Source organism: Sus scrofa, chromosome 18, assembly GCF_054392235.1.
Source record: "Sus scrofa isolate SSC_HxYL_T2T_F1_AM1 chromosome 18, Sscrofa_HxYL_maternal_Yorkshire_Landrace_v2.0, whole genome shotgun sequence".
In the NCBI taxonomy this organism is placed as follows: Eukaryota; Metazoa; Chordata; class Mammalia; order Artiodactyla; family Suidae; genus Sus; species Sus scrofa.
The window spans coordinates 1,294,307-1,366,395 of NC_139400.1; positions in this window are offsets into that span (position 1 = coordinate 1,294,307).

Here is a 72,089-nt window from a genome sequence, read left to right on the forward strand (position 1 = left end):
ACAAAAGAGAATAGAATATAAGAGAAAAAAATAGAACAGAACAGAATAGAATAGAATAGAACAGAACAGAATAGAACAGAAGAACAGAATCGAAGAATATAATAGAATAGAACAGAACAGAATAGAACTAAACAATAGAGAATAGAATAGAACAGGACAAAATAGAACAGAACCGAATAGAATAGAATAGTATAGAACAGAACAGAGCAGAACCGTGTAGAATAGAATAGAACAGAACAGAACAGAATAGAATATAATAGAACAGAACAGAATAGAACAGAACAGAACAGAACAGAACAGAACAGAACAGAATAGAATAGAATAGAACAGAACAGAACAGAACAGAACAGAACAGAATAGAATAGAATAGAACAGAATAGAATAGAACAGAACAGAATAGAACAGAATACAAGAGAACAGAATAGAATACAATAGAATAGAATAGAATAGAATAGAATACAATAGAATAGAACAGAATAGAATAGAATACAATAAAATAGAACAGAATAGTATAGAATAGAACAGAATTGAATAGAATAGAATAGAGCACAACAGAATAGAATATAATAGAACAGAACAGAATAGAACTGAATAGAATAGTATAGAATAGAACAGAATAGAATAGAACAGAACAGAATAGAATAGAATAGAATAGAACAGAATAGAGTAGAACAGAATAGAATAGAACAGAACAGAACAGAATAGAATACAATAGAGCAGAACAGAATGGAACAGAACAGAAGAGAATAGAACAGAATAGAATAGAATAGAACAGAACAGAATAGAATAGAATAGAATAGAGCAGAACCGAACAGAACAGAATAGAATAGAATAAAACAGAACAGAACACAACAGAATAGAACAGAACAGAATAAATCAGAATAGAAGAGAATAGAATAGAAGAGAAGAGAACAGAATAGAATAGAATACAATATAATAGAACAGAACAGAATAGAATACAATCGAATAGAACAGAATAGAATCGATTAGAACAGAACAGAACAGAACAGAATAGAATAGAATAGAGTAGAATTGAAGAATAGAATAGAATACAATAGAACAGAACAACAGAATCGAAGAATAGAATAGAATAGAACAGAACAGTATAGAACTGAACAAAAGAGAATAGAATATAAGAGAAAAAAATAGAACAGAACAGAATAGAATAGAATAGAACAGAACAGAATAGAAAAGAAGAACAGAATCGAAGAATATAATAGAATAGAACAGAACAGAATAGAACTAAACAATAGAGAATAGAATAGAACAGAACAAAATAGAACAGAACCGAATAGAATAGAATAGTATAGAACAAAACAGAGCAGAACCGTGTAGATTAGAATAGAACAGAACAGAACAGAATAGAATATAATAGAACAGAACAGAATAGAACAGAACAGAACAGAACAGAACAGAACAGAATAGAACAGAATAGAATAGAATAGAACAGAATAGAATAGCACAGAACAAAACATAATAGAATAGAAGAGAATAGAATAGAATAGAACAGAAAAGAACATAACAGAACAGCATAGAATAGAATAGAACAGAACAGAACAGAATAGAATAGAACAGAACGGAATAGAATAGAACAGAACCGAACAGAACAGAATAGAATAGAATAGAATAGAATAGAACAGAACAGAATAGAATAGAATAGAACAGAACAGAATAGAATAGAATAGAACAGAACAGAATAGAATAGAATAGAACACAACAGAACATAATAGAATAGAACATAATAGAATAGAACAGAACAGAATAGAATAGAAATGAATAGAAAAAATCAGATAAGAATAGAGTAGAACAGAAGAGAATAGAAGAGAACAGAAAAGAATACAATAGAATAGAACAGAATAGAATAGAACAGAACAGAATAGAATAGAATAGAACAGAACAGAGTAGAACAGAACAGAATAGAATAGAATAGAACAGAATACTATAGAATGGAATATAACAGAACAGAATGGAGCAAAACAGAACATAATAGAACAGAATAGAACAGTATAGAATAGAATTGAACAGAATAGAATAGAATAGAATAGAGTAGAATTGAAGAATAGAATAGAATACAATAGAACAGAACAACAGAATCGAAGAATAGAATAGAATAGAACAGAACAGTATAGAACTGACCAAAAGAGAATAGAATATGAGAAAAAAATAGAACAGAACAGAATAGAATAGAATAGAACAGAACAGAATAGAACAGAAGAACAGAATCGAAGAATATAATAGAATAGAACAGAACAGAATAGAACTAAACAATAGAGAATAGAATAGAACAGAACAAAATAGAACAGAACCGAATAGAATAGAATAGTATAGAACAGAACAGAGCAGAACCGTGTAGAATAGAAGAGAACAGAACAGAACAGAATAGAATATAATAGAACAGAACAGAATAGAACAGAACAGAACAGAACAGAACAGAACAGAATAGAATAGAATAGAATAGAATAGAATAGAATAGAATAGAACAGAATAGATTAGAATAGAATAGAACAGAATAGAATAGAATAGAATACAATAGAATAGAACAGAACAGAATAGAACAGAATAGAATAGAATAGAACAGAACAGAACAGAAGAGAATAGAATAGAATAGAGCAGAATAGAACAGAATAGAACAGAATAGAATAGAACAGAACAAAACATAATAGAATAGAAGAGAATAGAATAGAACAGAACAGAAAAGAACATAACAGAACAGCATAGAATAGAATAGAACAGAACAGAACAGAATAGATAGAACAGAACGGAATAGAATAGAACAGAACCGAACAGAATAGAACAGAACAGAATAGAATAGAATAGAACAGAACAGAATAGAATAGAATAGAACAGAACAGAATAGAATAGAATAGAACAGAACAGAATAGAATAGAATAGAACACAACAGAACATAATAGAATAGAACAGAATAGAATAGAACAGAACAGAATAGAACAGAATATAATAGAATAGAGCAGAATAGAACAGAATAGAACAGAATAGAATAGAACAGAACAAAACATAATAGAATAGAAGAGAATAGAATAGAACAGAACAGAAAAGAACATAAGAGAACAGCATAGAATAGAATAGAACAGAACAGAACAGAATAGAATAGAACAGAACGGAATAGAATAGAACAGAACCGAACAGAACAGAATAGAATAGAATAGAATAGAATAGAACAGAACAGAATAGAATAGAATAGAACAGAACAGAATAGAATAGAATAGAACAGAACAGAATAGAATAGAATAGAACACAACAGAACATAATAGAATAGAACATAATAGAATAGAACAGAACAGAATAGAATAGAAATGAATAGAAAAAATCAGATAAGAATAGAGTAGAACAGAAGAGAATAGAAGAGAACAGAAAAGAATACAATAGAATAGAACAGAATAGAATAGAACAGAACAGAATAGAATAGAATAGAACAGAACAGAGTAGAACAGAACAGAATAGAATAGAATAGAACAGAATACTATAGAATGGAATATAACAGAACAGAATGGAGCAAAACAGAACATAATAGAACAGAATAGAACAGTATAGAATAGAATTGAACAGAATAGAATAGAATAGAATAGAGTAGAATTGAAGAATAGAATAGAATACAATAGAACAGAACAACAGAATCGAAGAATAGAATAGAATAGAACAGAACAGTATAGAACTGACCAAAAGAGAATAGAATATGAGAAAAAAATAGAACAGAACAGAATAGAATAGAATAGAACAGAACAGAATAGAACAGAAGAACAGAATCGAAGAATATAATAGAATAGAACAGAACAGAATAGAACTAAACAATAGAGAATAGAATAGAACAGAACAAAATAGAACAGAACCGAATAGAATAGAATAGTATAGAACAGAACAGAGCAGAACCGTGTAGAATAGAATAGAACAGAACAGAACAGAATAGAATATAATAGAACAGAACAGAATAGAACAGAACAGAACAGAACAGAACAGAATAGAATAGAATAGAATAGAATAGAATAGAATAGAATAGAACAGAATAGATTAGAATAGAATAGAACAGAATAGAATAGAATAGAATACAATAGAATAGAACAGAACAGAATAGAACAGAATAGAATAGAATAGAACAGAACAGAACAGAAGAGAATAGAATAGAATAGAGCAGAATAGAACAGAATAGAATAGAACAGAACAAAACATAATAGAGTAGAAGAGAATAGAATAGAACAGAACAGAAAAGAACATAACAGAACAGCATAGAATAGAATAGAACAGAACAGAACAGAATAGAATAGAACAGAACGGAATAGAATAGAACAGAACCGAACAGAATAGAACAGAACAGAATAGAATGGAATAGAACAGAACAGAATAGAATAGAATAGAACAGAACAGAATAGAATAGAATAGAACAGAACAGAATAGAATAGAATAGAACACAACAGAACATAATAGAATAGAACAGAATAGAATAGAACAGAACAGAATAGAACAGAATATAATAGAATAGAACAGAATAGAATAGAACAGAAGAGAATATAACAGAATAGAATAGAACAGAACAGAATAGAACAGAATACAATAGAACAGGATAGAATAGAATAGAATAGAATGGAATACAATAGAATAGATGAGAACAGAATAGAATACAATAGAACAGAATAGAATAGAATAGAATAGAATAGAATAGAATAGAAGAGAATAGAAGAGAATAGAACAGAATAGAATAGAATAGAACACAACAGAATAGAATAGAATAGAACAGAACAGAATAGAACAGAACAGAACAGAATAGAATAGAACAGAGTAGAATAGAAGAGAACAGAAGAGAATAGAATAGAATAGAACAATATAGAGAAGAAAAGAATAGAATATAACAGAACAGAACAAAATAGAAAAGAATGGAATAGAACAGAATAGAATATAATGGAATAGAATAGAATAGAATAGAACAGAACAGAACAGAATATTATAGAATAGATTAGAATAGAATAGAACAGAATAGAATAGAACAGAATAGAAAAGAATAGAACAGAACAGAGCAGAATAGAACAGAAAAATAGAATGGAATAGAAAAGAATAGAATAGAATAGAATAGAATAGAAAGATCAGAACAGAATAGAACAGAATAGAATAAAAGAGAACAGAACAGAATACAATAGAATAGAATAGAACAGAATAGAATAGAATAGAATATAACAGAATAGAAGAGAATAGAAGAGAATAGAAGAGAACAGAATAGAATAGAATACAATATAATAGAACAGAACAGAATAGAATACAATCGAATAGAACAGAATAGAATAGATTAGAACAGAACAGAACAGAATAGAATAGAATAGAGCAGAAGAGAACAGAACAGAACAGAATAGAACAGAAGAGAACAGAATAGAATTGAATAGAATAGAACAGAACAGAATAGAATAGAATAGAACCGAACAGAACAGAATAGAATAGAATACAATATAATAGAACAGAACAGAATAGAATACAATCGAATAGAACAGAATAGAATAGATTAGAACAGAACAGAACAGAATAGAATAAAATAGAACAGAATAGAAGAGAACAGAACAGAATAGAACGGAAGAGAACATAAAAAAATAGAATAGAACAGAATAGAACAGAACAGAAAAGAACAGAACAGAACAGAATAGAATAGAACAGAACAGAATACAATAGAATACAATAGAACAGAACAGAATGGAACAGAACAGAACTGAATAGAACAGAATACAATGGAATGGAACAGAATAGAATAGAATAGAATAGAGCAGAACCGAACAGAACAGAATAGAATAGAATAAAACAGAACAGCACAGAACCGAGTAGAACAGAATAGAACAGAATAGAATATAACAGAATAGAATAGAACAGAACAGAATAGAACAGAATACAATAGAACAGGATAGAATAGAATAGAATAGAATGGAATACAATAGAATAGAAGAGAACAGAATAGAATACAATAGAACAGAATAGAATAGAATAGAACAGAATAGAATAGAATAGAACACAACAGAATAGAATAGAATAGAACAGAACAGAATAGATTAGAATAGAATAGAACAGAATAGAATAGAATAGAATACAATAGAATAGAACAGAACAGAATAGAACAGAATAGAATAGAATAGAACAGAACAGAACAGAAGAGAATAGAATAGAATAGAGCAGAATAGAACAGAATAGAATAGAACAGAACAAAACATAATAGAATAGAAGAGAATAGAATACAACAGAACAGAAAGAACATAACAGAACAGCATAGAATAGAATAGAACAGAACAGAACAGAATAGAATAGAACAGAACGGAATAGAATAGAACAGAACCGAACAGAACAGAATAGAATAGAATAGAATAGAATAGAACAGAACAGAATAGAATAGAATAGAACAGAACAGAATAGAATAGAATAGAACAGAACAGAATAGAATAGAATAGAACACAACAGAACATAATAGAATAGAACAGAATAGAATAGAACAGAACAGAATAGAACAGAATATAAGAGAACAGAACAGAATAGAATAGAACAGAAGAGAATATAACAGAATAGAATAGAACAGAACAGAATAGAACAGAATACAATAGAACAGGATAGAATAGAATAGAATAGAATAGAATGGAATACAATAGAATAGAAGAGAACAGAATAGAATACAATACAACAGAATAGAATAGAATAGAATAGAATAGAATAGAACAGAATAGAATAGAATAGAACACAACAGAATAGAATAGAATAGAACAGAACAGAATAGAACAGAACAGAATAGAATAGAATAGAACAGAGTAGAATAGAAGAGAACAGAATAGAATAGAATAGAATAGAACAATATAGAGAAGAACAGAATAGAATATAACAGAACAGAACAAAATAGAAAAGAATGGAATAGAACCGAATAGAATATAATGGAATAGAATAGAATAGAATAGAACAGAACAGAACAGAATACTATAGAATAGATTAGAATAGAATAGAACAGAATAGAATAGAACAGAATAGAAAAGAATAGAACAAAACAGAGCAGAATAGAACAGAAAAATAGAATGGAATAGAAAAGAATAGAATAGAATATAACAGAATAGAAAGATCTGAACAGAATAGAACAGAATAGAATAAAACAGAACAGAACAGAATAGAATAGAATAGAATAGAACAGAATAGAATAGAATAGAATAGAATAGAATAGAACAGAATGCAACAGAACAGAATAGATTAGAACAGAACAGAATAGACCAGAACAGAACAGAATACAATAGAATAGAACAGAACAGAATAGAATAGAACAGAAGAATAAAACAGAACGGAATAGAATAAAACAGAACAGAACAGAATAGAATAGAATAGAATAGAACAGAACAGAATAGAATAGAATAGAATAGAATAGAATAGAATAGAATAGAATAGAACAGAACCGAACAGACCCGAACAGAATAGAAGAGAACAGAACAGAATAGAATAGAACAGAATAGAATAGAACAAAACAGAATAGAACAGAATAGAATAGAATAGAACAGAATAGAATAGAACAGAACAGAAGAGAATAGAATAGAATAGAACAGAACAGAATAGAATAGAAATGATAGACTAGAACAGAATAGAATAGAATAGAATAGAATACAATAGAATAGATCAGAGCAGAATAGAATACAATAGAATACAACAGAATAGAATAGAATAGAACAGATTATAATATAATAGAGAAGAACAGATCAGAATAGAACAGAAGAGAACATAATAGAATAGAATAGAACAGAATAGAACAGAACAGAATAGAAGGGAATAGAACACAACAAAAAAGAACAGAACAGAGCAGAATAGTATAGGACAGAACAGAATACTATAGAATAGAATAAAACAGAACAGAATGGAACAGAACAGAACAGAATAGAACAGAATAGAATAGAAGAGAACAGAATAGAATAGAATAGAATAGAGCATAACCGAACAGAACAGAATAGAATAGAATAAAACAGAACAGAACAGAACAGAACAGAATAGAACAGAATAGAACAGAACAGAATAGAACAGAATAGAATAGAATAGAATAGAACAAAACAGAATAGAATTGAATAGAACAGAACAGAATAGAACAGAACTGAATAGAATAGAATAGAATAGAACAGAATAGAATAGAACAGAACAGAATAGAATAGAACAGAACAGAACAGAATAGAACAGAATGGAATAGAACAGAATAGAATAGATTGGAATAGAATAGAATAGAAGAGAACAGAACAGAATAAAATAGAATAGAATAGAATAGAACAGAACAGAACAGAATAGAACAGAAAAATAGAATAGAATAGAAAAGAATAGAATGGAATAGAACAGAATAGAAAGAACAGAACAGAATAGAACAGAATAGAATAAAACAGAACAGAACAGAATAGAATAGGATGTAATAGAAGAGAATAGAATAGAATAGAATAGATTAGAACAGAACAGAACATAATAGAATAGAATAGAATAGAATAGAATAGAATAGAATAGAATAGAATAGAATAGAATAGAACAGAATAAAATAGAATAGAATAGAATAGAATAGAATAGAACAGAATAGAACAGAACAGAATAGAATAGAACAGAACAGAAGAGAACAGAACAGAACAGAATACAATAGAATAGAACAGAAGAGAGTAGAATAGAACAGAAGAATAGAACAGAACGGAATAGAATCAAACAGAAAAGAACAGAATAGAATAGAATAGAATAGAATAGAATAGAATAGAATAGAATAGAATAGAATAGAACAGAATAGAATAGAATAGAACAGAACCGAACAGAACAGAACAGAATATAACAGAATAGAACAGAACAGAACAGAATAGAATAGAACAGAATAGAATAGAACAAAACAGAATAGAATAGAATAGAATAGAATAGATCAGAATAGAATAGAACAGAACAGAAGAGAATAGAATAGAATAGAGCAGAACAGAATAGAATAGAAAAGATAGACTAGAACAGAATAGAATAGAATAGAATAGAATACAATAGAATAGATCAGAGCAGAATAGAATACAATAGAATACAACAGAATAGAATAGAATAGAATACAACAGAATATAATATAATAGAGCAGAACAGAACAGAATAGAACAGAAGAGAAAATAATAGAATAGAATAGAACAGAATAGAACAGAAGAGAATAGAAGAGAATAGAGCAGAACAGAAAAGAACAGAACAGAAGAGAATAGAATAGAACAGAACAGAATACAATAGAATAGAATAGAACAGAACAGAATGGAACAGAACAGAACAGAATAGAACAGAATAGAACAGAACAGAAGAGAACAGAATAGAAAAGAATAGAATAGAAGAGAACAGAACAGAATAGAATAGAATACAATATAATAGAACAGAACAGAATAGAATACAATAGAATAGAACAGAATAGAATAGAATAGAACAGAATAGAATAGAATAGAACAGAACAGAACAGAATAGTATAGAATAGAGCAGAATAGAACAGAACAGAACAGAATAGAACAGAATAGAACAGAATAGAATAGAATAGAATAGAACAGAACAGAGTAGAAAAGAACAGAACAGAATATTATATAATAGAATATAACAGAACAGAATGGAACTAAACAGAACATAATAGAACAGAATAGTACGAATAGAATAGAATAGAACAGAATAGAATAGAATAGAATAGAGTAGAATCGAATAGAACAGAATAGAATAGAATACAATATAATAGAACAGAACAGAATAGAATATAATAGAATAGAACAGAATACAACAGAACAGAACAGAATACAACAGAACAGAACAGAATAGAATAGAATAGAACATAATAGAATAGAACAGAACAGAATAGAATAGAAATGAATAGAAAAAATCAGATAAGAATAGAATAGAACAGAACAGAATAGAAGAGAACAGAAAAGAATACAATAGAATAGAACAGAATAGAATAGAACAGAACAGAATAGAATAGAATAGAACAGAACAGAATAGAACAGAACAAAAGAGAATGGAATAGAACAGAACAAAATAGAACAGAAAAGAATAGAATAGAAAAGATAGACTAGAACAGAATAGAATAGAATAGAATAGAATACAATAAAATAGATCAGAGCAGAATTGAATAAAATAGAATACAACAGAATAGAATAGAATAGAACAGAATATAATATAATAGAGCAGAAGAGGAACAGAATAGAACAGAAGAGAACATAATAGAATAGAATAGAACAGAATAGTACAGAACAGAATAGAATAGAATAGAAGAGAATAGAAAAGAACAGAACAGAACAGAATAGAATAGAACAGAATAGAATACAATAGAATAGAATAGAACAGAACAGAATGGAACAGAACAGAACAGAATAGAACAGAATAGAACAGAACAGAAGAGAACAGAATAGAATAGAATAGAATAGAAGAGAACAGAATAGAATAGAATAGAATACAATATAATAGAACAGAACAGAATAAAATACAATAGAATAGAACAGAATAGAATAGAAGAGAACATAATAGAATAGAATATAACAGAATAGAACAGAACAGAATAGAAGAGAATAGAAGAGAATAGAAAAGAACAGAACAGAATAGAATAGAATAGAACAGAATAGAATAGAATAGAACAGAACAGAACAGAATAGTATAGAATAGAGCAGAATAGAACAGAACAGAACAGAATAGAACAGAATAGAACAGAATAGAATAGAATAGAATAGAACAGAACAGAGTAGAAAAGAACAGAACAGAATATTATGTAATAGAATATAACAGAACAATGGAACAAAACAGAACATAATAGAACAGAATAGAATAGAATAGAACAGAATAGAATAGAATAGAAGAGAGTAGAATCGAATAGAACAGAATAGAAAAAATACAATATAATAGAACAGAACAGAATAGAATACAACAGAACAGAACAGAATAGAATAGGACAGAACAGAATAGAACAGAAATGAATAGAAAAAATCAGATAAGAATAGAATAGAACAGAACAGAATAGAAGAGAACAGAAAAGAATAGAACAAAATAGAACAGAATAGAATAGAACAGAACAGAATAGAATAGAATAGAACCGAACAGAATAGAACAGAACAAAAAAGAATGGAATAGAACAGAACAAAATAGAACAGAACAGAATAGAATAGAATAGAACAGAACAGAATAGAACAGAAGAGAATAGATAGAATTGAACAGAAAAAATAGAACAGAACAGAATAGAAAAGAATAGAATAGAATAGAACAGAATAGAGTAGAATAGAACAGAATAGAATAGAACAGAACGGAATAGAATAGAACAGAACCGAACAGAACAGAATAGAATAGAATAGAATAGATTAGAATAGAACAGAACAGAATAGAATAGAATAGGACAGAACAGAATAGAATAGAATAGAATAGAACAGAACAGAAGAGAACAGAACAGAACAGAATAAAATAGAATAGAACAGAACAGAATAGAATAGAACAGAACGGAATAGAATAAAACAGAACAGAAGAGAATAGAATAGAATAGAATAGAACAGAACAGAACAGAACAGAACAGAACAGAACAGAACAGAATAGAATAGAATAGAAACGAATAGAATAGAATAGAATAGAACAGAACCGAACAGAACAGAACAGAATAGAACAGAATAGAACAGAACAGAACAGAATAGAATATAACAGAATAGAATAGAACAAAACAGAATAGAACAGAATAGAATAGAATAGAACTGAATAGAATAGAACAGAACAGAAGAGAATAGAATAGAATAGAACAGAAGAGAATAGAACAGAACAGAATAGAGTAGAACAGAACAGAACAGAATAGAACTGAATGGAATAGAACAGAATAGAATAGATTGGAATAGAATAGAATAGAAGAGAACAGAACAGAATAAAATAGAATAGAATAGAATAGAACAGAACAGAACAGAATAGAACAGAAAAATAGAATAGAATAAAAAAGAATAGAATGGAATAGAACAGAATAGAAAGAACAGAACAGAATAGAACAGAATAGAATAAAACAGAACAGAACAGAATAGAATAGGATGTAATAGAAGAGAATAGAATAGAATAGAATAGATTAGAACAGAACAGAACATAACAGAATAGAATAGAATAGAATAGAATAGAATAGAATAGAATAGAATAGAATAGAACAGAATAAAATAGAATAGAATAGAATAGAACAGAATAGAACAGAACAGAATAGAATAGAACAGAACAGAAGAGAACAGAACAGAACAGAATACATTAGAATAGAACAGAAGAGAGTAGAATCGAACAGAAGAATAGAACAGAACGGAATAGAATAAAACAGAAAAGAACAGAATAGAATAGAATAGAATAGAATAGAATAGAACAGAATAGAATAGAATAGAACAGAACCGAACAGAACAGAACAGAATATAACAGAATAGAACAGAACAGAACAGAATAGAATAGAACAGAATAGAATAGAACAAAACAGAATAGAACAGAATAGAATACAATAGAATACATCAGAGCAGAATAGAATACAATAGAATACAACAGAATAGAATAGAATAGAATACAACAGAATACAATATAATAGAGCAGAACAGAACAGAATAGAACAGAAGAGAACATAATAGAATAGAATAGAACAGAATAGAACAGAAGAGAATAGAGCAGAACAGAAAAGAACAGAACAGAAGAGAATAGAATAGAACAGAACAGAATACAATCGAATAGAATAGAACAGAACAGAATGGAACAGAACAGAACAGAATAGAACAGAATAGAACAGAACAGAAAAGAACAGAATAGAATAGAATAGAATAGAAGAGAACAGAACAGAATAGAATAGAATACAATATAATAGAACAGAACCGAATAGAATACAATATAATAGAACAGAATATAATAGAGTAGAACAGAACAGAACAGAATAGTATAGAATAGAGCAGAATAGAACAGAACAGAACAGAATAGAACAGAATAGAATAGAATAGAATAGAACAGAACAGAGTAGAAAAGAACAGAACAGAATACTATAGAATAGAATAAAAAGAACAGAATGGAACAGAACAGAACAGAATACAACAGAATAGAATAGAAGAGAACAGAATAGAATAGAATAGAATAGAGCATAACCGAACAGAACAGAATAGAATAGAATAAAACAGAACAGAACAGAACAGAATAGAACAGAATAGAACAGAACAGAATAGAACAGAATAGAATAGAATAGAATAGAACAAAACAGAATAGAATATAATAGAACAGAACAGAATAGAACAGAACTGAATAGAATAGAATAGAATAGAACAGAATAGAATAGAACAGAACAGAATAGAATAGAACAGAACAGAACAGAATAGAACAGAATGGAATAGAACAGAATAGAATAGATTGGAATAGAATAGAATAGAAGAGAACAGAACAGAATAAAATAGAATAGAATAGAATAGAACAGAACAGAACAGAATAGAACAGAAAAATAGAATAAAATAGAAAAGGATAGAATGGAATAGAACAGAATAGAAACAACAGAACAGAATAGAACAGAATAGAATAAAACAGAACAGAACAGAATAGAATAGGATGTAATAGAAGAGAATAGAATAGAATAGAATAGATTAGAACAGAACAGAACATAACAGAATAGAATAGAATAGAATAGAATAGAATAGAATAGAACAGAATAAAATAGAATAGAATAGAATAGAACAGAATAGAACAGAACAGAATAGAATAGAACAGAACAGAAGAGAACAGAACAGAACAGAATACAATAGAATAGAACAGAAGAGAGTAGAATAGAACAGAAGAATAGAACAGAACGGAATAGAATCAAACAGAAAAGAATAGAATAGAATAGAATAGAATAGAATAGAATAGAATAGAATAGAACAGAATAGAATAGAATAGAACAGAACCGAACAGAACAGAACAGAATATAACAGAATAGAACAGAACAGCACAGAATAGAATAGAACAGAATAGAATAGAACAAAACAGAATAGAACAGAATAGAATAGAATAGATCAGAATAGAATAGAACAGAACAGAAGAGAATAGAATAGAATAGAGCAGAACAGAATAGAATAGAAAAGATAGACTAGAACAGAATAGAATAGAATAGAATAGAATACAATAGAATAGATCAGAGCAGAATAGAATACAATAGAATACAACAGAATAGAATAGAATAGAATACAACAGAATATAATATAATAGAGCAGAACAGAACAGAATAGAACAGAAGAGAACATAATAGAATAGAATAGAACAGAATAGAACAGAAGAGAATAGAAGAGAATAGAGCAGAACAGAAAAGAACAGAACAGAAGAGAATAGAATAGAACAGAACAGAATACAATAGAATAGAATAGAACAGAACAGAATGGAACAGAACAGAACAGAATAGAACAGAATAGAACAGAACAGAAGAGAACAGAAAAGATAGACTAGAACAGAATAGAATAGAATAGAATAGAATAGATTAGAATAGAACAGAACAGAATAGAATAGAATAGGACAGAACAGAACAGAATAAAATAGAATAGAACAGAACAGAATAGAATAAACAGAACGGAATAGAATAAAACAGAACAGAAGAGAATAGAATAGAATAGAATAGAACAGAACAGAACAGAACAGAATAGAACAGAATAGAACAGAACAGAACAGAATAGAATATAACAGAATAGAATAGAACAAAACAGAATAGTACAGAACAGAATAGAAGAGAATAGAAGAGAATAGAACAGAACAGAACAGAACAAAATAGAATAGAACAGAATAGAATACAATAGAATAGAATAGAACAGAACAGAATGGAACAGAACAGAACAGAATAGAACAGAATAGAACAGAACAGAAGAGAACAGAATAGAATAGAATAGAATAGAAGAGAACAGAATAGAATAGAATAGAATACAATATAATAGAACAGAACAGAATAGAATACAATAGAATAGAACAGAATAGAATAGAAGAGAACATAATAGAATAGAATATAACAGAATAGAACAGAACAGAATAGAAGAGAATAGAAGAGAATAGAAAAGAACAGAACAGAATAGAATAGAATAGAACAGAATAGAATAGAATAGAACAGAACAGAACAGAATAGTATAGAATAGATCAGAATAGAACAGAACAGAACAGAATAGAACAGAATAGAACAGAATAGAATAGAATAGAATAGAACAGAACAGAGTAGAAAAGAACAGAACAGAATATTATATAATGGAATATAACAGAACAATGGAACAAAACAGAACATAATAGAACAGAATAGAATAGAATAGAACAGAATAGAATAGAATAGAAGAGAGTAGAATCGAATAGATCAGAATAGAAAAAATACAATATAATAGAACAGAAGAGAATAGAAAACAATAGAATACAACAGAATACAACAGAACAGAACAGAATACAACAGAACAGAACAGAATAGAATAGGACAGAACAGAATAGAATAGAAATGAATAGAAAAAATCAGATAAGAATAGAATAGAACAGAACAGAATAGAAGAGAACAGAAAAGAATAGAACAAAATAGAACAGAATAGAATAGAACAGAACAGAATAGAATAGAATAGAACCGAACAGAATAGAACAGAACAAAAGAGAATGGAATAGAACAGAACAAAATAGAACAGAACAGAATAGAATAGAATAGAACAGAACAGAATAGAACAGAAGAGAATAGATAGAATTGAACAGAAAAAATAGAACAGAACAGAATAGAAAAGAATAGAATAGAATAGAACAGAATAGAGTAGAATAGAACAGAATAGAATAGAACAGAACGGAATAGAATAGACCAGAACCGAACAGAACAGAATAGAATAGAATAGAATAGATTAGAATAGAACAGAACAGAATAGAATAGAATAGGACAGAACAGAACAGAATAAAATAGAATAGAACAGAACAGAATAGAATAGAACAGAACGGAATAGAATAAAACAGAACAGAAGAGAATAGAATAGAATAGAATAGAACAGAACAGAACAGAACAGAACAGAACAGAACAGAATAGAATAGAATAGAAACGAATAGAATAGAATACAATAGAACAGAACCGAACAGAACAGAACAGAATAGAACAGAATAGAACAGAACAGAACAGAATAGAATATAACAGAATAGAATAGAACAAAACAGAATAGAACAGAATAGAATAGAATAGAACTGAATAGAATAGAACAGAACAGAAGAGAATAGAATAGAATAGAACAGAAGAGAATAGAACAGAACAGAATAGAATAGAACAGAACAGAACAGAATAGAATTGAATGGAATTGAACAGAATAGAATAGATTGGAATAGAATAGAATAGAAGAGAACAGAACAGAATAAAATAGAATAGAATAGAATAGAACAGAACAGAACAGAATAGAACAGAAAAATAGAATAGAATAAAAAAGAATAGAATGGAATAGAACAGAATAGAAAGAACAGAACAGAATAGAACAGAATAGAATAAAACAGAACAGAACAGAATAGAATAGGATGTAATAGAAGAGAATAGAATAGAATAGAATAGATTAGAACAGAACAGAACATAACAGAATAGAATAGAATAGAATAGAATAGAATAGAACAGAATAAAATAGAATAGAATAGAATAGAACAGAATAGAACAGAACAGAATAGAATAGAACAGAACAGAAGAGAACAGAACAGAACAGAATACAATAGAATAGAACAGAAGAGAGTAGAATCGAACAGAAGAATAGAACAGAACGGAATAGAATAAAACAGAAAAGAACAGAATAGAATAGAATAGAATAGAATAGAATAGAATAGAACAGAATAGAATAGAATAGAACAGAACCGAACAGAACAGAACAGAATATAACAGAATAGAACAGAACAGAACAGAACAGAACAGAATATAACAGAATAGAACAGAACAGAACAGAATAGAATAGAACAGAATAGAATAGAACAAAACAGAATAGAACAGAATAGAATAGAATAGATCAGAATAGAATAGAACAGAACAGAAGAGAATAGAATAGAATAGAGCAGAACAGAATAGAATAGAAAAGATAGACTAGAACAGAATAGAATAGAATAGAATAGAATACAATAGAATAGATCAGAGCAGAATAGAATACAATAGAATACAACAGAATAGAATAGAATAGAATACAACAGAATATAATATAATAGAGCAGAACAGAACAGAATAGAACAGAAGAGAACATAATAGAATAGAATAGAACAGAATAGAACAGAAGAGAATAGAAGAGAATAGAGCAGAACAGAAAAGAACAGAACAGAAGAGAATAGAATAGAACAGAACAGAATACAATAGAATAGAATAGAACAGAACAGAATGGAACAGAACAGAACAGAATAGAACAGAATAGAACAGAACAGAAAAGATCAGAATAGAATAGAATAGAATAGAAGAGAACAGAACAGAATAGAATAGAATACAATATAATAGAACAGAACAGAATAGAATACAATAGAATAGAACAGAATATAATAGAATAGAACAGAACAGAACAGAATAGTATAGAATACAGCAGAATAGAACAGAACAGAACAGAATAGAACAGAATAGAACAGAATAGAATAGAATAGAATAGAACAGAACAGAGTAGAAAAGAACAGAACAGAATATTATATAATAGAATATAACAGAACAGAATGGAACAAAACAGAACATAATAGAACGGAATAGAACGAATAGAATAGAATAGAACAGAATAGAATAGAATAGAATAGAATAGAGTAGAATCGAATAGAACAGAATAGAATAGAATACAATATAATAGAACAGAACAGAATAGAATATAATAGAATAGAACAGAATACAACAGAACAGAACAGAATACAACAGAACAGAACAGAATAGAATAGAATAGAACATAATAGAATAGAACAGAACAGAATAGAATAGAAATGAATAGAAAAAAATCAGATAAGAATAGAATAGAACAGAACAGAATAGAAGAGAACAGAAAAGAATGCAATAGAATAGAACAGAATAGAATAGAACAGAACAGAATAGAATAGAATAGAACAGAACAGAATAGAACAGAACAAAAGAGAATGGAATAGAACAGAACAAAATAGAACAGAAAAGAATAGCATAGAAAAGATAGACTAGAACAGAATAGAATAGAATAGAATAGAATACAATAAAATAGATCAGAGCAGAATTGAATACAATAGAATACAACAGAATAGAATAGAATAGAATACAACAGAATATAATATAATAGAGCAGAACAGAACAGAATAGAACAGAAGAGAACATAATAGAATAGAATAGAACAGAATAGAACAGAAGAGAATAGAGCAGAACAGAAAAGAACAGAACAGAAGAGAATAGAATAGAACAGAACAGAATACAATAGAATAGAATAGAACAGAACAGAATGGAACAGAACAGAACAGAATAGAACAGAATAGAACAGAACAGAAAAGAACAGAATAGAATAGAATAGAATAGAAGAGAACAGAACAGAATAGAATAGAATACAATATAATAGAACAGAACCGAATAGAATACAATATAATAGAACAGAATATAATAGAGTAGAACAGAACAGAACAGAATAGTATAGAATAGAGCAGAATAGAACAGAACAGAACAGAATAGAACAGAATAGAATAGAATAGAATAGAACAGAACAGAGTAGAAAAGAACAGAACAGAATACTATAGAATAGAATAAAAAGAACAGAATGGAACAGAACAGAACAGAATACAACAGAATAGAATAGAAGAGAACAGAATAGAATAGAATAGAATAGAGCATAACCGAACAGAACAGAATAGAATAGAATAAAACAGAACAGAACAGAACAGAATAGAACAGAATAGAACAGAACAGAATAGAACAGAATAGAATAGAATAGAATAGAACAAAACAGAATAGAATATAATAGAACAGAACAGAATAGAACAGAACTGAATAGAATAGAATAGAATAGAACAGAATAGAATAGAACAGAACAGAACAGAATAGAACAGAATAGAACAGAACAGAATAGAATAGAACAGAACAGAAGAGAACAGAACAGAACAGAATACAATAGAATAGAACAGAAGAGAGTAGAATAGAACAGAAGAATAGAACAGAACGGAATAGAATCAAACAGAAAAGAACAGAATAGAATAGAATAGAATAGAATAGAATAGAATAGAATAGAATAGAATAGAACAGAATAGAATAGAATAGAACAGAACCGAACAGAACAGAACAGAATATAACAGAATAGAACAGAACAGAACAGAATAGAATAGAACAGAATAGAATAGAACAAAACAGAATAGAACAGAATAGAATAGAATAGATCAGAATAGAATAGAACAGAACAGAAGAGAATAGAATAGAATAGAGCAGAACAGAATAGAATAGAAAAGATAGACTAGAACAGAATAGAATAGAATAGAATAGAATACAATAGAATAGATCAGAGCAGAATAGAATACAATAGAATACAACAGAATAGAATAGAATAGAATACAACAGAATATAATATAATAGAGCAGAACAGAACAGAATAGAACAGAAGAGAACATAATAGAATAGAATAGAACAGAATAGAACAGAAGAAAATAGAAGAGAATAGAGCAGAACAGAAAAGAACAGAACAGAAGAGAATAGAATAGAACAGAACAGAATACAATAGAATAGAATAGAACAGAACAGAATGGAACAGAACAGAACAGAATAGAACAGAATAGAACAGAACAGAAGAGAACAGAAAAGATAGACTAGAACAGAATAGAATAGAATAGAATAGAATAGATTAGAATAGAACAGAACAGAATAGAATAGAATAGGACAGAACAGAACAGAATAAAATAGAATAGAACAGAACAGAATAGAATAGAACAGAACGGAATAGAATAAAACAGAACAGAAGAGAATAGAATAGAATAGAATAGAACAGAACAGAACAGAACAGAACAGAACAGAATAGAATAGAATAGAAACGAATAGAATAGAATAGAATAGAACAGAACCGAACAGAACAGAACAGAATAGAACAGAATAGAACAGAACAGAACAGAATAGAATATAACAGAATAGAATAGAACAAAACAGAATAGAACAGAATAGAATAGAATAGAACTGAATAGAATAGAACAGAACAGAAGAGAATAGAATAGAATAGAACAGAAGAGAATTGAATAGAAAAGAATAGAATAGAATACAATAGAATAGATCAGAGCAGAATAGAATACAATAGAATACAACAGAATAGAATAGAATAGAATAGAAGAGAACATAATAGAAGAGAACAAACAGAATAGAATAAAATAGAACAGAATAGAGAGAACAGAACAGAATAGAACAGAAGAGAACATAATAGAATAGAATAGAACAGAACAGAATAGAATAGAATAGAACAGAACAGAAAAGAACAGAACAGAACAGAATAGAATAGAACAGAACAGAATACAATAGAATAGAATAGAACAGAACAGAATGGAACAGAACAGAATAGAATAGAACAGAAAGAACAGAACAGAATAGAATAGAACAGAATAGAATAGAATAGAATAGAGCAGAACCGAACAGAACAGAATAGAACAGAACAGAACAGAACAGAACAGAACAGAACAGAACAGAATAGAACTGAATAGAACAGAACAGAAGAGAACAGAACAGAATAGAATAGAATACAATATAATAGAACAGAACAGAATAGAATACAATAGAATAGAACAGAATAGAATAGAATAGAACAGAATAGAATAGAATAGAACAGAACAGAACAGAATAGTATAGAATAGAGCAGAATAGAACAGAACAGAACAGAATAGAACAGAATAGAACAGAATAGAATAGAATAGAATAGAACAGAACAGAGTAGAAAAGAACAGAACAGAATATTTTATAATAGAATATAACAGAACAGAATGGAACAAAACAGAACATAATAGAACAGAATAGAACGAATAGAATAGAATAGAACAGAATAGAATAGAATAGAATAGAGTAGAATCGAATAGAACAGAATAGAATAGAATACAATATAATAGAACAGAACAGAATAGAATATAATAGAATAGAACAGAATACAACAGAACAGAACAGAATACAACAGAACAGAACAGAATAGAATAGAATAGAACATAATAGAATAGAACAGAACAGAATAAAATAGAAATGAATAGAAAAAATCAGATAAGAATAGAATAGAACAGAACAGAATAGAAGAGAACAGAAAAGAATACAATAGAATAGAACAGAATAGAATAGAACAGAACAGAATAGAATAGAATAGAACAGAACAGAATAGAACAGAACAAAAGAGAATGGAATAGAACAGAACAAAATAGAACAGAAAAGAATAGAATAGAAAAGATAGACTAGAACAGAATAGAATAGAATAGAATAGAATAGAATACAATAAAATAGATCAGAGCAGAATTGAATACAATAGAATACAACAGAATAGAATAGAATAGAACAGAATATAATATAATAGAGCAGAAGAGGAACAGAATAGAACAGAAGAGAACATAATAGAATAGAATAGAACAGAATAGTACAGAACAGAATAGAAGAGAATAGAAGAGAATAGAACAGAACAGAACAGAACAGAATAGAATAGAACAGAATAGAATACAATAGAATAGAATAGAACAGAACAGAATGGAACAGAACAGAACAGAATAGAACAGAATAGAACAGAACAGAAGAGAACAGAATAGAATAGAATAGAATAGAAGAGAACAGAATAGAATAGAATAGAATACAATATAATAGAACAGAACAGAATAGAATACAATAGAATAGAACAGAATAGAATAGAAGAGAACATAATAGAATAGAATATAACAGAATAGAACAGAACAGAATAGAAGAGAATAGAAGAGAATAGAAAAGAACAGAACAGAATAGAATAGAATAGAACAGAATAGAATAGAATAGAACAGAACAGAACAGAATAGTATAGAATAGAGCAGAATAGAACAGAACAGAACAGAATAGAACAGAATAGAACAGAATAGAATAGAATAGAATAGAACAGAACAGAGTAGAAAAGAACAGAACAGAATATTATATAATGGAATATAACAGAACAATGGAACAAAACAGAACATAATAGAACAGAATAGAATAGAATAGAACAGAATAGAATAGAATAGAAGAGAGTAGAATCGAATAGATCAGAATAGAAAAAATACAATATAATAGAACAGAAGAGAATAGAAAACAATAGAATACAACAGAATACAACAGAACAGAACAGAATACAACAGAACAGAACAGAATAGAATAGGACAGAACAGAATAGAATAGAAATGAATAGAAAAAATCAGATAAGAATAGAATAGAACAGAACAGAATAGAAGAGAACAGAAAAGAATAGAACAAAATAGAACAGAATAGAATAGAACAGAACAGAATAGAATAGAATAGAACCGAACAGAATAGAACAGAACAAAAGAGAATGGAATAGAACAGAACAAAATAGAACAGAACAGAATAGAATAGAATAGAACAGAACAGAATAGAACAGAAGAGAATAGATAGAATTGAACAGAAAAAATAGAACAGAACAGAATAGAAAAGAATAGAATAGAATAGAACAGAATAGAGTAGAATAGAACAGAATAGAATAGAACAGAACGGAATAGAATAGACCAGAACCGAACAGAACAGAATAGAATAGAATAGAATAGATTAGAATAGAACAGAACAGAATAGAATAGAATAGGACAGAACAGAACAGAATAAAATAGAATAGAACAGAACAGAATAGAATAGAACAGAACGGAATAGAATAAAACAGAACAGAAGAGAATAGAATAGAATAGAATAGAACAGAACAGAACAGAACAGAACAGAACAGAACAGAATAGAATAGAATAGAAACGAATAGAATAGAATACAATAGAACAGAACCGAACAGAACAGAACAGAATAGAACAGAATAGAACAGAACAGAACAGAATAGAATATAACAGAATAGAATAGAACAAAACAGAATAGAACAGAATAGAATAGAATAGAACTGAATAGAATAGAACAGAACAGAAGAGAATAGAATAGAATAGAACAGAAGAGAATAGAACAGAACAGAATAGAATAGAACAGAACAGAACAGAATAGAACTGAATGGAATAGAACAGAATAGAATCGATTGGAATAGAATAGAATAGAAGAGAACAGAACAGAATAAAATAGAATAGAATAGAATAGAACAGAACAGAACAGAATAGAACAGAAAAATAGAATAGAATAAAAAAGAATAGAATGGAATAGAACAGAATAGAAAGAACAGAACAGAATAGAACAGAATAGAATAAAACAGAACAGAACAGAATAGAATAGGATGTAATAGAAGAGAATAGAATAGAATAGAATAGATTATAACAGAACAGAACATAACAGAATAGAATAGAATAGAATAGAATAGAATAGAACAGAATAAAATAGAATAGAATAGAATAGAACAGAATAGAACAGAACAGAATAGAATAGAACAGAACAGAAGAGAACAGAACAGAACAGAATACAATAGAATAGAACAGAAGAGAGTAGAATCGAACAGAAGAATAGAACAGAACGGAATAGAATAAAACAGAAAAGAACAGAATAGAATAGAATAGAATAGAATAGAATAGAACAGAATAGAATAGAATAGAACAGAACCGAACAGAACAGAACAGAACAGAATATAACAGAATAGAACAGAACAGAACAGAACAGAACAGAATATAACAGAATAGAACAGAACAGAACAGAATAGAATAGAACAGAATAGAATAGAACAAAACAGAATAGAACAGAATAGAATAGAATAGATCAGAATAGAATAGAACAGAACAGAAGAGAATAGAATAGAATAGAGCAGAACAGAATAGAATAGAAAAGATAGACTAGAACAGAATAGAATAGAATAGAATAGAATACAATAGAATAGATCAGAGCAGAATAGAATACAATAGAATACAACAGAATAGAATAGAATAGAATACAACAGAATATAATATAATAGAGCAGAACAGAACAGAATAGAACAGAAGAGAACATAATAGAATAGAATAGAACAGAATAGAACAGAAGAGAATAGAAGAGAATAGAGCAGAACAGAAAAGAACAGAACAGAAGAGAATAGAATAGAACAGAACAGAATACAATAGAATAGAATAGAACAGAACAGAATGGAACAGAACAGAACAGAATAGAACAGAATAGAACAGAACAGAAAAGATCAGAATAGAATAGAATAGAATAGAAGAGAACAGAACAGAATAGAATAGAATACAATATAATAGAACAGAACAGAATAGAATACAATAGAATAGAACAGAATATAATAGAATAGAACAGAACAGAACAGAATAGTATAGAATAGAGCAGAATAGAACAGAACAGAACAGAATAGAACAGAATAGAACAGAATAGAATAGAATAGAATAGAACAGAACAGAGTAGAAAAGAACAGAACAGAATATTATATAATAGAATATAACAGAACAGAATGGAACAAAACAGAACATAATAGAACGGAATAGAACGAATAGAATAGAATAGAACAGAATAGAATAGAATAGAATAGAATAGAATAGAGTAGAATCGAATAGAACAGAATAGAATAGAATACAATATAATAGAACAGAACAGAATAGAATATAATAGAATAGAACAGAATACAACAGAACAGAACAGAATACAACAGAACAGAACAGAATAGAATAGAATAGAACATAATAGAATAGAACAGAACAGAATAGAATAGAAATGAATAGAAAAAATCAGATAAGAATAGAATAGAACAGAACAGAATAGAAGAGAACAGAAAAGAATGCAATAGAATAGAACAGAATAGAATAGAACAGAACAGAATAGAATAGAATAGAACAGAACAGAATAGAACAGAACAAAAGAGAATGGAATAGAACAGAACAAAATAGAACAGAAAAGAATAGCATAGAAAAGATAGACTAGAACAGAATAGAATAGAATAGAATAGAATACAATAAAATAGATCAGAGCAGAATTGAATACAATAGAATACAACAGAATAGAATACAATAGAACAGAATATAATATAATAGAGCAGAAGAGGAACAGAATAGAACAGAAGAGAACTTAATAGAATAGAATAGAACAGAACAGAACAGAACAGAATAGAATAGAACAGAATAGAATACAATAGAATAGAATAGAACAGAACAGAATGGAACAGAACAGAACAGAATAGAACAGAATAGAACAGAACAGAAGAGAACAGAATAGAATAGAATAGAATAGAAGAGAACAGAATAGAATAGAATAGAATACAATATAATAGAACAGAACAGAATAGAATACAATAGAATAGAACAGAATAGAATAGAAGAGAACATAATAGAATAGAATATAACAGAATAGAACAGAACAGAATAGAAGAGAATAGAAGAGAATAGAAAAGAACAGAACAGAATAGAATAGAATAGAACAGAATAGAATAGAATAGAACAGAACAGAACAGAATAGTATAGAATAGAGCAGAATAGAACAGAACAAAACAGAATAGAACAGAATAGAACAGAATAGAATAGAATAGAATAGAACAGAACAGAGTAGAAAAGAACAGAACAGAATATTATATAATGGAATATAACAGAACAATGGAACAAAACAGAACATAATAGAACAGAATAGAATAGAATAGAACAGAATAGAATAGAATAGAAGAGAGTAGAATCGAATAGAACAGAATAGAAAAAATACAATATAATAGAACAGAACAGAATAGAATACAATAGAATACAACAGAATACAACAGAACAGAACAGAATACAACAGAACAGAACAGAATAGAATAGGACAGAACAGAATAGAATATAACAGAACAGAATAGAATAGAAATGAATAGAAAAAATCAGATAAGAATAGAATAGAACAGAACAGAATAGAAGAGAACAGAAAGGAATAGAACAGAATAGAAGAGAATAGAATAGAACAGAACAGAATAGAATAGAATAGAACAGAACAGAATAGAACAGAACAAAAGAGAATGGAATGGAACAGAACAAAATAGAACAGAACAGAATAGAATAGAATAGAACAGAACAGAATAGAACAGAAGAGAATAGATAGAATTGAACAGAAAAAATAGAACAGAACAGAATAGAAAAGAATAGAATAGAATAGAACAGAATAGAGTAGAATAGAACAGAATAGAATAGAACAGAACGGAATAGAATAGAACAGAACCGAACAGAACAGAATAGAATAGAATAGAATAGATTAGAATAGAAGAGAACAGAATAGAATAGAATAGGACAGAACAGAATAGAATAGAATAGAATAGAACAGAACAGAAGAGAACAGAACAGAACAGAATAAAATAGAATAGAACAGAACAGAATAGAATAGAACAGAACGGAATAGAATAAAACAGAACAGAAGAGAATAGAATAGAATAGAATAGAACAGAAGAGAACAGAAGAGAACAGAACAGAATAGAATAGAATAGAAACGAATAGAATAGAATAGAATAGAACAGAACCGAACAGAACAGAACAGAATAGAACAGAATAGAACAGAACAGAACAGAATAGAATATAACAGAATAGAATAGAACAAAACAGAATAGAACAGAATAGAATAGAATAGAACTGAATAGAATAGAACAGAACAGAAGAGAATAGAATAGAATAGAACAGAAGAGAATTGAATAGAAAAGAATAGAATAGAATACAATACAATAGATCAGAGCAGAATAGAATACAATAGAATACAACAGAATAGAATAGAATAGAATAGAAGAGAACATAATAGAAGAGAACAAACAGAATAGAATAAAATAGAACAGAATAGAGAGAACAGAACAGAATAGAACAGAAGAGAACATAATAGAATAGAATAGAACAGAACAGAATAGAATAGAATAGAACAGAACAGAAAAGAACAGAACAGAACAGAATAGAATAGAACAGAACAGAATACAATAGAATAGAATAGAACAGAACAGAATGGAACAGAACAGAATAGAATAGAACAGAAAGAACAGAACAGAATAGAATAGAACAGAATAGAATAGAATAGAATAGAGCAGAACCGAACAGAACAGAATAGAATAGAATACAACAGAACAGAACAGAACAGAATAGAACTGAATAGAACAGAACAGAAGAGAACAGAACAGAATAGAATAGAATACAATATAATAGAACAGAACAGAATAGAATACAATAGAATAGAACAGAATAGAATAGAATAGAACAGAATACAAGAGAATAGAACAGAACAGAATAGAATAGATTAGAACAGAATAGAACAGAACAGAACAGAATACAACAGAACAGAACGGAATAGAATAGAAGAGAACAGAATAGAATAGAACAGAAGAGAATAGAATAGAAATGAATAGAAAATAACAGAATAGAATAGAATAAACAGAACAGAATAGAAGAGAACAGAACAGAATAGAACAGCACAAAATAGAATAGAATAGAACAGAACAGAATAGAATAGAATAGAATAGAACAGAACACAATAGAATAGAATAGAATAGAACAGAATAGAATAGAATAGAATAGAATAGAATAGAATAGAATAGAATAGAATAGAATAGAATAGAATAGAACAGAACGAATAGAATACAGTAGAATAGAACAGAATAGAATAGAATAGAACAGAACAGAATAGAAGAGAACAGAATAGAATAGAATAGAACAGAACAGAATAGTATAGAATAGAACAGAATAGAATGGAACAGAACAGAATATAACAGAATAGAATAGAATAGAACAGAATAGAATAGAACAGACAGAATAGAATAGAATAGAATAGAACAGAACAGAACAGATTATAATAGAATAGAATAGAACAGAATAGAATAGAATAGAATAAAATAGAATACAATAGAATAGAAGAGAACAGAATAGAATACAATGGAATAGAACAGAATAGAATAGAATAGAACAGAACATTACCGAATAGAAAAGAATAGAACAGAAGAGGATAGAAGAGAATAGAACAGAACAGAACAGAACAGAATAGAATAGAATAGAACAGAATAGAATAGAACAGAACAGAATAGAACAGAATAGAATAGAACAGAATAGAATAGAATAGAATACAATAGAATACAATAGAATACAATAGAATAGATCAGAGCAGAATAGAATACAATAGAATACAACAGAATAGAATAGAATAGAATAGAAGAGAACATAATAGAAGAGAACAGAACAGAATAGAATAAAATAGAACAGAATAGAGAGAACAGAACAGAATAGAACAGAGGAGAACATAATAGAATAGAATAGAACAGAACAGAATAGAATAGAATAGAACAGAACAGAAAAGAACAGAACAGAACAGAATAGAATAGAACAGAACAGAATACAATAGAATAGAATAGAACAGAACAGAATGGAACAGAACAGAACAGAATATAACAGAAAGAACAGAATAGAATAGAATAGAACAGAATAGAATAGAATAGAATAGAGCAGAACCGAACAGAACAGAATAGAATAGAATACAACAGGACAGAACAGAACAGAACAGAACAGAATAGAACTGAATAGAACAGAACAGAAGAGAACAGAACAGAATAGAATAGAATACAATATAATAGAACAGAACAGATTAGAATACAATAGAATAGAACAGAATAGAATAGAATAGAACAGAATACAAGAGAATAGAACAGAACAGAATAGAATAGAATAGAACAGAATAGAACAGAACAGAACAGAATACAACAGAACAGAACGGAATAGAATAGAAGAGAACAGAATAGAATAGAACAGAAGAGAATAGAATAGAAATGAATAGAAAATAACAGAATAGAATAGAAGAAAACAGAACAGAATAGAACAGCACAAAATAGAATAGAATAGACCAGAACAGAATAGAATAGAATAGAATAGAACAGAACACAATAGAATAGAACAGAATAGAATAGAATAGAATAGAATAGAATAGAATAGAATAGAATAGAATAGAATAGAATAGAATAGAATAGAATAGAATAGAATAGAACAGAACGAATAGAATACAGTAGAATAGAACAGAATAGAATAGAATAGAACAGAACAGAATAGAAGAGAACAGAATAGAACAGAATAGAACAGAACAGAATAGAATAGAATAGAACAGAATAGAATGGAACAGAACAGAATATAACAGAATAGAATAGAATAGAACAGAATAGAATAGAACAGACAGAATAGAATAGAATAGAATAGAACAGAACAGAACAGATTACAATAGAATAGAATAGAACAGAATAGAATAGAATAGAATAAAATAGAATACAATAGAATAGAAGAGAACAGAATAGAATACAATGGAATAGAACAGAATAGAATAGAATAGAACAGAACATTACCGAATAGAAAAGAATAGAACAGAAGAGGATAGAAGAGAATAGAACAGAACAGAACAGAACAGAATAGAATAGAATAGAACAGAATAGAATAGAACAGAACAGAATAGAACAGAATAGAATAGAACAGAATAGAATAGAATAGAATAGAATACAATAGAATACAATAGAATACAATAGAATACAATAGATTAGAACAGAACGAATAGAATACACTAGAATAGAACAGAATAAAATAGAATAGAACAGAATACAACAGAATACAATAGAACAGGATAGAATAGAATAGAATAGAATGGAATACAATAGAATAGAACAGAAGAGAATAGAATAAAATAGAATAGAATAGAACAGAATAGAATAGAATAGAATAGAACAGAACAGAATATTATAGAATAGAGTAGAATAGAATAGAACAGAAGAGAATATAACAGAATAGAATAGAACAGAACAGAATAGAACAGAATACAATAGAACAGGATAGAATAGAATAGAATAGAATGGAATACAATAGAATAGATGAGAACAGAATAGAATACAATAGAACAGAATAGAATAGAATAGAATAGAATAGAATAGAACAGAATAGAATAGAATAGAACACAACAGAATAGAATAGAATAGAACAGACCAGAATAGAATAGAATATAACAGAGTAGAATAGAAGAGAACAGAATAGAATAGAATAGAATAGAACAATATAGAGAAGAACAGAATAGAATATAACAGAACAGAACAAAATAGAAAAGAATGGAATAGAACAGAATATAATATAATGGAATAGAATAGAATAGAATACAACAGAACAGAACAGAATATTATAGAATAGATTAGAATAGAATAGAACAGAATAGAATAGAACAGAATAGAAAAGAATAGAACAGAACAGAGCAGAATAGAACAGAAAAATAGAATGGAATAGAAAAGAATAGAATAGAATACAACAGAATAGAACAGAATAGAATAAAACAGAACAGAACAGAATAGAATAGAATAGAATAGAACAGAACAGAATAGAATAGAATAGAATAGAATAGAACAGAATACAACAGAACAGTATAGATTAGAACAGAACAGAAGAGAACAGAACAGAACAGAATACAATAGAATAGAACAGAACAAATAGAATAGAACAGAAGAATAAAACAGAACGGAATAGAATAAAACAGAACAGAACAGAATAGAATAGAATAGAATAGAACAGAATAGAATAGAATAGAATAGAATAGAATAGAATAGAACAGAACAGAACAGAACAGAATAGAATAGAATAAAACAGAACAGAATAGAACAAACAGAATAGAATAGAATAGAACAGAATAGAACAGAATAGAACAGAACAGAACAGAATAGAATAGTAAACAACAGAATAGAATAGAAATGAATAGAATAGAATACAATAGAACAGAACAGAACAGAATAAAATAGAATAGAACAGAATAGAAGAGAACAGAACAGAACAAAATAGAATAGAATAGAACAGAACAGAACAGAATAGAATAGAACAGAACAGAACAGAACAGAATAGAATAGAATAGAACAGAATAGAACAGAATAGAATAGAATAGAATAGAATAGAATAGAATAGAATAGAACAGAACAGAACAGAACAGAACAGAATAGAATAGAATAGAATAGAATAGAATAGAATAGAATAGAATAGAATAGAACAGACCAGAATAGAATAGAATAGAATAGAATAGAACAGAAAAGCACAGAACAGAACAGAACAGAAGAGAATAGAATAGAATAGAATAGATCAGAATAGAATAGAACAGAACAGAATACAATAGAATAGAATAGAAAAGAACAGAATAGAAGAGAACAGAACAGAATCGATATAAAAGCACAGAATAGAACAGAACTGAATAGAACATAAAAGAATAGAATAAAATAGAATAGAACTGAACAGAACAGAACAGAACAGAACAGAATAGAATAGAATAGAACAGAACAGAATAGAATAGAACAGAATGGAACAGAATAGAATAGAACAGAATAGAAGGGAACAGAACAGAATAGAACAGAATAGAATAGAATAGAATAGAATAGAATACAACAGCATAGAATAGAATAGAATAGAATAGAATAGAATTGAATAGAATAGAGCAGAATAGCACAGAATAGAATAGAATAGAACACAACACAACAGAACAGAACAGAATAGAACAGAACAGATCGGAACAGAACAGACTAGAATAGAACAGAACAGCACAGAACGGAATAGAACAGAATAGAATAGAATAGAACAGAACAGAATAGACTAGAACGGAATAGAATAGAATAGATTAGAACAGAACAGAATAGAACTGAACAGAATAGAAGAGAATAGAATAGAATAGAACAGAATAGAACAAAATAGAATAGAATATAACAGAATAGAATAGAATAGAATATAACAGAATAGAACTGAATAGAACAGAAGAGAAAAGAACAGAATAGAACAGAACAGAATAAAACAGTACAGAACAGAATATAATAGAACAGAATAGAATAGAACAGAACAGAATAGAATAGAATAGAATAGAATAGAATAGAATAGAATAGAGAAGAACAGAATAGAATATAATAGAACAGAACAGAATAGAATAGAATAGAACAGAACAGAACAGAACAGAATAGAAGTGAGCAGAATAGAGTAGAACAGAATAGAATATAATAGAACAGAACAGAGTAGAACAGAATAGAAAAGAATAGAATAGAATAGAATAGAATAGAACAGAAAAGAATAGAATAGAATAGAACAAAATAGAACAGAATAGAATAGAACAGAACAGAATAGAACAGAACAGAAAAGAACAGAATAGAACAGAACAGAACAGAACCGAATAGAATAGAATAGAACAGAACAGAATAGATTAGAATAGAATAGAACAAAACAAAACAGAACAGAACAGGATAGAATAGAATAGAATAGAAGAGAATAGAATAGAATAGAATAGAATGAAATAGAATAGAATAGAATTGAATAGAACAGAATAGAATAGAATAGAATAGAACAGAACAGAACACAATAGAATAGAATAGAATAGAATAAAATAGAACAGAATAAAATTGAATAAAACAGAACAGAATAGAGTAGAATAGAACAGAACAGAACAGAATGGATTAGAACAGAACAGAACAGAACAGAATAGAATAGAATAGAATAGACCAGAATAGAATACAATAGAACAGAAGAGAACAGAATAGAATAGAATAGAACAGAATAGAATAGCACTGAACAGAACAGAATAGAATAGAACAGAATAGAGCAGAAGAGAACAGAATAGAATGTAATAGAATAGAACAGAATCGAACAGAACAGAATAGAATAGAATAAAACAGAACAGAATAGAACAAACAGAATAGAATAGAATAGAACAGAATAGAACAGAATAGAACAGAACAGAACAGAATAAAATAGTAAAGAAGAGAATAGAATAGAAATGAATAGAATAGAATACAATAGAACAGAACAGAATAGAATAGATGGAATAGAATAGAACAGAATTGAATAGAATAGACCAGAATAGAATACAATAGAACAGAACAGAACAGAATAAAATAGAATAGAACAGAATAGAAGAGGACAGAACAGAACAAACTAGAATAGAATAGAACAGAACAGAACAGAATAGAATAGAATAGAACAGAACAGAACAGAATAGAATAGAGTAGAACAGAATAGAACAGAATAAAATAGAATAGAATAGAATAGAATAGAATAGAATAGAATAGAACAGAACAGAACAGAACAGAATAGAATAGAATAGAATAGAATAGAACAGAATAGAACAGAACAGACCAGAATAGAATAGAATAGAATAGAATAGAATAGAATAGAATAGAATAGAATAGAATAGAATAGAACAGAAAAGAACAGAACAGAACAGAACAGAAGAGAATAGAATAGAATAGAATAGATCAGAATAGAATAGAACAGAACAGAATACAATAGAATAGAATAGAAAAGAACAGAATAGAACAGAACTGAATAGAACATAAACTAATAGAATAAAATAGAATAGAACAGAACAGAACAGAAGAGAATAGAATAGAATAGAATAGAACAGAACAGAATAGAATAGAACAGAATCGAACAGAATAGAATAGAACAGAATAGAAGGGAACAGAACAGAATAGAACAGAATAGAATAGAATAGAATAGAATAGAATAGAACAGAATAGAATAGAATAGAACAAAACAGAACAGAATGAATAGAATAGAATAGAATAGAACAGAGCAGAATAGAATAGAACAGAACAGAATACAGTAGAATACAATAGAACAGAACAGAATGGAACAGAACAAACAGAATAGAACAGAATAGAATACAATAAAACAGAATAGAATAGAATAGAATAGAGCAGAACCGAACAGAACAGAATAGAATAGAATAAAACAGGACAGAACAGAACAGAACAGAACAGAACAGAATAGAACAGACTAGAACAGAACAGAATAGAACAGAATAGAATAGAATAGAATAGAAGAGATCAGAACAGAATAGAATAGAATACAATATAATAGAACAGAACAGATTAGAATAAAATAGAATAGAACAGAATAGAATAGAATAGAACAGAATAGAATAGAATAGAACAGAACAGAACAGAATACAATAGAATAGAGCAGAATAGAACAGAACAGAAAAGAACAGAAGAGAACAGATCAGAATAGAATAGAATAGAACAGAAGAGAGTAGAATAGAACAGAACAGAAAATGATAGAATAGAATATAACAGAAAAGATTGGAACAAACAGAACATAATAGAACAGAATAGAACAGAATAGAATAGAATAGAACAGAATAGAATACAATGGAATAGAGTAGAATCGAACAGAACAGAATAGAATAGAATACAATATAATAGAACAGAACAGAAGAGAATACAATAGAATAGAACAGAATAGAACAGAACAGAACAGAATACAACAGAACAGAACAAAATAGAATAGAATAGAACAGAATAGAATAGAACAGAACTGAATAGAATAGAAATGAATAGAAAAATTCAGAATAGAATAGAATAGAACAGAACAGAATAGAAGAGAACAGAAAAGAATAGAAGAGAGTAGAACAGAATAGAATAGAACAGAACAGAATAGAACAGAACAAAAGAGAATAGAATAGAACAAAACAAAATAGAACAGAACAGAATAGAATAGAATAGAACAGAACAGAATAGAACAGAACAGAATAGATAGAATAGAACAGAAGAAAATAGAACAGAACAGAATAGAAAACAATAGAATGGAATAGAACAGAACAGAACAGAATAGAGTAGAATAGAATACAATAGAGCAGAATAGATCAGAATCGAACAGAATAGAATAGAACAGAACAAAACATAATAGGATAGAACAGAATAGAATAGAACAGAACAGAAGAGAACAGAACAGAACAGCATAGAATAGAATAGAACAGAACAGAAGATAACAGAACAGAACAGCATAGAATTGAAAAGAACAGAACAGAATAGAATAAAGCAGAACGGAGTAGAATAGAACAGAACCGAAAAGAACAGAATAGAATAGAACAGAACCGAAAAGAACAGAATAGAATAGAATTGAATAGAAGAGAATAGAATGGAATAGAATAGAACAGAACAGAATAGAATAGAATAGAACAGAACAGAATAGAATAGAATATTACAGAATAGAATATTACAGAATAGAATAGAACAGAACAGAATAGAACAGAACACAATAGAATAGAACAGAATAGAATAGAATAGAATAGAATAGAATAGAACAGAATAGAATAGAACAGAACAGAAGAGAAGAGAATACAATAGAACAGAATAGAATAAAATAGAATAGAATAGAATACAATAGAATAGAAGAGAACAGAATATAATACAATAGAAGAGAACAGAATAGAATAGAATAGAATAGAACAGAATAGAATAGAATAGAATAGAACAGAATAGAATAGAATAGAACACAACAGAATAGAATAGAATAGAACAGAACAGAATAGATCAGAACAGAATAGAATAGAATAGAATAGAACAGAATAGAGTAGAACAGAATAGAATAGAACAGAACAGAACAAAATAGAACAGAATGGAATAGAACAGAATAGAATAGAATGGAATAGAATAGAACAGAGCAGAATGGAGTAGAATAGAATAGAATAGAACAGAACAGAACAGAATATGATAGAATAGATTAGAATAGAATAGAACAGAATAGAATAGAATAGAACAGAACAGAAGAGAACAGAACAGAACAGAATACAATAGAATAGAACAGAACAGAGTAGAATAGAGCAGAAGAATAGAACAGAACGGAATAGAATAAAACAGAACAGAACAGAATATAATAGAATAGAATAGAACAGAATAGAATAGAATAGAATAGAATAGAACAGAACCGAACAGAACAGAACAGAGTAGAACAGAATAGAACAGAACAGAACAGAATAGAATAGAACAGAATAGAATAGAAAAAAACAGAATAGAACAGAATAGAATAGAATAGAACAGAATAGAATAGAACAGAACAGAAGAGAATAGAATAGAATAGAACAGAATAGAATAGAACAAAATATAATAGAACAGAATAGAATAGAATAGAACAGAATAGAATAGAAAAGAATAGAATAGAACATAATAGAATAGAATACAATAGAATATATCAGAGCAGAATAGAATACAATAGAATACAACAGAATAGAATAGAATAGAACAGAAAATAATATAATAGAGCCAAACAGAACAGAATAGAACAGAAGAGAACATAATAGAATATAATAGAATAGAATAGAACAGAACAGAATAGAATAGAATAGAACAGAAGAGAAAAGATCAGAACAGAACAGAATAGAATAGAATAGAACAGAACAGAATAGAATAGAATAGAACAGAATAGAACAGTATAGAATAGAATAGAATAGAATAGAACAGAATAGAACAGAACAGAACAGAATACAACAGAACAGAAGAAAATAGAATAGAATAGAACAGAATAGAATAGAACAGAAGAGAATAGAATAGAAATGAATAGAAAAAAACACAGTAGAATAGAATAGAACAGAACAGAATAGAAGAGAACAGAAAAGAATAGAATAGAGTAGAACAGAATAGAATAGAACAGAGCAGAATAGAACAGAATAGAACAGAACAGAATAGAACAGAACAAAAGAAAATAGAATAGAACAGAACAAAATGGAACAGAACAGAATAGAATAGAATAGAACAGAACAGGATAGAACAGAACAGTAGAGATAGAATAGAACAGAATAGAATAGAACAGAACAGAATAGAACAGAATAGAATAGAATAGAACAAATAGAATAGAATAGAATAGAACAGAGCAGAACAGAATAGAACAGAATGGAATAGAACTGAATAGAATGGAATAGAATAGAATATAACAGAACAGAACAGAACAGAACAGAATAGAATAGAATAGAATAGAATACAACAGAACAGAACAGAACCGAATAGAATAGAATAGAATAGAACAGAACAGAACAGAATAGAATAGAACAGAATAGAATAGTATAGAACAGAATAGAATAGAATAGAGTAGAATAGAACAGAATAGAATAGAACAGAATAGAATAGAATAGAATAGAACAGAATAGAATAGAATAGAATAGATTAGAACAGAATAGTATAGAATAGAATAGAATAGGATAGAATAGAATAGAATAGAATAGAATAGAATAGAATAGAATAGAATAGAATAGAATAGAATAGAATAGAATAGAACAGAACAGAATAGAATAGAATAGAAGAGAACACAACAGAACAGAACAGAACAGGGTAGAATAGAATAGAACAGAATAGAATGGAATAGAGCAGAACAGAATAGAAGAGAAGAGAAGAATAGAACAGAACGTTATAGAAAAGAACAGAATACAATAGAATGGAACAGAATAGAACACAACGGAATAGAATAGAATAGAATAGATTAGAACAGAATAGAACAGAATAGAATAGAATAGATCAGAATAGAGCAGAAATGAATAGAACAGAGCAGAACAGAATAGAATAGAATAGAATAGAACAGAATTGAATAGAATGGAACAGAACAGAATAGAATAGAATAGAATAGAATAGAATAGAACAGAACAGAACACAATAGAATAATACAAAATAGAATAGAATAGAACAGTACAGACCAGAATAGTATAGAACAGAATAGAATAGAATACAACAGAAAAGTATAGAATAGAATAGAATAGAATAGTATAGAATAGAATAGAACAGAACAGAACAGAATAGAATAGAATAGAATAGAATAGAATAGAATAGAATAGAATAGAATAGAGAAGAACAGAATAGAATATAATAGAACAGAACAGAATAGAATAGAATAGAACAGAACAGAACAGAACAGAATAGAACTGAGCAGAATACAGTAGAACAGAATAGAATATAATAGAACAGAACAGAGTAGAATAGAATAGAAAAGAATAGAATAGAATAGAATAGAATAGAATAGAATAGAACAGAACAGAATAGATCAGAATAGAATAGAACAGAACAGAATAGAACAGAACAGAAAAGAACAGAATAGAACAGAACAGAACAGAACCGAATAGAATAGAATAGAACAGAACAGAATAGATTAGAATAGAAGAGAATAGAATAGAATAGAATAGAATAGAATAGAATAGAACAGAACAGAACAGAACAGAATAGAATAGAATAGAATAGAATAGAATAGAATAGAACAGAATATAATTGAATAAAACAGAACAGAATAGAGTAGAATAGAACAGAACAGAACAGAATGGAATAGAACAGAACAGAACAGAACAGAATGGAATAGAATATAATAGACCAGAATAGAATACAATAGAAGAGAACAGAACAGAATAGAATAGAATAGAACAGAATAGAATAGAACAGAATAGAATAGCACTGAACAGAACAGAATAGAATAGAACAGTATAGAGCAGAAGAGAACAGAATAGAATGTAATAGAATAGAACAGAACCGAACAGAACAGAATAGAATAGAATAAAACAGAACAGAATAGAACAAACAGAATAGAATAGAATAGAACAGAATAGAACAGAATAGAACAGAACAGAACAGAATAGAATAGAACAGAACAGAATAGAATAGAATAGAATAGAATAGAATAGAATAGAATAGAATAGAATAGAATAGAACAGAACAGAACAGAATAGAATAGAACAGAACAGAATAGAATAGAATAGAATAGAATAGAATAGAATAGAATAGAATAGAATAGAACAGACCAGAATAGAATAGAATAGAATAGAATAGAATAGAACAGAAAAGAACAGAACAGAACAGAACAGAAGAGAATAGAATAGAATAGAATAGATCAGAATAGAATAGAACACAACAGAGTACAATAGAATAGAATAGAAAATAACAGAATAGAAGAGAACAGAACAGAATCGATATAAAAGAACAGAATAGAACAGAACTGAATAGAACATAAAAGAATAGAATAAAATAGAATAGAACAGAACAGAACAGAACAGAACAGAACAGAACAGAATAGAATAGAATAGAACAGAACAGAATAGAATAGAACAGAATGGAACAGAATAGAATAGAACAGAATAGAAGGGAACAGAGCAGAATAGAACAGAATAGAATAGAATAGAATAGAATAGAATAGAATAGAATAGAATAGAATAGAATAGAATAGAATAGAACAAAACAGAACAGAATGAATAGAATAGAATAGAATAGAACAGAACAGAATAGAATAGGACAGAACAGAATAGAATAGAATAGAATAGATCAGAAAAGAATACAACAGACAGAATAGAAAAGAATAGAATAGAATAGAATAGAACAGAATACAACAGCATAGAATAGAATAGAATAGAATAGAATAGAATAGAATAGAATAGAATAGAATAGAACAGAATAGAGCAGAATAGCACAGAATAGAATAGAATAGAACACAACACAACAGAACAGAACAGAATAGAACAGAACAGATCGGAACAGAACAGACTAGAATAGAACAGAACAGCCCGGAACGGAATAGATCAGAATAGAATAGAATAGAACAGAACAGAACAGAATAGACTAGAACGGAGTAGAGTAGAATAGAATAGAACAGAACAGAATAGAACTGAACAGAAGAGAAGAGAATAGAATAGAACAGAATAGAACAAAATAGAATAGAATATAACAGAATAGAATAGAATAGAATATAACAGAATAGAACTGAATAGAACAGAATAGAACAGAAGAGAAAAGAACAGAATAGAACAGAACAGAATAAAACAGTACAGAACAGAATATAATAGAACAGAATAGAATAGAACAGAACAGAATAGAATAGAATAGAATAGAATAGAATAGAGAAGAACAAAATAGAATATAATAGAACAGAACCGAATAGAATACAATAGAACAGAACAGAACAGAACAGAATAGAACTGAGCAGAATAGAGTAGAACAGAATAGAATATAATAGAACAGAACAGAGTAGAATAGAATAGAAAAGAATAGAATAGAAAAGAATAGAATAGAATAGAATAGAATAGAATAGAATAGAATAGAATAGAACAGAACAGAACAGAATAGAATAGAACAGAATAGAACAGAACAGAATAGAACAGAACAGAAAAGAACAGAATAGAACCGAACAGAACAGAACCGAATAGAATAGAATAGAACAGAACAGAATAGATTATAATCGAATAGAACAAATCAAAACAGAACAGAACAGGATAGAATAGAATAGAATAGAACAGAATAGAATAGAATAGAATAGAATAGAATAGAATAGAATAGAATAGAATAGAATAGAATAGAATAGAATAGAATAAAATAGAATAGAACAGAATAGAATAGAATAGAATAGAAGAGATCAGAACAGAATAGAATAGAGTAGAATAGAATAGAACAGAATAAATTTGAATAAAACAGAACAGAATAGAATAGAATAGAACAGAACAGAACAGAATGGAATAGAACAGAACAGAACAGAACAGAATAGAATAGAATAGAATAGACCAGAATAGAATACAATAGAACAGAACAGAACAGAATAGAATAGAATAGAACAGAATAGAATAGCACTGAACAGAACAGAATAGAATAGATCAGAATAGAGCAGAAGAGAACAGAATAGAATGTAAGAGAATAGAACAGAACCGAACAGAACAGAATAGAATAGAATAAAACAGAACAGAATAGAACAAACAGAATAGAATGGAATAGAACAGAATAGAACAGAATAGAACAGAACAGAACAGAATAGAATAGTAAAGAATAGAATAGAATAGAAATGAATAGAATAGAATACAATAGAACAGAACAGAATAGAATAGATGGAATAGAATAGAATAGAACAGAACTGAATAGAATTGACCAGAATAAAATACAATAGAACACAACAAAACAGAATAAAATAGAATAGAACAGAATAGATTAGAATAGAATAGAACAGGCTAGAACAGAATAGAACAGAATGCAAAAGAACAAATTAGAACAGAATAGAACAGAACAGAATAGAACAGAACAAAACTGAATAGAATAGAACAGAATAGAATAGAACAGAACAGAATAGAACAGAATAGAATAGAATAGAACAGAACAGAACAATATAGAATAGAATAGAACAGAATAGAACAGAATAGAATAGAATAGAATAGAATAGAATAGTGTAGAATAGAACAGAACAGAATAGAATAGAATAGAACAGAACAGAACAGAATAGAATAGAATACAACAGAATAGAACAGAACAGGATAGAACAGAATAGAAAAGAACAGAATAGAACAGAGCAGAATAGAATAGAATAGAAGAGAACAGAATAGAATAGAACAAAACAGAATAGAATACAATAGAACAGAATAGATTAGAATAGAATAGAACAGGCTAGAACAGAATAGAACAGAATGCAAAAGAACAAATTAGAACAGAATAGAACAGAACAGAATAGAACAGAACAAAACTGAATAGAATAGAACAGAATAGAATAGAACAGAACAGAATAGAACAGAATAGAATAGAATAGAACAGAACAGAATAGAATAGAATAGTATAGAACAGAACAGAACAGAATAGAACTGAAGAGAATAGAAGAGAATAGATTAGAATAGAGCAGAAAGAACAGAATAGAATAGGACAGAACAGAACAGAGCAGAATAGAATAGAATAGAATAGAACAGTATAGAATAGAATAGAATAGAACCGAACAGAACAGAACAGGTTAGAATAGAATAGAACAGACTAGAATAGAATAGAATAGAATAGAATAGAATAGAATAGAATAGAATAGAATAGAATAGAATAGAACAGAACAGAATAGAATAGAATAGACCACAACAGAACAGATCAGAACAGGGTAGAATAGAATAGAACAGAATAGAATAGAATAGAGCAGAACAGATTAGAAGAGAAGAGAAGAATATAACAGAACGGAATAGAAAAGTACAGAATATAATAGAATAGAACAGAATAGAACAGAACGGAATAGAATAGAATGGAATAGAATAGAACAGAATAGAACATAATAGAATAGAATAGATCAGAATAGAGCAGAAATGAATAGAACAGAGCAGAACAGAATAGAATAGAATCGAATAGAAGAGAATAGAATAGAATAGAATGGAACAAAACAGAATAGAATAGAATAGAATAGAATAGAATAGAATAGAATAGAATAGAATAGAATAGAATAGAATAGAATAGAATAGAATAGAACATAGTAGAATAGAATAGAACAGAACAGAATAGAATAGAATAGAACAGAACAGATCAGAATAGAATAGAATAGAACATAATAGAATAGAATAGAACAGAACAAAATAGAATAGAAGAGAACAGAACAGATCAGAATAGAATAGAATAGAACAGTACAGACCAGAATAGTATAGAACAGAATAGAACAGAATAGAACAGAACAGAATAGAACAGAACAGAAGAGAACAGAATAGAACAGAGCAGAATAGAATAGAATAGAAAAGAACAGAATAGAACAGAGCAGAATAGAATAGAATAGAAGAGAACAGAATAGAATAGAACAGAAGAGAATAGAATACAATAGAACAGAATAGATTAGAATAGAATAGAACAGGCTAGAACAGAATAGAACAGAATACAAAAGAACAGAAAGGAACAAAATAGAACAGAATAGAACACAGCAGAACAGAATAGAATAGAAAGGAATAGAACAGAACAGAATAGAATAGAATAGAACAGACAGAATAGAATAGAATAGAACAGAACAGTTCAGAATAATATAGAAAAGAATAAAACATAGTAGAATAGAATAGAACAGAACAGAATAGAATAGAATAGAACAGAACTGATCAGAATAGAATAGAATAGAATAGAACATAATAGAATAGAATAGAACATAATAGAATAGAATAGAACAGAACAGAATAGAATAGAATAGAACAGAACAGATCAGAATAGAATAGAATAGAACAGAACAGATCAGAATAGAATAGAATGGAACAGAACAGATCAGAATAGAATAGAATGGAACAGAACAGAACAGAACAGAATAGAAGAATAGAATAGAATAGAATAGAACAGAAGAAAACACCATAAATAATACAAAATAGAATAGAATAGAACAGTACAGACCAGAATAGTATAGAACAGAATAGAACAGAATAGAACAGAACAGAAAAGAACAGAACAGAAGAGAACAGAACAGAACAGAACAGAATAGAATAGAATAGAACAGAATACACCAGAACAGAATAGAATAGAATAGAAAAAAAGAATAGAATAGAATAGAATAGAATAGAATAGAATAGAATAGAATAGAATAGAATAGAATAGAACAGAACAGAATAGAATAGAATAGAATAGAATAGAACAGACCAGACCAGAATAGAATAGAATAGAATAGAATAGAACAGAAAAGAACAAAACAGATCAGAATAGAATAGAATAGAATAGAATAGAATAGATCAGAATAGAAGAGAACAGAACAGAATCGATACAATAGAACACAATAGAACAGAACTGAATAGAACATAAAAGAATAGAATAAAATATAATAGAACAGAACAGAACAGAACAGAACAGAACAGAATAGAATAGAATAGAACAGAACAGAATAGAATAGAACAGAATGGAACAGAATAGAATAGAACAGAATAGAAGGGAACAGAACAGAATAGAACAGAATAGAATAGAATAGAATAGAATAGAACAAAACAGAACAGAATTAATAGAATAGAATAGAATAGAATAGAATAGAATAGAATAGAATAGAATAGAATAGAATAGAATAGAACAGAACAGAACAGAATAGCACAGAACAGAATAGAATAGAATAGAATAGAATAGATCAGAAAAGAATACAACAGACAGAATAGAACAGAACAGAATAGAATAGAATAGAACAGAATACAACAGCATAGAATAGAATAGAATAGAATAGAATAGAATAGAATAGAATAGAATAGAGTAGAATAGAATAAAATAGAATAGAATAGAATAGAGTAGAATAGAACAGAGTAGCACAGAATAGAATAGAATAGAACACAACACAACAGAACAGGACAGAATAGAACAGAACACATCGGAACAGAACAGACTAGAATAGAGCAGAACAGCACAGAACGGAATAGAAAAGAATAGAATAGAATAGATCAGAACAGAAGAGACTAGAACGGAATAGAATAGAATAGAATAGAACAGAACAGAATAGAACAGAATAGAACTGAACAGAATAGAAGAGAATAGAATAGAATAGAACAGAATAGAACAGAATAGAATAGAATATACCAGAATAGAATAGAATAGAATATAACAGAATAGAACAGAATAAAACAGAAGAGAAAAGAACAGAATACAACCGAACAGAATACAACAGTACAGAACAGAATATAATAGAACAGAATAGAACAGAACAGAATAGAATAGAATAGAATAGAATAGAATAGAATAGAATAGAGAAGAACAGAATAGAATATAATAGAACAGAACAGAATAGAATAGAATAGAACAGAACAGAACAGAACAGAATAGAACTGAGCAGAATAGAGTAGAACAGAATAGAATATAATAGAACAGAACAGAATAGAATAGAAAAGAATAGAATAGAATAGAATAGAATAGAATAGAATAGAATAGAATAGAATAGAATAGAATAGAATAGATTAGAACAGAACAGAACAGAATTAATAGAATAGAATAGAATAGAATAGAATAGAATAGAACAGAACAGAACAGAATAGCACAGAACAGAATAGAATAGAATAGAATAGAATAGAACAAAACAGAACAGAATTAATAGAATAGAATAGAATAGAATAGAATAGAATAGAACAGAACAGAACAGAATAGCACAGAACAGAATAGAATAGAATAGAATAGATCAGAAAAGAATACAACAGACAGAATAGAACAGAACAGAATAGAATAGAATAGAACAGAATACAACAGCATAGAATAGAATAGAATAGAATAGAATAGAATAGAATAGAATAGAATAGAGTAGAATAGAATAAAATAGAATAGAATAGAATAGAGTAGAATAGAACAGAGTAGCACAGAATAGAATAGAATAGAACACAACACAACAGAACAGGACAGAATAGAACAGAACACATCGGAACAGAACAGACTAGAATAGAGCAGAACAGCACAGAACGGAATAGAAAAGAATAGAATAGAATAGATCAGAACAGAAGAGACTAGAACGGAATAGAATAGAAGAGAAGAGAACAGAACAGAATAGAACAGAATAGAACTGAACAGAATAGAAGAGAATAGAATAGAATAGAACAGAATAGAACAGAATAGAATAGAATATACCAGAATAGAATAGAATAGAATAGAATATAACAGAATAGAACAGAATAGAACAGAAGAGAAAAGAACAGAATACAACCGAACAGAATACAACAGTACAGAACAGAATATAATAGAACAGAATAGAACAGAACAGAATAGAATAGAATAGAATAGAATAGAATAGAATAGAATAGAATAGAGAAGAACAGAATAGAATATAATAGAACAGAACAGAATAGAATAGAATAGAACAGAACAGAACAGAACAGAATAGAACTGAGCAGAATAGAGTAGAACAGAATAGAATATAATAGAACAGAACAGAATAGAACAGAATAGAAAAGAATAGAATAGAATAGAATAGAATAGAATAGATTAGAAAAGAACAGAATAGAATAGAATAGAACAGAATAGAACAGAATAGAATAGAACAGAACAGAATAGAACAGAACCGAAAAGAACAGAATAGAACAGAACAGAACAGAACCGAATAGAATAGAATAGAACAGAACAGAATAGATTAGAATAGAATAGAACAAAACAAAACAGAACAGAACAGGATAGAATAGAATAGAATACAGCAGAATAGAATAGAATAGAATAGAATAGAATAGAATAGAATAGAATAGAATAGAATCGAACAGAACAGAATAGAATAGAATAGAATAGAATAGAATAGAACAGAATAAAATAGAATAGAATAGAATAGCACAGAATAGAACAGAACAGAATAGAATAGAAGAGAACAAAAGAGAACAGAACAGAACAGAATACAATAGAATAGAACAGAACAGAATAGAATAGAACAGAACGGAATAGAAAAAAACAGAACAGAACAGAATAGAGCAGAATGGAATAGAACTGAATAGAATGGAATAGAATAGAATAGAATAGAACAGAACAGAACAGAACAGAACAGAATAGAATAGAATAGAATAGAACAGAACAGAACAGAACCGAATAGAATAGAATAGAATAGAACAGAACAGAGCAGAACCGAATAGAATAGAATAGAACAGAACAGAACAGAATAGAATAGAACAGAATAGAATAGTATAGAACATAATAGAATAGAATAGAATAGAATAGAATAGAATAGAATAGAATAGAATAGAATAGAACAGAACAGACCAGAATAGAATAGATGGAATAGAATAGAATAGAACAGAATAGAATAGAATAGAATAGAACAGAATAGAATAATATAGAACAGAATAGAATAGAATAGAATAGAATAGAATAGAATAGAATAGAATAGAATAGAACAGAACAGACCAGAATAGAATAGATGGAATAGAATAGAATAGAACAGAATAGAATAGAATAGAATAGAACAGAATAGAATAATATAGAACAGAACAGAACAGAACCGAATAGAATAGAATAGAATAGAATAGAACAGAACAGAACAGAACCGAATAGAATAGAATAGAACAGAACAGAACAGAATAGAATAGAACAGAATAGAATAATATAGAACAGAATAGAATAGAATAGAATAGAATAGAATAGAATAGAATAGAATAGAATAGAACAGAATAGAACAGAACAGACCAGAATAGAATAGATGGAATAGAATAGATTAGAACAGAATAGTATAGAATAGAATAGAATAGGATAGAATAGAATAGAATCGGATAGAATAGAATAGAATAGGATAGAATAGAATAGAATAGAATAGAATAGAATAGAACAGAACAGAATAGAATAGAATAGAACACAACAGAACAGAATAGAACAGGGTAGAATAGAATAGAACAGAATAGAATAGAATAGAGCAGAACAGAATAGAAGAGAAGAGAAGAATAGAACAGAACGGTATAGAAAGGAACAGAATATAATAGGATAGAACAGAATAGAACAGAACGGAATAGAATAGAATAGAATAGAATAGAACAGAATAGAACAGAATAGAATAGAATATATCAGAATAGAGCAGAAATGAATAGTACAGAGCAGAACAGAATAGAATAGAATAGAATAGAACAGAGCAGAATAGAACAGAATGGAACAGAACAGAATAGAATAGAATAGAATTGAATAGAATAGAACAGAACAGAATAGAATAGAATGGAACAGAACAGAATAGAATAGAATAGAATTGAATAGAATAGAATCGAACATAATAGAATAGAATAGAACAGATCAGAATAGAATAGAATAGAATAGAATAGAATAGAATAGAATAGAATAGAGAAGAACAGAATAGAATATAATAGAACAGAACAGAATAGAATAGAATAGAACAGAACAGAACAGAACAGAATAGAACTGAGCAGAATAGAGTAGAACAGAATAGAATATAATAGAACAGAACAGAATAGAATAGAAAAGAATAGAATAGAATAGAATAGAATAGAATAGAATAGAATAGAATAGAATAGAATAGAATAGATTAGAACAGAACAGAACAGAATTAATAGAATAGAATAGAATAGAATAGAATAGAATAGAATAGAACAGAACAGAACAGAATAGCACAGAACAGAATAGAATAGAATAGAATAGAATAGAATAGAACAAAACAGAACAGAATTAATAGAATAGAATAGAATAGAATAGAATAGAATAGAATAGAATAGAATAGAATAGAATAGAATAGAATAGAACAGAACAGAACAGAATAGCACAGAACAGAATAGAATAGAATAGAATAGAATAGATCAGAAAAGAATACAACAGACAGAATAGAACAGAACAGAATAGAATAGAATAGAACAGAATACAACAGCATAGAATAGAATAGAATAGAATAGAATAGAATAGAGTAGAATAGAATAAAATAGAATAGAATAGAATAGAGTAGAATAGAACAGAGTAGCACAGAATAGAATAGAATAGAACAGAACACAACAGAATAGGACAGAATAGAACAGAACACATCGGAACAGAACAGACTAGAATAGAGCAGAACAGCACAGAACGGAATAGAAAAGAATAGAATAGAATAGATCAGAACAGAAGAGACTAGAACGGAATAGAATAGAAGAGAATAGAACAGAACAGAATAGAACAGAATAGAACTGAACAGAATAGAAGAGAATAGAATAGAATAGAACAGAATAGAACAGAATAGAATAGAATATACCAGAATAGAATAGAATAGAATATAACAGAATAGAACAGAATAGAACAGAAGAGAAAAGAACAGAATACAACCGAACAGAATACAACAGTACAGAACAGAATATAATAGAACAGAATAGAACAGAACAGAATAGAATAGAATAGAATAGAATAGAGAAGAACAGAATAGAATATAATAGAACAGAACAGAATAGAATAGAATAGAACAGAACAGAACAGAACAGAATAGAACTGAGCAGAATAGAGTAGAACAGAATAGAATATAATAGAACAGAACAGAATAGAATAGAATAGAAAAGAATAGAATAGAATAGAATAGAATAGAATAGAATAGAATAGAATAGAATAGAATATATTAGAACAGCACAGAATAGAATAGAATAGAACAGAATAGAACAGAATAGAATAGAACAGAACAGAATAGAACAGAACCGAAAAGAACAGAATAGAACAGAACAGAACAGAACCTAATAGAATAGAATAGAACAGAACAGAATAGATTAGAATAGAATAGAACAAAACAAAACAGAACAGAACAGGATAGAATAGAATAGAATACAGCAGAATAGAATAGAATAGAATAGAATAGAATAGAATGGAATAGAATAGAATAGAATAGAATAGAATAGAATAGAACAGAATAGAATAGAATAGAATAGAATAGAACAGAATAAAATAGAATAGAATAGAATAGCACAGAATAGAACAGAACAGAATAGAATAGAAGAGAACAAAAGAGAACAGAACAGAACAGAATACAATAGAATAGAACAGAACAGAATAGAATAGAACAGAACGGAATAGAAAAAAACAGAACAGAACAGAATAGAGCAGAATGGAATAGAACTGAATAGAATGGAATAGAATAGAATAGAATAGAACAGAACAGAACAGAACAGAACAGAATAGAATAGAATAGAATAGAACAGAACAGAACAGAACCGAATAGAATAGAATAGAATAGAACAGAACAGAACAGAACCGAATAGAATAGAATAGAACAGAACAGAACAGAATAGAATAGAACAGAATAGAATAGTATAGAACATAATAGAATAGAATAGAATAGAATAGAATAGAATAGAATAGAATAGAACAGAACAGACCAGAATAGAATAGATGGAATAGAATAGAATAGAACAGAATAGAATAGAATAGAATAGAACAGAATAGAATAATATAGAACAGAATAGAATAGAATAGAATAGAATAGAATAGAATAGAATAGAATAGAATAGAATAGAATAGAACAGAACAGACCAGAATAGAATAGATGGAATAGAATAGAATAGAACAGAATAGAATAGAATAGAATAGAACAGAATAGAATAATATAGAACAGAACAGAACAGAACCGAATAGAATAGAATAGAATAGAATAGAACAGAACAGAACAGAACCGAATAGAATAGAATAGAACAGAACAGAACAGAATAGAATAGAACAGAATAGAATAATATAGAACAGAATAGAATAGAATAGAATATAATAGAATAGAATAGAATAGAATAGAATAGAACAGAATAGAACAGAACAGACCAGAATAGAATAGATGGAATAGAATAGATTAGAACATAATAGTATTGAATAGAATAGAATAGGATAGAATAGAATAGAATAGGATAGAATAGAATAGAATAGGATAGAATAGAATAGAATAGAATAGAATAGAACAGAACAGAATAGAATAGAATAGAACACAACAGAACAGAACAGAACAGGGTAGAATAGAATAGAACAGAATAGAATAGAATAGAGCAGAACAGAATAGAAGAGAAGAGAAGAATAGAACAGAACGGTATAGAAAAGAACAGAATATAATAGGATAGAACAGAATAGAACAGAACGGAATAGAATAGAATAGAATAGAATAGAATAGAATAGAACAGAATAGAACAGAATAGAATAGAATATATCAGAATAGAGCAGAAATGAATAGTACAGAGCAGAACAGAATAGAATAGAATAGAATAGAACAGAGCAGAATAGAACAGAATGGAACAGAACAGAATAGAATAGAATAGAATTGAATAGAATAGAACAGAACAGAATAGAATAGAATGGAACAGAACAGAATAGAATAGAATAGAATTGAATAGAATAGAATCGAACATAATAGAATAGAATAGAACAGATCAGAATAGAATAGAATAGTACAGAACAGAAAAAAATAGGATAGAACAGAACAGAACAGAATAGAAAAGAATAGAATAGAATAGAATAGAACAGAACAGAACACAATAGAATAATACAAAATAGAATAGAATAGAACGGTACAGACCAGAATAGTATAGAACAGAATAGAACACAATAGAACAGAACAGAATAGAACAGAACAGATGAGAATAGAATAGAATAGAACAGAATACACCAGAACAGAATAGAATAGAATAGAACAGAAAAGAATAGAATAGAATAGAATAGAATAGAATAGAATAGAATAGAATAGAATAGAATAGAATAGAACAGAACAGAATAGAATAGAATAGAATAGAATAGAAAAGAACAGACCAGAATAGAACAGAATAGAAGAGAACAGAACAGAATCGATATAATAGAACAGAATAGAACAGAACTGAATAGAACATATAAGAATAGAATTAAATAGAATAGAACAGAACAGAACAGAACAGAACAGAACAGAATAGAATAGAATAGAACAGAACAGAATAGAATAGAACAGAATGGAACAGAATAGAATAGAATAGAATAGACCAGAATAGAATACAATAGAACAGAACAGAATAGAATAGAATAGAACAAAACAGAACAGAACAGAATAGAACTGAGCAGAATAGATTAGAACAGAATAGAATATAACAGAACAGAACAGAATAGAATAGCACTGAAAAGAACAGAATAGAAGAGAGGAAAATTAAGCAGAAGAGAACAGAATAGAATGGAATAGAATAGAACAGAACCGAACAGAACAGAATAGAATAGAATAGAATAAAATAGAATAGAACAGACCAGAATAGAATAGAATAGAATAGAATAGAGTAGAATAGAACAGAAAAGAACAGAACAGAATAGAATAGAATAGAATAGAATAGAATAGAATAGAATAGAATAGATCAGAATAGAATAGAACAGAACAGAATACAATAGAATAGAATAGAACAAAACAGAACAGAACAGAACAGGGTAGAATAGAATAGAACAGAATAGAATAGAATAGAGCAGAACAGAATAGAAGAGAAGAGAAGAATAGAACAGAACGGTATAGAAAAGAACAGAATATAATAGTATAGAACAGAATAGAACAGAACGGAATAGAATAGAATAGAATAGAATAGAATAGAATAGAACAGAATAGAACAGAATAGAATAGAATATATCAGAATAGAGCAGAAATGAATAGTACAGAGCAGAACAGAATAGAATAGAATAGAATAGAACAGAGCAGAATAGAACAGAATGGAACAGAACAGAATAGAATAGAATAGAATTGAATAGAATAGAACAGAACAGAATAGAATAGAATGGAACAGAACAGAATAGCATAGAATAGAATTGAATAGAATAGAATCGAACATAATAGAATAGAATAGAACAGATCAGAATAGAATAGAATAGTACAGAACAGAAAAAAATAGGATAGAACAGAACAGAACAGAATAGAAAAGAATAGAATAGAATAGAATAGAAAGGAACAGAACACAATAGAATAATACAAAATAGAATAGAATAGAACGGTACAGACCAGAATAGTATAGAACAGAATAGAACACAATAGAACAGAACAGAATAGAACAGAACAGATGAGAATAGAATAGAATAGAACAGAATACACCAGAACAGAATAGAATAGAATAGAACAGAAAAGAATAGAATAGAATAGAATAGAATAGAATAGAATAGAATAGAATAGAATAGAATAGAATAGAATAGAATAGAACAGAACAGAATAGAATAGAATAGAATAGAATAGAAAAGAACAGACCAGAATAGAACAGAATAGAAGAGAACAGAACAGAATCGATATAATAGAACAGAATAGAACAGAACTGAATAGAACATATAAGAATAGAATTAAATAGAATAGAACAGAACAGAACAGAACAGAACAGAACAGAATAGAATAGAATAGAACAGAACAGAATAGAATAGAACAGAATGGAACAGAATAGAATAGAATAGAATAGACCAGAATAGAATACAATAGAACAGAATAGAATAGAATAGAACAAAACAGAACAGAACAGAATAGAACTGAGCAGAATAGATTAGAACAGAATAGAATATAACAGAACAGAACAGAATAGAATAGCACTGAAAAGAACAGAATAGAAGAGAGGAAAATTAAGCAGAAGAGAACAGAATAGAATGGAATAGAATAGAACAGAACCGAACAGAACAGAATAGAATAGAATAGAATAAAATAGAATAGAACAGACCAGAATAGAATAGAATAGAATAGAATAGAGTAGAATAGAACAGAAAAGAACAGAACAGAATAGAATAGAATAGAATAGAATAGAATAGAATAGATCAGAATAGAATAGAACAGAACAGAATACAATAGAATAGAATAGAACAAAACAGAACAGAACAGAACAGGGTAGAATAGAATAGAACAGAATAGAATAGAATAGAGCAGAACAGAATAGAAGAGAAGAGAAGAATAGAACAGAACTGAATAGAAAAGAACAGAATATAATAGAATAGAACAGAATAGAACAGAACGGTATAGAATAGAATAGAATAGAATAGAATAGAACAGAATAGAACAGAATAGAATAGAATAGATCAGAATAGAGCAGAAATGAATAGAACAGAGCAGAACAGAATAGAATAGAATAGAATAGAACAGAACAGAATAGAATAGAATGGAACAGAACAGAATAGAATAGAATAGAATTGAATAGAATAGAACAGAACAGAATAGAATAGAATGGAACAGAACAGAATAGAATAGAATAGAATTGAATAGAATAGAATAGAACATAATAGAATAGAATAGAACAGAACAGAATAGAATAGAATAGAACAGAACACATCAGAATAGAATAGAATAGAACATAACAGATCAGAATAGAATAGAATAGTACAGATCAGAAAAAAATAGGATACAACAGAACAGAATAGAAAAGAATAGAATAGAATAGAATAGAACAGAACAGAACACAATAGAATAATACAAAATAGAATAGAATAGAATAGTACAGACCAGAATAGTATAGAACAGAATAGAACACAATAGAACAGAACAGAATAGAACAGAACAGATGAGAATAGAATAGAATAGAACAAAATATACCAGAACAGAATAGAATAGAATAGAACAGAAAAGAATAGAATAGAATAGAACAGAACAGAACAGAATACAATAGAACAGAATAGATTAGAATAGAATAGAACAGGCTAGAACAGAATAGAACAGAATACAAAAGAACAGAAAAGAACAAAATAGAACAGAAAAGAACAGAACAGAACTGAATAGAATAGAACAGAATAGAATAGAACAGAACAGAATAGAACAGAATAGAATAGAATCGAATACAATAGAATAGAACAGAACAGAATAGAATAGAATAGAATAGTATAGAACAGAACAGAAGAGAATAGAATTGAACAGAATAGAAGAGAATAGATTAGAATAGAGGAGAATAGAACAGAATAGAATAGGACAGAACAGAATAGAATAGAACAGAATAGAATAGAATAGAATATAGAAGAACAGAATAGAATATAATAGAACAGAACAGAATAGAATAGAATAGAACAAAACAGAACAGAACAGAATAGAACTGAGCAGAATAGATTAGAACAGAATAGAATATAACAGAACATAACAGAATAGAATAGAAAAGAATAGAATAGAATAGAATAGAATAGAATAGAATAGAATAGAATAGAATAGAATAGAATAGAATAGAATAGAACAGAACAGAATAGAATAGAATAGAATAGAACCGAACAGAACAGAACAGGATAGAAAAGAATAGAACAGAATAGAATAGAATAGAATAGATTAGAATAGAATAGAATAGAATAGAATAGCATAGCCTAGAATAGAATAGAATAGAATAGAACAGAATAGCACAGAATAGAATAGAATAGAACACAAACAACAGAAGAGAAATAGTAGAACAGATCAGATCGGAACAGAACAGACTAGAATAGAACAGAACAGCACAGAACGGAATAGAACAGAAGAGAATAGAATAGAACAGAACAGAATAGACTAGAACGGAATAGAATAGAATAGAATATATTAGAACAGAACAGAATAGAACAGAATAGAACTGAACAGAATAGAAGAGAATAGAATAGAATAGAACAGAATAGAACAGAATAGAATAGAATATAACAAAATAGAATAGAATAGAATAGAACAGAATAGAACAGAATAGAGCAGAAGAGAAAAGAACAGAATAGAACAGAACAGAATACAACAGTACAGAACAGAATATAATAGAACAGAATAGAATAGAACAGAACTGAATAGAATAGAACAGAATAGAATAGAATAGAATAGAATAGAATATAGAAGAACAGAATAGAATATAATAGAACAGAACAGAATAGAATAGAATAGAACAAAACAGAACAGAACAGAATAGAACTGAGCAGAATAGATTAGAACAGAATAGAATATAACAGAACAGAACAGAATAGAATAGAAAAGAATAGAATAGAATAGAATAGAATAGAATAGAATAGAATAGAATAGAATAAAATAGAATAGAATAGAATAGAACAGAACAGAATAGAATAGAATAGAACAGAATAGAAAAGAATAAATAGAACAGAACAGAAAAGAACAGAATAGAACAGAACAGAACAGAACCGAATAGAATAGAATAGAACAGAACAGAATAGATTAGAATAGATTAGAACAAAAGAAAACAGAACAGAACAGGATAGAATAGAATAGAATAGAATAGAATAGAATAGAATAGAATAGAATAGAATAGAACAGAATAGAATAGAAAAGAATAGAAAGAACAGAACAGAATAGAATAGAATAGAAGAGAATAGAACAGAATATAATTGAATAGAACAGAACAGAAAAGAATAGAATAGAGCAGAACAGAACAGAACAGAATAGAATAGAATAGCACTGAACAGAACAGAATGGAATAGAATAGAATAGAGCTGAAGAGAACAGAATAGAATGGAATAGAATAGAACAGAACCGAACAGAACAGAAGAGAATAGAATAAAACAGAACAGAATAGAACAAACAGAATAGAATAGAATAGAATAGAACAGAATAGAACAGAATAGATCAGAACAGAAGAGAATAGAATAGTAAAGAACAGAATAGAATAGAAATGAATAGAATAGAATACAATAGAACAGAACAGAATAGAATAGAATAGATCAGAATAGAGTAGAAATGAATAGAACAGGGCAGAACAGAATAGAATAGAACACAACAGTATAGAATAGAATGGAACAGAACAGAACAGAATAGAATAGAATAGAATACAATAGAATAGAATAGAACATAATAGAATAGAATAGAAGAGAACAGAATAGAAGAGAATAGAACAGAACAAATCAGAATAGAATAGAATAGAACATAGTAGAATAGAATAGAACAGAACAGAATAAAGTAGAAAAGAACAGAACAGATCAGAATAGAATAGAATAGAACAGAACAGATCAGAATAGAATAGAATAGAACAGAACAGAAAAAAATAGAATAGAACAGAACAGAACAGAATAGAATAGAATAGAATAGAATAGAATAGAATAGAACAGAACAGAACACAATAGAATAATACAAAATAGAATAGAATAGAACAGTACAGACCAGAATAGTATAGAACAGAATAGAACAGAACAGAATAGAATAGAACAGAAGAGAACAGAACAGAACAGAACAGAATAGAATAGAATAGAACAGAATACACCAGAACAGAATAGAATACAATAGAACAGAATAGATTTGAATAGAATAGAACAGGCTAGAACAGAATAGAACAGAATACAAAAGAACAGAAAAGAACAAAATAGAACAGAATAGAAGAGAACAGAATAGAACAGAACAGAACAGAATAGAATAGAACAGAATAGAATAGAACAGAACAGAGTAGAATAGAATAGAATAGAATACAATAGAATAGAAAAGAAAAGAATAGAATAGAACAGAACTGAATAGAATAGAATAGTATACAACAGAACAGAACAGAATAGAACTGAACAGAATAGAAGAGAATAGATTAGAATAGAGCAGAATAGAACAGAATAGAATAGGACAGAACAGAACAGAACAGAGCAGAATAGAATAGAATACAACAGCACAGAATAGAATAGAATAGAATAGAACCGAGCAGAACAGAACAGGATAGAATAGAATAGAACAGAATAGAATAGAATAGAATAGAATAGAATAGATTAGAATAGAATAGAATAGAATAGAATAGAACAGAATAGAATAGAATAGAATAGAATAGATTAGAATAGAATAGAATAGAATAGAATAGAATAGAATAGAATAGAACAGAACAGAATAGAATAGAATAGAATAGAACACAACAGAACAGAACAGAACAGGGTAGAATAGAATAGAAGAGAATACAATAGAATATAGCAGAACAGAAATGAAGAGAAGAGAAGAATAGAACAGAACTGAATAGAAAAGAACAGAATATAATAGAATAGAACTGAATAGGACAGAACGGAATAGAATAGAATAAAATAGAATAGAACAGAATAGAACAGAATAGAATAGAATAGATCAGAATAGAGCAGAAATGAATAGAACAGAGCAGAACAGAATAGAATAGAATAGAATAGAACACAACACTATAGAATAGAATGGAACAGAACAGAATAGAATAGAATAGAATAGAATAGAATAGAACATGATAGAATAGAATAGAACAGAACAGAGTAGAATAGAATAGAATAGAATACAATAGAATAGAAAAGATAAGAATAGAATAGAACAGAACTGAATAGAATAGAATAGTATACAACAGAACAGAACAGAATAGAACTGAACAGAATAGAAGAGAATAGATTAGAATAGAGCAGAATAGAACAGAATAGAATAGGACAGAACAGAACAGAACAGAGCAGAATAGAATAGAATACAACAGCACAGAATAGAATAGAATAGAATAGAACCGAGCAGAACAGAACAGGATAGAATAGAATAGAACAGAATAGAATAGAATAGAATAGAATAGATTAGAATAGAATAGAATAGAATAGAATAGAACAGAATAGAATAGAATAGAATAGAATAGATTAGAATAGAATAGAATAGAATAGAATAGAATAGAATAGAATAGAACAGAACAGAATAGAATAGAATAGAATAGAACACAACAGAACAGAACAGAACAGGGTAGAATAGAATAGAAGAGAATACAATAGAATATAGCAGAACAGAATAGAAGAGAAGAGAAGAATAGAACAGAACGGAATAGAAAAGAACAGAATATAATAGAATAGAACTGAATAGGACAGAACGGAATAGAATAGAATAAAATAGAATAGAACAGAATAGAACAGAATAGAATAGAATAGATCAGAATAGAGCAGAAATGAATAGAACAGAGCAGAACAGAATAGAATAGAATAGAATAGAACACAACACTATAGAATAGAATGGAACAGAACAGAATAGAATAGAATAGAATAGAATAGAATAGAATAGAATAGAATAGAACATGATAGAATAGAATAGAACAGAACAGAATAGAATAGAATAGAACAGATCAAATCAGAATAGAATAGTATAGAACATAATAGCATAGAATAGAACAGAACAGAACAGATCAGAAAAGAATAGAATAGAACAGATCAGATCAGAATAGAATAGAATAGAACAGAACAGAAAAAAATAGAATAGAATAGAACAGAACAGAACAGAACAGAATAGAATAGAATAGAATAGAATAGAACAGAACAGAACACAATAGAATAATACAAAATAAAATAGAATAGTACAGTACAGACCAGAATAGTATAGAACAGAATAGAACAGAACAGAATAGAACAGAACAGAATAGAACAGAACAGAACAGAACAGAATAGAATAGAATAGAACAGAATACACCAGAACAGAATAGAATAGAATAGAACAGAACAGAACAGAATAGAATAGAATAGAATAGATTAGAATAGAATAGAATAGAATAGAATAGAACAGACCAGAATAGAATAGAATAGAATAGAATAGAACAGAAAAGAACAGAACAGAACAGAACAGAATAGAATAGAATAGAATAGAATAGAATAGAATAGAATAGAATAGAATAGATTAGAATAGAATAGATCAGAATAGTATAGAAGAGAATACAATAGAATAGAATAGAAAAGAACAGAATAGAAGAGAACAGAACAGAATCGATATAATAGAACAGAATAGAACAGAACTGAATAGAACATAAAAGAATAGAATAAAATAGAATAGAACAGAACAGAACAGAACAGAACAGAACAGAACAGATCAGAATAGAATAGAATAGAACAGAACAGAATAGAATAGAACAGAATGGAACAGAATAGAATAGAACAGAATAGAAGGGAACAGAACAGAATAGAACAGAATAGAATAGAATACAATAGAAGAAAACAGAAGAGAATGAATATAACAGAATAGAATAGAATAGAATAGAATATAACAGAATAGAACAGAATAGAACAGAAGAGAAAAGAACAGAATAGAACAGAACAGATACAACAGTACAGAACAGAATATAATAGAACAGAATAGAATAGAACAGAACAGAGTAGAACAGAATAGAATAGTAAAGAACAGAATAGAATAGAAATGAATAGAACAGAATAAAATAGAACAGAATAGAATAGAATAGATGGAATAGAATAGAATAGAACAGAATAGAATAGAATAGACCATAATAGAATACAACAGAACAGAACAGAACAGAATAAAATAGAATAGAACAGAATAGAAGAGAACAGAACAGAACAGAATAGAATAGAATAGAACAGAACAGATCAGAACAGAATAGAATAGAAGAGCATAGAATAGAATAGAATAGAATAGAATAGAATAGAATAGAATAGAATAGAATAGAACAGAACAGAATAGAATAGAACAGAATAGAATAGAATAGAACAGAACAGAACAAAATAGAATAGAATAGAACAGAATAGAACAGAACAGGATAGAATAGAATAGAAAAGAATAGAATAGAACAGAATAGAATAGAATAGATCAGAATAGAGCAGAAATGAATAGAACAGAGCAGAACAGAATAGAATAGAACACAACAGTATAGAATAGAATGGAACAGAACAGAACAGAATAGAATAGAATAGAATACAATAGAATAGAATAGAACATATTACAATAGAATAGAACAGAACAGAATAGAATAGAATAGAACAGAACAAATCAGAATAGAATAGAATAGAACATAATAGAGTAGAATAGAACAGAACAGAATAAAATAGAAAAGACCAGAACAGATCAGAATAGAATAGAATAGAACAGAACAGATCAGAATAGAATAGAATAGAACAGAACAGAAAAAATAGAATAGAACAGAACAGAACAGAACAGAATAGAATAGAATAGAATAGAATAGAATAGAATAGAACAGAAGAGAACACAATAGAATAATACAAAATAGAATAGAATAGAACAGTACAGACCAGAATAGTATAGAACAGAATAGAACAGAAAAGAATAGAACAGAACAGAAGAGAACAGAACAGAACAGAACAGAATAGAATAGAATAGAATAGAACAGAATACACCAGAACAGAATAGAATACAATAGAACAGAATAGATTAGAATAGAATAGAACAGGCTAGAACAGAATAGAACAGAATACAAAAGAACAGAAATGAACAAAATAGAACAGAATAGAACAGAACAGAATAGAACAGAACAGAACAGAATAGAATAGAACAGAATAGAATAGAACAGAACAGAGTAGAATAGAATAGAATACAATAGAATACAATAGAATAGAACAGAATAGAATAGAATAGAACAGAACTGAATAGAATAGAATAGTATAGAACAGAACAGAACAGAATAGAACTGAACAGAATAGAAGAGAATAGATTAGAATAGAGCAGAATAGAACAGAATAGAATAGGACAGAACAGAACAGAACAGAGCAGAATAGAATAGAATACAACAGAACAGAATAGAATAGAATAGAATAGAACCGAGCAGAACAAAACAGGATAGAATAGAATAGAACAGAATAGAATAGAATAGAATAGAATAGATTAGAATAGAATAGAATAGAATAGAATAGAATAGAATAGAATAGAACAGAATAGAATAGAATAGAATAGAATAGATTAGAATAGAATAGAATAGAACAGAACAGAACAGAATAGAATAGAATAGAACAGATCAAATCAGAATAGAATAGAATAGAACAGAATAGAATAGAAAAGAACAGAAGAGATCAGAAAAGAATAGAATAGAACAGAACAGATCAGAAAGGAATAGAATAGAACAGAACAGATCAGGATAGAATAGAATAGAACAGAACAGAAAAAAATAGAATAGAATAGAACAGAACAGAACAGAACAGAATAGAAGAGAATAGAATAGAATAGAATAGAACAGAACAGAAAACAATAGAATAATACAAAATAAAATAGAATAGTACAGTACAGACCAGAATAGTATAGAGCAGAATAGAACAGAATAGAACAGAACAGAATAGATCAGAACAGAATAGAATAGAACAGACCAGAATAGAATAGAATAGAATAGAATAGAATAGAATAGAATAGAATAGAATAGAATAGAATAGATCAGAATAGAATAGAACAGAACAGAATACAATAGAATAGAATAGAAAAGAACAGAATAGAAGAGAACAGAACAGAATCGAATAATAGAACAGAATAGAACAGAACTGAAAAGAACAAAAAAGAATAGAATAAAATAGAATAGAACAGAACAGAACAGAACAGAACAGAACAGATCAGAATAGAATAGAATAGAACAGAACAGAATAGAATAGAACAGAATGGAACAGAATAGAACAGAACAGAATAGATCAGAACAGAATAGAATAGAACAGACCAGAATAGAATAGAATAGAATAGAATAATACGGAAAAGAACAGAATAGAATAGAATAGAATAGAATAGAATAGAATAGAATAGAATAGAATAGAATAGAATAGAATAGAATAGAATAGATCAGAATAGAATAGAACAGAACAGAATACAATAGAATAGAATAGAAAAGAACAGAATAGAAGAGAACAGAACAGAATCGAATAATAGAACAGAATAGAACAGAACTGAAAAGAACAAAAAAGAATAGAATAAAATAGAACAGAACAGAACAGAACAGAACAGAACAGAACAGATCAGAATAGAATAGAATAGAACAGAACAGAATAGAATAGAACAGAATGGAACAGAATAGAATAGAACAGACTAGAAGGGAACAGAACAGAATAGAACAGAATAGAATAGAATAGAATAGAAGAAAACAGAACAGAATGAATAGAATAGAATAGAATAGAATAGAATAGAATAGAATAGAATAGAATAGAATAGAATAGAATAGAATAGAACAGAATAGAATAGAATAGAACAGAATAGAACAGAATAAAACAGAATAGAACAGAAGAGAAAAGACCAGAGAAGAACAGCATAGAACAGCACAGAATAGAACAGAACACAGGAGAATATAATAGAACAGAATAGAATAGAACAGAACAGAATAGAACAGAATAGAATAGAATAGAATGGAATAGAATAGAACAGAAGAGAACACAATAGAATAATACAAAATAGAATAGAATAGAACAGTACAGACCAGAATAGTATAGAACAGAATAGAACAGAAAAGAATAGAACAGAACAGAAGAGAACAGAACAGAACAGAACAGAATAGAATAGAATAGAATAGAACAGAATACACCAGAACAGAATAGAATACAATAGAACAGAATAGATTAGAATAGAATAGAACAGGCTAGAACAGAATAGAACAGAATACAAAAGAACAGAAATGAACAAAATAGAACAGAATAGAACAGAACAGAATAGAACAGAACAGAACAGAATAGAATAGAACAGAATAGAATAGAACAGAACAGAGTAGAATAGAATAGAATACAATAGAATACAATAGAATAGAACAGAATAGAATAGAATAGAACAGAACTGAATAGAATAGAATAGTATAGAACAGAACAGAACAGAATAGAACTGAACAGAATAGAAGAGAATAGATTAGAATAGAGCAGAATAGAACAGAATAGAATAGGACAGAACAGAACAGAACAGAGCAGAATAGAATAGAATACAACAGAACAGAATAGAATAGAATAGAATAGAACCGAGCAGAACAAAACAGGATAGAATAGAATAGAACAGAATAGAATAGAATAGAATAGAATAGATTAGAATAGAATAGAATAGAATAGAATAGAATAGAATAGAATAGAATAGAACAGAATAGAATAGAATAGAATAGAATAGATTAGAATAGAATAGAATAGAACAGAACAGAATAGAATAGAATAGAATAGAACACAACAGAACAGAACAGAACAGAACAGGGTAGAATAGAATAGAACAGAATAGAATAGAATAGAGCAGAACAGAATAGAAGAGAAGAGAAGAATAGAACAGAACGGAATAGAAAAGAACAGAATATAATAGAATAGAACTGAATAGAACAGAACGGAATAGAATAGAATAGAATAGAATAGAACAGAATAGAACAGAATAGAATAGAATAGATCAGAATAGAGCAGAAATGAATAGAACAGTGCAGAACAGAATAGAATAGATTAGAATAGAACACAACAGTATAGAATAGAATGGAACAGAACAGAATAGAATAGAATAGAATAGAATAGAATAGAATAGAATAGAATAGAATAGAACATAATAGAATAGAATAGAACAGAACAGAATAGAATAGAATAGAACAGATCAAATCAGAATAGAATAGAATAGAACATAATAGAATAGAATAGAACAGAACAGAATAGAATAGAAAAGAACAGAACAGATCAGAAAAGAATAGAATAGAACAGTACAGATCAGAATAGAATAGAACAGAACAGAACAGAACATATTAGAATAGAATAGAATAGAATAGAACAGAAGAGAACACAATAGAATAATACAAAATAAAAGAGAATAGTACAGTACAGACCAGAATAGTATAGAACAGAACAGAATAGAATAGAATAGAATAGAATAGAACAGAAAAGAACAGAACAGAACAGAACAGAATAGAATAGAATAGAATAGAATAGAATAGATCAGAATAGAATAGAACAGAAGAGAATACAATAGAATAGAATAGAAAAGAACAGAATAGAACAGAACAGAACAGAATCGATATAATAGAACAGAATAGAACAGAACTGAATAGAACATAAAAGAATAGAATAAAGTAGAATAGAACAGAACAAAACAGAACAGAACAGAACAGAACAGATCAGAATAGAATAGAATAGAACAGAATAGAATAGAATAGAGCAGAACAGAATAGAAGAGAAGAGAAGAATAGAACAGAACGGAATAGAAAAGAACAGAATATAATAGAATAGAACTGAATAGAACAGAACGGAATAGAATAGAATAGAATAGAATAGAATAGAACAGAATAAAACAGAATAGAATAGAATAGATCAGAATAGAGCAGAAATGAATAGAACAGAGCAGAACAGAATAGAATAGAATAGAATAGAACACAACAGTATAGAATAGAATGGAACAGAACAGAACAGAATAGAATAGAATAGAATAGAATAGAATAGAACATAATAGAATAGAATAGAACAGAACAGAATAGAATAGAATAGAACAGATCAAATCAGAATAGAATAGAATAGAACAGAATAGAATAGAAAAGAACAGAAGAGATCAGAAAAGAATAGAATAGAACAGAACAGATCAGAAAGGAATAGAATAGAACACAACAGATCAGGATAGAATAGAATAGAACAGAACAGAAAAAAATAGAATAGAATAGAACAGAACAGAACAGAACAGAATAGAAGAGAATAGAATAGAATAGAATAGAACAGAACAGAAAACAATAGAATAATACAAAATAAAATAGAATAGTACAGTACAGACCAGAATAGTATAGAACAGAATAGAACAGAATAGAACAGAACAGAATAGATCAGAACAGAATAGAATAGAACAGACCAGAATAGAATAGAATAGAATAGAATAATACGGAAAAGAACAGAATAGAATAGAATAGAATAGAATAGAATAGAATAGAATAGAATAGAATAGAATAGAATAGAATAGAATAGATCAGAATAGAATAGAACAGAACAGAATACAATAGAATAGAATAGAAAAGAACAGAATAGAAGAGAACAGAACAGAATCGAATAATAGAACAGAATAGAACAGAACTGAAAAGAACAAAAAAGAATAGAATAAAATGGAATAGAACAGAACAGAACAGAACAGAACAGAACAGAACAGATCAGAATAGAATAGAATAGAACAGAACAGAATAGAATAGAACAGAATGGAACAGAATAGAACAGAACAGAATAGATCAGAACAGAATAGAATAGAACAGACCAGAATAGAATAGAATAGAATAGAATAATACGGAAAAGAACAGAATAGAATAGAATAGAATAGAATAGAATAGAATAGAATAGAATAGAATAGAATAGAATAGAATAGATCAGAATAGAATAGAACAGAACAGAATACAATAGAATAGAATAGAAAAGAACAGAATAGAAGAGAACAGAACAGAATCGAATAATAGAACAGAATAGAACAGAACTGAAAAGAACAAAAAAGAATAGAATAAAATAGAACAGAACAGAACAGAACAGAACAGAACAGAACAGATCAGAATAGAATAGAATAGAACAGAACAGAATAGAATAGAACAGAATGGAACAGAATAGAATAGAACAGACTAGAAGGGAACAGAACAGAATAGAACAGAATAGAATAGAATAGAATAGAAGAAAACAGAACAGAATGAATAGAATAGAATAGAATAGAATAGAATAGAATAGAATAGAATAGAATAGAATAGAATAGAATAGAACAGAATAGAATAGAATAGAACAGAATAGAACAGAATAAAACAGAATAGAACAGAAGAGAAAAGACCAGAGAAGAACAGCATAGAACAGCACAGAATAGAACAGAACACAGGAGAATATAATAGAACAGAATAGAATAGAACAGAACAGAATAGAACAGAATAGAATAGAATAGAATGGAATAGAATAGAGTAGAACAGAATAGAATATAATAGAACAGAACAGAATAGAATACAATAGAACAGAACAGAACAGAACAGAATAGAACTGAAAAGAATAGAAGAGAATAGAATAGAATACAACAGAATAGAAAAGAATAGAATAGAATAGAACAGAATAGAATAGAATAGAGTAGAACAGAACAGAACAGAACAGAATAGAACTGAACAGAATAGAAGAGAATAGAATAGAATAGAACAGAATAGAAAAGAATAGAATAGAATAGAATAGAATAGATCAGAATAGAATAGAAAAGAACAGAATAGAAGAGAACAGAACAGAATCGATATAATAGAACAGAATAGAACAGAACTGAATAGAACATAAAAGAATAGAATAAAATAGAATAGAACAGAACAGAACAGAACAGAATAGAATTGAATAGAACAGAACAGAATAGAATAGAACAGAATGGAACAGAATAGAATAGAACAGAATAGAAGGGAACAGAACTGAATAGAACAGAACAGAATAGAATAGAATAGAAGAAAACAGAACAGAATGAATAGAATAGAATAGAATAGAACAGAACAGAATAGAATTGGACAGAACAGAATAGAATAGAATAGAATAGATCAGAATAGAATACAACAGACAGAATAGAACAGAACAGAATAGAATAGAATAGAACAGAATACAACAGCATAGAATAGAATAGAATAGAATAGAATAGAATAGAATAGAATAGAATAGAATAGAATAGAATAGAATAGAATAGAACAGAATAGCACAGAATAGAATAGAATAGAACACAATACAACAGAACAGAACAGAATAGAACAGAACAGATCGGAACAGAACAGACTAGAATAGAACAGAACAGCACAGAACGGAATAGAAGAGAATAGAATAGAATAGAACAGGACAGTATAGACTAGAACGGAATAGAATAGAATAGACTAGAACAGAACAGAATAGAACAGAATAGATCTGAACAGAATAGAAGAGAATAAAATAGAATATAACAGAATAGAACAGAATAGAATAGAATATATCAGAATAGAATAGAATAGAATATTACAGAATAGAACAGAATAGAACAGAAGAGAAAAGAACAGAATAGAACAGAACAGATACAACAGTACAGAACAGAATATAATAGAACAGAATAGAATAGAACAGAACAGAGTAGAATAGAATAGAATAGAATAGAATAGAATAGAATAGAAGAGTAGAACAGAATAGAATATAATAGAACAGAACAGAATAGAATAGAAAAGAATAGAATAGCATAGAGTAGAACAGAACAGAATAGAATAGAATAGAACAGAATAGAACAGAATAGTATAGAACAGAACAGAATAGAACAAAACAGAAAAGAACAGAATAGAACAGAACAGAACAGAACCGAATAGAATAGAATAGAACAGAACAGAATAGATTAGAATAGAATAGAACAAAAAAAAACAGAACAGAACAGGACAGAATGGAATAGAATAGAATAGAATAGAATAGAATAGAATAGAACAGAATAGAATAGAAAAGAATAGAACAAAACAGAACAGAATAGAATAGAATAGAATAGAATAGAACGGAATATAATTGAATAGATCAGAACAGAATAGAATAGAATAGAACAGAACAGAACAGAATACATTAGAACAGAACAGAATAGAATAGAATAGAATAGAATAGACCAGAATAGAATACAATAGAAGAGAACAGAACAGAATAGAGTAGAATAGAACAGAATAGAATAGAACTGAACAGAACAGAATAGAATAGAACAGAATAGAGCAGAAGAGAACAGAATACAATGGAATAGAATAGAACAGAACCGAACAGAACAGAAGAATAGAATAAAACAGAACAGAATAGAACAGAACAGAATAGAATAGAATAGTAAAGAACAGAATAGAATACAAATGACTAGAACAGAATACAATACAACAGAACAGAATAGAATAGTTGGAATAGAATAGAATAGAACAGAATAGAATAGAATAGACGAGAATAGAATACAATAGAACAGAACAGAACAGAATAAAATAGAATAGAACAGAATAGTAGAGAACAGAACAGTACAGAATAGAATAGAATAGAACAGAACAGAACAGAATAGAATAGAATAGAACAGAACAGAACAGAACAGAATAGAATAGAACAGAATAGAATTGAATAGAATAGAATAGAATAGAATAGAATAGAATAGAATAGAATAGAACAGAACAGAGTAGAGTAGAACAGAATAGAATAGAATAGAACAGAACAGAACAAAATAGAATAGAATAGAACAGAATAGAACAGAACAGGATAGAATAGAATAGAAAAGAACAGAATAGAACAGAGCAGAATAGAATAGAATAGAAGAGAACAGAATAGAATAGAACAGAACAGTATAGAAAACAATAGAACAGAATAGATTAGAATAGAACAGAACAGGCTAGAACAGAATAGAACAGAATACAAAAGAACAGAAAATAACAAAATAGAACAGAATAGAACAGAACAGAATAGAACAGAACAGAACGGAATAAAATAGAACAGAACAGATGAGAATAGAATAGAATAGAACAGAACAGAAAAAAATAGAATAGAACAGAACAGCACAGAACAGAATAGAATAGAATAGAATAGAATAGAATAGAACAGAACAGAACACAATAGAATAATACAATATAGAATAGAATAGAACAGTACAGACCAGAATAGTATAGAACAGAATAGAACAGAATAGAACAGTACAAAATAGAACAGAACGGAACAGAACAGATTAGAATAGAATAGAATAGAATAGAACAGAATACACCAGAACAGAATAGAATAGTATAGAACAGAACAGAATAGAATAGAATAGAATAGAATAGAATAGAACAGAAAAGAACAGAACAGAACAGAACAGAATAGAATAGAATAGAATAGAATAGATCAGAATAGAATAGAACAGAACAGAATACAATAGAATAGAATAGAAAAGAACAGAATAGAAGAGAACAGAACAGAATCGATATAATAGAACAGAATAGAACAGAACTGAATAAAACATAAAAGAATAGAATAAAGTAGAATAGAACAGAACAGAACAGAACAGATCAGAATAGAATAGAATAGAACAGAACAGAATAGAATAGAACAGAATGGAACAGAATAGAATAGAACAGAATAGAAGGGAACAGAACAGAATAGAACAGAATAGAATAGAATAGAATAGAACTAAACAGAAGAGAATGAATAGAATATAATAGAATAGAACAGAACAGAATAGAATAGGACAGAACAGAATAGAATAGAATAGAATAGAATAGATCAGAAAAGAATACAACAGACAGAATAGAACAGAACAGAATAGAATAGAATAGAACAGAATACAACAGCATAGAATAGAATAGAATAGAATAGAATAAAATAGAATAGAATAGAACAGAATAGCACAGAATAGAATAGAATAGAACACAACACAACAGAACAGAACAGAATAGAACAGAACAGATCAGAACAGAAAGACTAGAATAGAACAGAACAGCACAGAACGGAATAGAACAGAATAGAATAGAATAGAACAGAAGAGAATAGACTAGAACGGAATAGAATAGAATAGAATAGAATAGAACAGAACAGAATAGAACAAAATAGAACTGAACAGAATAGAAGAGAAGAGAATAGAATAGAATAGAACAGAATAGAACAGAATAGAATAGAATATAACAGAATAGAATAGAATATAATAGAACAGAATAGAACAGAAGAGGAAAGAACAGAATAGAACAGAACAGAATACAACAGTACAGAACAGTATATAATAGAACAGAATAGAAGAGAATAGAATAGAGCAGAACAGAATAGAAGAGAAGAGAAGAATAGAACAGAACGGAATAGAAAAGAACAGAATATAATAGAATAGAACAGAATAGAAGAGAACGGAATAGAATAGAATATAATAGAATAGAACAGAATAGAACAGAATAGAATAGAATAGATCAGAATAGAGCAGAAATGAATAGAACAGAGCAGAACAGAATAGAATAGAATAGAATAGAATAGAACACAACAGTAAAGAATAGAATGGAACAGAACAGAACAGAATAGAATAGAAAAGAATAGAATAGAATAGAATAGAATAGAACAGAACAGAATAGAATAGAAAAGAACAGAACAGAACAGAAAAAAATAGAATAGAATAGAACAGAACAGAACAGAAGAGAATAGAAGAGAATAGAATAGAATAGAATAGAACAGAACAGAACACAATAGAATAATACAAAATAAAATAGAATAGTACAGTACCGACCAGAATAGTATAGAACAGAATAGAACAGAACAGAATAGAACAGACCAGAATAGAATAGAACAGACCAGAATAGAATAGAATAGAATAGAATAATACGGAAAAGAACAGAATAGAATAGAATAGAATAGAATAGAATAGAATAGAATAGAATAGAATAGAATAGAATAGAATAGAATAGAATAGATCAGAATAGAATAGAACAGAACAGAATACAATAGAATAGAATAGAAAAGAACAGAATAGAAGAGAACAGAACAGAATCGATATAATAGAACAGAATAGAACAGAACTGAAAAGAACAAAAAAGAATAGAATAAAATAGAATAGAACAGAACAGAACAGAACAGAACAGAACAGATCAGAATAGAATAGAATAGAACAGAACAGAATAGAATAGAACAGAATGGAACAGAATAGAATAGAACAGAATAGAAGGGAACAGAACAGAATAGAACAGAATAGAATAGAATAGAATAGAAGAAAACAGAACAGAATGAATAGAATAGAATAGAATAGAATAGAATAGAATAGAATAGAATAGAATAGAACAGAATAGAATAGAATAGAACAGAATAGAACAGAATAAAACAGAATAGAACAGAAGAGAAAAGACCAGAGAAGAACAGCATAGAACAGCACAGAATAGAACAGAACCCAGGAGAATATAATAGAACAGAATAGAATAGAATAGAGTAGAACAGAACAGAACAGAACAGAACAGAATAGAACTGAACAGAATAGAAGAGAATAGAATAGAATAGAACAGAATAGAAAAGAATAGAATAGAATAGAATAGATCAGAATAGAATAGAAAAGAACAGAATAGAAGAGAACAGAACAGAATCGATATAATAGAACAGAATAGAACAGAACTGAATAGAACATAAAAGAATAGAATAAAATAGAATAGAATAGAACAGAACAGAACAGAATAGAATTGAATAGAACAGAACAGAATAGAATAGAACAGAACAGAACAGAACAGAATAGAACTGAAAAGAATAGAAGAGAATAGAATAGAATACAACAGAATAGAAAAGAATAGAATATAATAGAACAGAATAGAATAGAATAGAGTAGAACAGAACAGAACAGAACAGAACAGAATAGAACTGAACAGAATAGAAGAGAATAGAATAGAATAGAACAGAATAGAAAAGAATAGAATAGAATAGAATAGATCAGAATAGAATAGAAAAGAACAGAATAGAAGAGAACAGAACAGAATCGATATAATAGAACAGAATAGAACAGAACTGAATAGAACATAAAAGAATAGAATAAAATAGAATAGAATAGAACAGAACAGAACAGAATAGAATTGAATAGAACAGAACAGAATAGAATAGAACAGAATGGAACAGAATAGAATAGAACAGAATAGAAGGTATCAGAACTGAATAGAACAGAACAGAATAGAATAGAATAGAAGAAAACAGAACAGAATGAATAGAATAGAATAGAATAGAACAGAACAGAATAGAATAGGACAGAACAGAATAGAATAGAATAGAATAGATCAGAATAGAATACAACAGACAGAATAGAACAGAACAGAATAGAATAGAATAGAACAGAATACAACAGCATAGAATAGAATAGAATAGAATAGAATAGAATAGAACAGAATAGCACAGAATAGAATAGAATAGAACACAATACAACAGAACAGAACAGAATAGAACAGAACAGATTGGAACAGAACAGACTAGAATAGAACAGAACAGCACAGAACGGAATAGAAGAGAATAGAATAGAATAGAACAGGACAGTATAGACTAGAACGGAATAGAATAGAATAGAATAGAACAGAACAGAATAGAACAGAATAGAACTGAACAGAATAGAAGAGAATAAAATAGAATATAACAGAATAGAACAGAATAGAATAGAATATATCAGAATAGAATAGAATAGAATATTACAGAATAGAACAGAATAGAACAGAAGAGAAAAGAACAGAATAGAACAGAACAGATACAACAGTACAGAACAGAATATAAAAGAACAGAATAGAATAGAACAGAACAGAGTAGAATAGAATAGAATAGAATAGAATAGAATAGAATAGAGTAGAAGAGAATATAATATAATAGAACAGAACAGAATAGAATAGAAAAGAATAGAATAGAATAGAGTAGAACAGAACAGAATAGAATAGAATAGAACAGAATAGAACAGAATAGTATAGAACAGAACAGAATAGAACAAAACAGAAAAGAACAGAATAGAACAGAACAGAACAGAACCGAATAGAATAGAATAGAACAGAACAGAATAGATAAGAATAGAATAGAACAAAAAAAAAAAACAGAACAGAACAGGACAGAATAGAATAGAATAGAATAGAATAGAATAGAATAGAATAGAATAGAATAGAACAGAATAGAATAGAAAAGAATAGAACAGAACAGAACAGAATAGAATAGAATAGAATAGAACGGAATATAATTGAATAGAACAGAACAGAATAGAATAGAATAGAACAGAACAGAACAGAATACATTAGAACAGAACAGAATAGAATAGAATAGAATAGAATAGACCAGAATAGAATACAATAGAAGAGAACAGAACAGAATAGAGTAGAATAGAACAGAATAGAATAGAACATA